This window comes from Enhydra lutris, unplaced genomic scaffold (genome assembly GCF_002288905.1).
Source record: "Enhydra lutris kenyoni isolate GAN:26980312 unplaced genomic scaffold, ASM228890v2 scaffoldscaffold55, whole genome shotgun sequence".
Classification (NCBI taxonomy): domain Eukaryota; kingdom Metazoa; phylum Chordata; class Mammalia; order Carnivora; family Mustelidae; genus Enhydra; species Enhydra lutris.
In genome coordinates, this window is record NW_019154139.1 from 9927359 (window position 1) to 9996654 (window position 69296).

Here is a 69296-nt window from a genome sequence, read left to right on the forward strand (position 1 = left end):
TTGCCAACCACTTCTATTCTCACATGGCAGCAAGGCTAGGCAGCTCTCTGGGATCCTTTTTATAAGGGAACTAATCCCATTCATGAGAGCTGCACCCTCATGACCGAATGACATCCCAAAGTCCCCACCTCCAATACCATCATATTGGGCTAGGATTTCAACAAATGCATTTGGGGGGGATGCATTCAGTGTACAACAAGAATATTGCAGCGATCCTTGGCAGAAGCTGGATGAGGGTGTTAGCAGTGGAGATGGGGTGGAAAAGATCAGAGTCTAGGTACATTTTGCGGGTAGAGCCAGGGATTTTCTGCTTCAGTGGGTAAGGAGGTGGAAGGATTCAGGAATGACTCCAGGAGTTCTGACCTGGGCACTGGAAAGACAGAGTTGCCAACCGCTGTTGGGGGAGGCTGTGAAGGTGTAGGTTTGTATGTGTTTGGAAGGCACATTGACTTTGGATGCCTACTGGATCTCAAGTATGCGGGTGTTAAGTAGACAATTCAGGGGAGGAGTCTGGGCAGGGGATATAAATAAATTTGGGGATCTGGAAGACACCAATGCCGGAACTTGATCGGATTCTGTTTTTCAGTTAACCTGGGTAAGGTGTGGACCTGGCAAACAGCAGTGGAGTAGGCAGCTTGAATGACATCCGAAAACTTTTTGCTCATTAGGCTGCCTAGAGACAGGCGGGGCAAGAATGAAGCGCCCCTAAGTGGAATGGGAAGGAAGTCTCTTTCTCTGCTCTGCAATTTTACCTCGCGTGATTGCATACAGCGCTTCGGTACATATTAATTTCCCAACTCCACATGCATCCTTCACTCGATAAGTAACTATGATGTATTGTTCCATCTTCAAAACAGGCCCAAATGGAGGAAATTAGGGTTAAGAAAAGTGAAGTGCCAGAGAGCTCGCGAGTGTCGGGGACAGACCCTGGAGCCCAGGACTCGATCCGTGCACCCCCAGAAGCTCCGTGGTGGGTAGGGTTGGGGAGTCGAATTGAGGCGAGGGCGACGACGACTCCTGGCGGGTTTGATAGCGAGCAGCGGGAGAACCGAGGTTGCTCCCACCACCTCGCGGCGGGCTGCGGGTTTCGGGTGCGGCCCCTTTAAGGCTAGGCGGGTGATCTCAGCCGCGCGCTCGCCGCCCCGCCCTCCCCGGAGGCGTGCTTAGTGCGCAGGCGCGCCGCGGCGGCACTCCGCTGGGCCCGGGACCCGCCGGCGGCGGCGAAACACCGGGGCTGCGGCGCCGCCCGCCCGCCCCGTCCGTAGAGTCCGGCCGCCGCGCGCTGTCCGCACACGCCACCACCGCCGCCGCCATGGGCTCTTGAGGTACCCGGCCCGGCCGGCCTCGCGCCGGAGGCCCTGAGGGGGGCAGCTGCGGGCTTCCGGGGGCGGGGGGCTGCTCCGTTTTGGGGAGGCCCGCGCGGAGGGGGGGTGCCCCACGGGTCGCGTTGGCCGCAGGGCCCCGGGCGGGGAAGGCACGAAGGTGGCCGGCCTGGTGGAGGAGGGAGGGGGCGTCCGCCTCCCAGCCGGTCCCGCCCTGCGCCCCTTCTTTGCCCTGCGGGGTCGCGCGGCCGCCCGTGGGTGTGCCTTGGCCCCCTCCTGGCCAACGTGGCAGGCCCTCGCCTAGAGTGTAATTGGACCTGCCTGTGGGGGTGGCCGGGGGAGAGGGAAGGCGGGTGGACAGGCCCTTTGCAAGGGGGATTGTGCGAGCCCGGTGGGTGTGCTGGCGCCTGGCACCACCGAGTGGGGGAGGCATCCGTGCCCTGTGCGGGTGGCTGGGATCTGGGAGGATGGTTGGCCTGGCCAGGCCTTTGGGGATGCATGCGTGCAGAGTGCACACGCCTTGCATACAAGTCAGCTGCTTGGAGGGGCACGGAGACTAAGGTGGGGCTCCAAAGGACATTTGTTTGGAAAGGGACCACAGAGGATGGTTTAGGGTATGTGTATCCATCCCGGGAGTTGTACATTTTCTCTCTGGGCACACTGCTTGGTTCTGGTGCTAGCTCACTCCCCGCCATGGCAAGGCAGGCTTGGGGAGTGGTCCTGGGTATCTGTTCCCAAATCATAGCCTCTCTGGGTCACGCAGGCCAGGTATCATATACACATACGCTTGGGTGTGCCCGCACGCCCAGGGCACCATGGCGCAAAGCAAGTGTTTGCATGCCTGCTACCTGTGTGTGAGGTGAAGGCCATGTATTATTTATCTGGCTGCTGGGTGCTTTATGTAAGGAAAGCCTCAGCAATCTGTGCCCTGGAGGCCTGTGTGCTGCGCAGTCAGCCCGGCAAACAAGCTCACCGAGCTCACCTGCGCCAGCAGAGGAGCCCCGGGTCTCAGAGGGGTGACTTCCTTCCCAGGTTGTGTCTGCAGCATCACTGTTCCTTTTCAGCAAGCTTGGGCCCCCTCGGCTCCCCACTTCGGGACATCCTGTCAGAGGGTGCTATATGTATCAGTGCTGGGACCATGGGGTGGGAGGGCCCCAGCACCACGACCTGTGTGCCCGTTTTGTCTCTTGGACACAAACTCACAGTGCCCCTGGCTTCCGGGAATTCTCAGATCGGGGTGTGGGGGGAGGGGATCACACGCAGAAACGAGTAATCACAACGATGTGAAAAATATAAAGCAGTAGAGGGAGTGCAGTGTGGGTTCACTGCTGGGAGAGGGGGAACACAGCCAGCAGCGGAGACTCTGACACATGGGGACAGCTGAGCTGAAGCTTGAAGGATGACGAGCATTTGTCTTTGGTGCTTACCACACGTGTTTTCCCAGTTAATTTTCTCAGTGGCGGTGTGAGTACAGAGCTGTTGTCATCCCTGTGTGCAGTTGAGGAAACTGAGACCAGGGGGAGTACATGACTCACTTGTCTGTGGCAAATGGAGGGCCGGGATAGAGTCTTCCCCAAGCCAGGACCTCTCTTGCTGCCAGATCTTGCTGCCTTGTAACTGAGCAATCCGCATGCCAGGTGCCATGCCAGGGACACAGGTGTCTGAAGATGAATGGGAACTGGTGCCTGGTCTAGGGCCTCCCAGTCTGCCGGGGAGAAGGGTATGGATATCTGTAGACAGTGACCAGGACAGGAGGGCCCAAGAGCCTGTGTGGGTAGAGAAGGCACTGTGAATTCCTACCTTCCCAACCCTTTGCCGCATCCCTCCTCCCCCCCCACCACCGTAGGCAACCTGGGGTGCCTTTATGTAGCCCTTGGAATTCTGGATGTGTTCTCAGTTGCTCCTCCATGGGGGTGGGGTAAGGAGCCCCTTCGGAGCTCTCCAGATGGGCGGGAAGGAGCCGTGTAGGGCAGGATGGGCTCGAGTGGTCTTACCTCACTCCTGTTGGCCCAGTTCTGTGAAGCTCCGGCTTCCGTGGGGAGGCCGCTTGCTGCCCCTCTGCCTTTGAGGTTTTGCTCCTGGCTTCTGGCGGGCCAGCCCAGCGCTCTTCCCGAGAGGGGCTGAGCGCTATTTCTAGTCCCTGCTGTGCTCATTTCACCCCGTAGATTCCCCAGAGTGGAAACAGCCTCAGTAGGGCAGAGAGCGCAGCCCTTCATTGTTTTGAAACCCAGTAACAGCCGATGCCCTTCTCACTCTGCGGGGCCTTTAGCCTGGGGAATTGGTGTGCGAGTTGTGGAAGGCCAGCAGCTGGGCCCTGGGAGAGCTCTGTGTGACTTGCTGGTCCTACTGTGTGCCAGGCTCCATGCTAGGCCTAAGGGGACCGGGTCCTGAGTGGCGGGTGGTGCTGCCTTCTAAAAGGCCGTGGTTGGCTGGGGGAGTCCAGTGTGTACTGACTATGGGCAAGACAGTGCTCTACTTGTGGTTGGAACAGAGGCCCTGCAGGGGTGCAGAGGACAATAGGAACAACAGCTTTTTTATTAAGCACTTACTGTGTGCCAGGCACAGCTCACAGTGCTCTGATGAATGACTGTGTTTCACCCCCCACCACCTGATGAGGTGGGAATCCTTACCTTCCTGCTTTGCAGCCAGCCTAGCAGGCTCAAGTGGAGGCAGTTGGTGGAGTTGAGCTCTGAATCAGAGGGTCTGACCCCAGAGCCCGTGCCCCCCCTCCCCACTCACCCCAGGTGGGCTGGAAGTTCTTCCTAGGAGCGAAGTACCCTATGCTGGGAAGGATGAGAAACCCTGGGCAGGGCTCTGGAGGCCTGGGATACCTCTCCTCCCAGACCTGGGTGCAGTGGGCCCCAGGCGTGAAGATCTTTGAAAGCCTCGCTAAGGACTTCGAATTTGACCCCAGCGTGGTCAGCAGGGAGCCCCTGAAGGTTTCAAAATGGAATTGAGGTCGTCAGCCATGTTTCACAGGCATATGGGACAGCATTACCATCTCCTCTCCTTTGCATATTTGTGCAGAGGCCTCTCTCCTCCCTCTCCTTTTTGCTCTCCCTCAAGATGCTTTTCCCACAGCCATATTTTTTAGGCCCTGTTGCCTTTTCCTTTTCTTCTTCCAGCAGCTTCTGGTTTTGACCACCCTGTGTGACCCAGGACCGGCCTCTGGAGCCCACCGTGGTCCTTGTTGCGGGTTCTGCCCTTGAACTGGCTTCTGGGGCTGGCTGTGAAGTTGGCTCCACTGAACGGGACCCGCCTTCTTCCTGGCCATCCTGGGTCCTGTGGGACCTTGCCGACTTCCAGTGCATTGGATCGTAGATCGGGCATGAGTGGGGGCTGCCTTGCCCTGTTGAGAGCTGTGGTGGCCCTGCGTCCCGCACTGGCCCCCACACTCAGCAGCGCTGTAAATACAAGCAGAGGGGAGTAGAGACAGAGCAGGAGCTGGAGCCTGGGAATCTGGGTTTAACCACAGATCCCACCTGTGAGTTCCCTGGGGAGCTGCCTGCTCTCCAGGCCTGCTTTGCTGGGTGTCCACGGGCGTCGTTTGTACAGCTGCTCCAGGCGCTGGCTTCAGGGCTGAAAGACGAGGGGTCCTTGCTTGAGATATCCAGATCAGGTGTGGGAGCTCGGGCTGCAGGACAGAAGGGGAGGAGTCGGAAGATTGCTGAATCGGGAGAGGAGGCTGAGAATTCAGGAAGGGGACAAAGGGTCACTGGCAGCAGGAGAAAGAAACACACCTTCAGGCCCTGGGGAGAGTGGAAGATAGGGGGTCAACCCAAGATAAGGGGTCCACCCGTCCTGGTGGCCTGGAGAGAGAGAGAGAATCGGGAAACATTTAAATCCTCACTCTCTTTTTAGCCCTGTGGCCTTGGGCAAGTTGCTTGCTGGGTTCTAGTTTCCATTCTTTAAAAAGAGGGGGGAAATGATGCAATTTCCTACGTCTGTAAAATGGGAATAATAATAGTGTGGCCATCACTCATCCGTGGTGACCTCACATCCTTGTGGAGCTCAGCACAGCACTTGGCACATGCTCGGAGAACGCTGCCTTTTACTGTTCCACTGCAGGCCTTTCAGTGTATTTAAGACAGAAGCGTGGCTGCGGCGCCCGGCTGGCTCAGTTGGTAGAACATATATATGCTTCTTGATCTCGGGGTCTTGAGTTCAAGCCCCGCATTTGGTGTGGAGTCTACTTAAGAAAAAACCTATCTGAAAAAAAAAAAAGAAGAAGAGATGTCAGCCTTGTCTTTGTGTTGGACAGTGCAGGGAGCAGCCCTCGCAGAGCTGAGTCCCGCGGGGAGAGAGACCACAGACACAGGAGCAATGACACTTGTTGTGGGCCCCCTGAGGGAACATCAGGGCATTCCTGCCCAGGCAGGCAGTTTTCTGAGGAGACAACATTGAAGCTGTTACCATGTGGAAGGAGAGGAAGCAGGTTCCAGGCAGAGAGAACAGCATGTGCAAAGCCAATGTCCAAGTTCTTGTCTGTAAAATTATGTGGCATCCAGTCTTCACCCCGTGGACTCTTCGGTGAATGTTAATCGAATATGATCTTCTCAGCCTCAAAGAGGACACAGGAAGGGGAAGAAGTAGAGTGGAGGGGGCTGTTGAGAGAACTAGACGGTCTCACACTTTGAGGTTTTCTCATGTTCCTGCCCCTTCGTCTCTTCCTCTTTCCCAGTGGGATCCAGCGCAGGGCCCTGAGGGCAGTGCGGCTAAGCCACCAGTGCTCTCTGCAGGGACTCATTCCTGGACCCTGCTTTGCCTCGGACCCGGTGGGGAGGGACGGGGGAGCACCACAGTAGTGGGGACGGGAGGTGGGGTGCTGGAATTAGGCTGCACACCCAGGCAGCCTTTGTTCACATTTTTGCTGCTGCCCTTGGAGCAGAAACGCTGTGCTAGGACAGAACTTGGAAGGATGACATGTGGCCTCTGGTTGGTCGCTTCCAGTCTTGGGTTACCGATGGCTTCCCTGTCTGGCATGACACCTTGCACAGCATAGGTGCTGAAATAGTTTTCGATGACACAAATGAATGGCTAGGTGAATTCATTGTCACTCGGGATAAAGCTGGAGTTATTCTTGAGAAGTGACGGGTAGTAAGGCCAGGATTAATCGGAACAGGACGGTGGATGAGAGCCGAGCTTCCACCAGGAGCCCCTAGGGCATCTAGCACAGCCTGGGGTCTGGGAGGTCTTGGGCCTGTTCTGAGAGGCAGGAAGCCCCACAGTCACTCTTTTTCCTTCCCTGCTGGGACGGAAGCCAGAGGGGGAAGATCCCACCCAGAAAACCTTTGTGCCTGACCTGCGTCACTTCCAACTCTGCTGTGTTTTAGAAAGTCACATACGAGTAATTGAGTGTTTAATGGAAAGTTTGCAGGGTTGATGGGCCTTTGAAAAACAATAGGCTTTTCTACTTTGGAAAATAGGACACGTTGATTGTAGTGAACTTGGAACATAGAAGGTTGGTGGGTAAGACTAAAAATCGCCCCCAATTTCATAACCAAGAAATAATCGCAGTTGACGTGGGCGTATTTTCTTTCTAGGTACGATCCTGCATTATCTCATTGTTCACGTAACACCAGGTCAAAAACATTTCCCCGTGACATTATTAAGTTTGCCACAAAAGAGTCACACAAGTTAAAAACCAGGACCCCTGATGCTGTATTTCCGCTCTCTGTGGGAAAGATGACGTCCCCAACCTTTTTGCTAGATGGCATCATGGCCGTGAGCAGCAGCAGAGAACTGTGTGGAAGTCAAAGAACCAGGGTGATAACCTTGGGCAAGGGGCTTGCCACTGCTGGGGCTACCTGTAGCACCTCTGCTCACCCCCCTGGGTGCTACAAGGCTCAAGTGAGGCCCCTGGTTGTAGAGCCTTGAGCTCCCCAAGTCGGGGGTGCCTAGTGTAGAGTCAGGTCAGGTCACATGAAGAAGGATGAAGGGGTGGGTGTGTGTGTGTGTGTGTGTGTGTGTGTGTGTGTCTTTTCTTTTCCAACCTTAAGTTTGTTTGGCGATCCTCCCGAAGACCCAGGTCTCCTGGTCGGGGACCGTGATCTGTGGACTCTCGTGCCTGCGACGGTGGGTGGTCCCAGGATAGCTGTCCCTGCCACCCCTACTTCAACAGAGCGGTGGGTGAGACCCCCCAGAAGCTGCTCATCTCTCACGCTGCAGGATTTTCACATCAGACAGCGGACCCACTCTGGAGGACGTTGTGGGGTTGCCTGCCTTTATTTTTCTCCTGCGCAACTGTGGACAGCCTGTCCCCAGGGAGGCCCGGTCCTGCTGGCAGGTGGCCGAGAACCTCCACTCTGCTGGGTGGTGCTGCACCCCAAAGCCCTCTGGGTCACCATTCACAGGAAGGCTCTGAGGGTGTAGGAGCTCACCCCATGGCTGCTGCTGTGGTGGCCGCTGGCAGAGCCTCCTGGCCTTTGCCTGTGGTGCCTCTGTTTTCTCTTCCATCTACAACACACGGAATCTGTGTGTTGATGATCATTTTGCGTGCCTGCAAGGCACAACGGTGAGTGCTGGTGAAGGGATGTGTGTGAGGGTATTAGCATCAACTGAGATTAATATATTAATTAATACCAATATTACTGATCCTCACCAGAATTTGTGTAGGGTTTTACAGTTTGCAAATTACATTTCGCTTAAACTGTTTCATTTAATCCTCCCAGTAGCCCTGGAACCTTGAGATTATCGTGCCTGTTCTGTCGCTGGATAGACTGAGGCTCAGAACGGTGAACTGGCCTGAGAGCCTAAGGAAGGAAGCTCGTGGGTTTGTTATTTTGAATCCTGCGCCTTTGCTGCTCTGAGCGGCCCCCCTGCCCTCGCAGCCTGCAGTCCCACCTCCCCGCACCCAGCAGGTGGAATTGCTGCCCGACTCGGCCGTGCTTGTAGAGGGTCAGGTGGAAGCTGCCGGGGTGGGGTGGGGGGCTCCCTGAGGGAGGCGCCGGCTGAGCCGGGGGCTCTGATGGTCAGTGGAGGTTGGCAAGTAGAGCAGTAAGGGGAAGGCTTCCCAAGCGGTGGGCCTGCCTTGAGCACATGCACAGATCGGTGCGTCGAGGCAGGGAGGCATTTGTGGATGTTAAACAAATAATACACGTGAGAATTTAGACTCACCGAAACAAAGAAAAGTTGATGCACTGTGCTTTTTTTTTTTTTTTTCAAGATTTTATTTATTTTTTAGAGAGAGAGCAAGCAAGCAGGGGGAGCTACCGAAGCAGAGGGAGAAGCAGACTCCCGCTGAGCAGGGAGCCCAGCTTGGGGCACGATCCCAGCACCCTGGTATTGTGACCTGAGCCAAAGGCAGGCACCGAATCGACTGAGCCACCTAGGTGGCCGGTACTGTGATTTTGTTAGAAAAATTTGAATACCGATAACTTCAGTGCATTCAAGTGTGATTTGGATGGTAGGAGTTCTTAGCCCTCCGGTCCACTGGCGCAAAACCTGGGCTGGCAATAGGAAGGTTGGTGAAGGTTCTTCCTCTCAAAAGCTGTCTTTGGTTGGCCGAGAGGCATCTCCTCTGTTGGGGGCCGAAGACCATTGCATTCCCAGTTCTCTGTTGTTGAGCTGGGTCTGTGGAGGTGGGAGGAAGCCCTGCCCTGCCCGCTGTGTTTATGCAGCCGTCCTTGCAGGGAGGACACTAGCCATCCAGAGGCCTGGCTCCATCCTCCGCCGGCTGCCCACTTGAAGAGCGAGATGTGGGTGGCCACCATGGTCAGGCACGCACGTTATGTAACCGGTCCGCAGTAGACGTGGCCATGAATGTCACAGAGCATGAGTGCGTCTTGTGTGGCTCTGGTGCAGGGAAAACAGTAGGAGGTGCCTCTCACTCGTTCCGGATGGCCAAGCTGGAAACGCTGGATCCTCTGGGGCTCTGCTCTCCTGCGCCTCCCCACCCCCCACCGCGCCAGGCCTGCCTCTGGTGTGTGTACATTGTAGCCTGCCCCTCCCCTGGACCCTGGCTCCCGTGCCCAGGGAGACCAATTATGGCTGGGTGTTGTGGTGACTCTGGTCACAGTCCATCCTTCCACGTGTTCTGGGACCAAGGGCATCAGGGCCTGTCTGCTCTGGGAAGGACTGAGGGCTGAGCAGGTCTGGCCCTTCGCTTAGGGATGAGGAAGTCCAAGTGGACTCGGGCTGGGTGAGCAGGGGCTGACACAGGTCCAGACCCAACTCCGGACCCCGTGCTCTCTGCTGAACGGGGCTTTGCTCTACTGTGTCTTCATCTGGGCACTCTTAAAAACTACATGTTGTCAGTATTCCTAATAATTAAGCTTATTTCTTGGATGAGGATTTTTTTTAAAGATTTTATTTATTTGAGAGTGAGCCCGTGTCCCGAGAGAGAAGACAAGCATGGGGGAGGGGCAGAGAGAGAAGGAGCAGGGAGCCTCATGTGGGGCTCGATCCCAGGACCCCAGGATCGTAACCCAAGCCGAAGGCAGACGCTCAACGGACTGAGCTGCCCAGGTGCCCCTTGGATGAGGATTCAAATGTGTCTTGTCTGTCTGGCAACATTTTCAAAATTAGAGACGCTTGTCCACTTTGACCCAATGGTTGGACTTCTAGGATTTCATCCTACAGACGTTTTAGTCTGTGTGTAAAATAATTTATTTGAAGGTTAGTCATTGCTACCTTATTTGTGCTAGGAAAAAGGTTGGGAAGAATGTCATGTCCATCTGCTGGGACCCAGGAACAAGTTATGCTCCGTGTGGACCATAGAGTACTGTGCAGCTCTGGGAAATAAGGGAGAAGCTCCCTGCCCAGATACGGAGCAGTCGTCGAGATGGATTACTGTGAGAGAGGAGGGTGCAGGGGGTGCCTGGGTGGCTCCGGCGGGCGAGTGTCTGCCATCAGCTTCGGTCCTGTTCCTGGCGTTCTGGGATGAGTCCCAGGTCAGGCTCCCTGCTCAGCAGGGACTCTGCTTCTCCCTCTGCCTGCCGCTCCTCCCGCTGGCTTGTGTTCTCTCGTGCGATCTCTCTCTCAAGATGAATAAATAAAATCTTAAAAAAAAAAAAAAAGCAGGTGCAGGATAGTGTGTCTAGTGTGCCTCCGTGGGTGTAAAAGGAAGGTGCGTGTGCTCACGTGTGCACACAGGGTCTTGGGGGCCTGTGGGAAGTCAGCTGTTGTGGTGCCTCTGGGATGGGGCTGGTGCTGGGAGGCTCTTTACTAGTGACCCTTTGAACCGTCTGAGTGCCAAATCGTGGGGCTATCTGATCTTTTCAAAATAGAAATAAAGGGGTGCCTTGGTGGCTCAGTAGATTAAGCAACTGCCTTCAGCTCAGGTCATGATCGTGGAGTCCCGGGATCGAGTCCTGCATTGAGCTCACTGCTCAGAAGGGAGTCTGCTTCTCCCTCTGACCCTCTCCCCTCTCATGCTCTCTCTCTCAAGTAAATAAATAAAATCTTTAAAAAATAAATACATAAATACATAAATTAAGTAAAAAAAGAACCATAAGAATGTATCCTTTTATCTCCCCCAGCGCAAGAAGGTCAAGTCTCCAGCCATTCCCTCAAGGACCTGCCAGCCTCACTCAGGCCCCTGCCACCATCTCATCAAAAATGTGTGCTTGGGGGCGCCTGGCCGACTCAGTCCAGAGAGCATGTGACTCCTGGTCTCAGGGTCCTGAGTCTGAGCCCCACGCTGGACATAGCGTTTACCTAAAAAACAGACAAAATGTATGCTGGGGTCTCACAGAGGGGACCAGGCGTGAAGGTTTGGGTGTTTCTTGGTAAAAAGACTCGCACTACCTGTCCCACTGGCCGCGGGCAGCCTTGTCGTGTTTGAGTGTGTTTTCTTCCCCACCAGCCTGTAAGCTCTTATGGGATCAGCGTCTTTTCAGAGATACCCTTGGGACTTAGCATACAGAGGGTGCTCAAGAGTAAGCATTTATACTTTTAAAGTTTTTAAGGTTAGCTTATGTAGGGTAAAGTACAGTGGTCTTAGCCCTACAGCACAGTGGGTTTTGACATCTGTCAGTACCCATATAAATTATGTCCGGGTCAAGCTGCAGAACACGCCCAGCGCCCAGAAGGCTCCCTGTGGCCTCCCAAGGTAACCACTGCTCACTCCTCATCCCTTCTGACTCGTCTTGCCTGGGTTTGAACTTTGCAGAAATGGGGTCCTATAGTAAAGACTATGACATTCGTGCTGTGTACACAGGGGTGCCGTGAAGGTTCTTATTCTTGTCTGTGGGGCTTGTGCACTCTGGGGCTCCGGACGCCTAGGGAGGAAGGCGGGCTTGCCCCACTCGGTGCGTGTTTGCGTGAGTGACATTCCGGTTGGGATTTCTGTCTCAGGCACCTGGGCAGGAGCCGGGTTCCTTGCTCGAGGGGTCCCAGGGGTTGGAGCAGGTTCAGGGGTCTTGCTTAGACAGCCTTCCCCCACTCCTGGGGCAGTAGGACTGTTGAGGTTCAGGGTTCTGAGTCCGAAGGGCACCCTTTTATGCAGTGCTGAATGGGGTTTAGGTGGCTGGAAAGGTCACATTTAGGGGGACACAGAAACTGCCTGAAGAGGCAGAGCATTGGCCCATCTGTTCGCACTTTGGGAGAAAACTGGGGTGATCAAGATTTGGCCTGTATGCATTAAGACAAAATAGAACTTAATTACAAGGCTGATTAAGTCAGCCTTTGCTGAAGAATTTTGGATGACTTTGTTTTTCCCTTAGATTTCTGGCACCCCCCTCCCAAGTGGAGGATAGCTACACGATTGGGAGATTCTTCCTTTCGTGGTTGGAGGTTCGTGGGAACTTGGCCCTGGGAGAAGGGCGAAAGACAAGAGAGGCGCTGGAGTGGCCTGGCCTGTGGGTGTTGAGTGAAGGGGCCGCCGCTGCCCCTCCTCGTGAGGGCACGTGATCGTCCTCCCAAAGGCTGCCCGGAGAGAACTGCCCGGCCTCCGGCATTCTGTTCCTTTAATCCTCTCTGGAGAAGGGCCAGGCTGTGGGCTGCTGACCTGCTCGGATGCGGGTCAGCCTCTCTGAGAAGGCAGCACCCCCCAGCCCCCCACCACCCCGGAAAGTTCACAGAACCTGACAGCCCCTGGGGAGGGCGGAGGCTGTTGTCACAGGTGCCGGAGTAGGGCCAAAGTGGGCAGTTCAGACGAGCATTTCCTAAGTCAGATTCGACCTAGGGAGCTATGTTAAGATGGAAAGTTTTCCATATGTATTTTTCTTTCCTTTTTTTTTTTTTTTTTAAGATTTTATTTATTTATTAGAGAGATCAAGCGAACAAGGCAGAGGGAAAAGCAGACTCCCCGCTGAGCAGGGAGCTCAGCGCAGGGCTTGATCCCAGGACCCCGGGATCATGACCTGAGCCAAAGGCAGACGCTTAACCGACAGAGCCACCCACGTGCCCCTTCCATATATGTATATTTTTTTAAAAAAATAACATCTGTTCAACAAAAATCCCTCCCAGGCTGCGTTAATATTCTGGAGACGTGCGTGTGAACAGGTTGCCAGCTTCGCTCGGCCTGTGGGTGTGTGGCAGCCACCCGAGTGAGCGCTTCATGGCCGCAGCTCAAAAGGGCTGGGATCTGAAACTAATGAATGAAAATATGACCTCAGAAGGTTTAAAAAAGAGCAGATGAGCAGAGACAGGCCAGGCCTGGGGCTCAGACTGCCGGGCCTGTGAACCGCCAGCCTGACCGAGGCTCTGAGGTGGGAGAGGAATTGGGCCAGATCAGCACACACGGGTTGTGCCTGGCCCACCACCCCGTTTGCCCCTTGCAGCTCTGTCCCAGGCTCAAGTGACTGCGGCCCCATTTCACAGCCGGGAAAGCTGGAGCGAGGAGCACATACGTAACTTGGCCGTGGACGCAGAGCTGGTCAGTGGCAGGGCCAGGAGTCAAGTCTAGGCGGTCCGCCTGCAGAGCCCACAGGGGGCGAGGGCAGTGTCCGGGGCCAGTTACAGGGGCTGTGGACCAACCGCCGTAGCCCCCGAGCCTCTGTTTCCTCATCTGGAAACTGCGTGTGTTGCTTTCCTATGGCTTCTGCAACAGAACTGCCGGCAATGTAGTGACTTAGTGACACAAATTTACCATCCTACAGTTTTGAGGTCACAAGTCCAGAATGTATTTCATTGAGCCAAAATCAGGGTGTTGGCAGGGCTATGCTCCTTCCGGAGGATGTTTCCTTGTCTCTTCAAGCTTCCAGAGGCCACTTGCATTCTTTGGCTCAGGGCCCCCTCCTTCATCCTCAGAGCCAGCGGCCTGGCACCCTCCAGCCTCTCCTGCCTGCTCCCGTTGTCACACTGTCCCCTTCACACCCACAGCCCCCTGCCCCCCTCTCATTCGGGCCCCTTTGATTACATCCAGCCTACCCAGATCATCTGGGACCCTCGGTGGCCTTAATGTAGTCACACCTGCAAAGTCCCTTTTGCCACGTCAGGCAGAATAGTCCAGCTTTCAGGGGACTGGGATGTGACATCTTTGTGTGGGGGTGCATTACTCAGTCTTGGACACAGGAACTCATGGAGGGGTAACAGCATGGTATCCCCCCAACATGGAATGAAACAGACTCTGAGATGTGAGGTTCTCTGAAACCCCTAACTCCAAGGAGAGGACTGAGCCTGCACACAGCTTTGCAGCTCTTCTGGAAGACGTGAGTGTCTTCAGGTGGGAGTTAGCCAGACGCTGTCCTGTTTGGGGAAGGATGGGGGTAGTCACTATCTTAGGGGAAGTGACCATTCGCGGCACTCTGGGTGCTTTTCTAGGGCTTGGCTTAATTCGTTAGGCCTTGCCGGGCCTGCCTGGATGTTCCTCAAGACCCCCCCCCCCCACTTCTCTATACTCTGGTTCTGTGCCCTCAAGCACCCCTCTGGCAACGGGTTCTCCTGGGCTCCTGGTGGGAGATGAACCTGGCTCTCCTCCCTGTTCTCGTGAGCTGGGTTTGCCAGGCCCTGTGCCTTGGTGATCCAGCGGGCTCTGTGTTCTGGTGCTCCCTGTGGGACTGTACCCAGGGGACCGCCTGGCCGGGATGCTCCATCCGCAACAGGACCCACCTCACGGGGCGGGCAGGAGGGCCTTGTCCCTCTGAAGAGCCGCAGGTGGTTTGTCAGTCAGGCTGCCCCCCGCCCCCCCATCTTCAGCAGGGTCCGGAGGCATTAATTCTGCTCTGCATTCCTGGCCGGGTGTCTGCCCACATTCTATCTCCATGCCTCTGCTCAGGTTTTTCCCTCTGTCCCCTAAGCAGTCAGTCAGTAAGTACTTTTCCCACATGGCGCCTGATCCCTGCGCTCGCGGAACCCAGCTCGTGGGGCTTTAAGGGACCAGATCTAGTCACAGAGAGGTAAATGCTCTGGCAGACCAGGGGAGACATGCCATGAGCAAACTGTGAGAGGTCACAGAAGGCCGTATCTGTCGAGGCTGACGGGGGGCAAAGATCCGTGGGTGGGAGCAAGAGAACGTTCCACTTCCTGGGGCTGGCACGGTGGTGACGGAGGGCATCATAGACCGTCAGAGTTGGAAGATCTCAGGTCAGGAGGAGGGACATGGTCACATCTGAAAATAAGGTGAGAAGTAGACGACGCCGGATTCCTGCGTCTTCGAGCATCAGCCTCCCTGCAGCACTGGGGGGCAGCCCAGGCCCCCACCTTTCTGGAATCCGGAACGCTTGAAATCCCAAAGGTTCTTCCAAGCCTGCAGCAAACTAATTTCGTGGCAAAAATCTGACCTGAATTGATGTGAGACTAATTATATTCTTTAAAAATATCTCATGTTTCTCTGTGGAACTACTGTGTATTTGACTTTCGGGTGCTGCCTGCACCCCTCTGGGGGAGTCACTCTGCATACCTCCTCCAGTTCTGGAATCCTTTCTAACTCGGAAAAACTCTGAAGTCCTAAGCTCACCGGCCCAAGGTGGGCTTGGCGTACCCGGGAAACAAGTTCAGAGGCGCTCAGGCCCCGGCCCAGTCACAGCTGGGTGGCAGCACCAGGATTCCAGCTGTTTCCCTGACTCGGAGCCTGGGACAAAGTGTGGCCTGTGGCCTGGCTTCTTCGCAGCCTGTGGGTTGGCGTGCAAGTGAGGACACAGGTGTGGGGCCACCTGGCAGGCAGGTGGCGGCTGGGAGAGAGGCGGGACCGAGTCTTGACTGTGCTTTGTGTCTGCCTCAGCCTCAGGCCTGACACCAGGGGCGGCGAAAAGACAGAGGGACAGGGGCCTCAGGGGGAACAGGGAGCCCTGTCAGCGACTAGCTGCATCCCTATCAGTAAGAAAACTTTTTGGGTCTGTCCCCCTAATACTTGCGTATTGTTACATGTAGCTCATAAAGCGTACACCAAGCTGTGATGATGCTAAAGATGTAATATTTAAATTTTTTATTTTATTTTATTTTCTTGGTGGTGCAAAAACCTTCTGGCTTCATAGGCGTGATTATTTTTGGAAAGCGTGCTTTCATGGTCTGTGAGCGAGCAGTTAGAAGCTCTGGCTCTGTGTTCAGTCTGCGTAGCTGTCTGGTTTTAATGGCTGCCTTCTCCGAAAAAGATCCCTGAGACATGTAGCTGTACACGGAGGAAATGCATCACTGGCTTGCTTTCTAAATCAGGTTACTCATTTTTCCATCCTGTCCACTGCGTATGCAGGGAATTTGTTGAAATTTGGCTAGTACATTTCCATCCTTCCTGGTGCCAATCAGATGTTTTTGTCAACTAAATGGAAGGTATTTTTTATTTTAAAGTTCTTAACACATGAATCCAAAACCCACTCAGATGCTTTGGAAATTTTTGAGCAGATTAGAAAATTCTGTTACCGTAGGTTTTTAGGAGTTCAGACACGAGAGTTTTTCTGAGTTACAGACTTAACATTGTTTTTGGTAACAAAATCCTATGACAGTAGAAACATTTCCAACATTTCCAAATATACTTTTCCAAAACGCTCTGCCGGCCTCGGTGTCTTCTGAAAGAGCGGTTCTCTTCTCATTTGTTGTGATAACATGCCTTTCCCACGAAGGGACATACTAAACATGCTTAAAGATGTTTCAGAAGCTTAACTGGGAAGCGCATCCCTGACAGCCAGTATTGATAGAAAAACATGGACAAATGTGGAACTTTTTTTTTTTTAAAGATTTTATTTATTTATTTGACAGAGATCACAAGTAGGCAGAGAGGCAGGCAGAGAGAGAGGAGGAAGCAGGCTCCCTGCTGAGCAGAGAGCCCGATGCGGGGCTCGATCCCAGGACTCTGAGATCATGACCAGAGCCGAAGGCAGAGGCTTAACCCACTGAGCCACCCAGGTGCCCCGGAACTTTTTTTTTTGAAAGGAAGAACTAAGTTGTTAGGTTTGAACTAAGTTGTTAGGTTTGACGGGTCTTTCTGATTGCTTTTCTACAAGATAACCAGTAAATCTCTGAAACAGACGGTTTCCTGAGTCATTGGCCATCTCATTACAAATTTGCTGGAAAATTCTGTTCTGCTGTCTAAAGCATTTTACTCTGGAAAATTTCAAACACGTAGAAGTAGAGCAAATAATAGAACAGGTTTCTACACATAGTCCCTCACCTTCCAACAGCAAGGAAATGTCCTACAGTCTTGCTGCCTCTATCCCTCTCCCCCTTTTAAAGGACAAATCCCAGAAGTCATGTTATTTTTTACCCTTAAATAATTCAGTATGCATCTCTATCTGATAAGGACTTCAAACAACTTGTTTTGGGGCACCTGTTTGATTCAGTCGGTTCAAAGTCTGACTTCAGCTCAGGTCATGATCTTCAGGGTCTTGGGATCGAGCCCTGCGGTGGGCACCATGCTCAGCAGGGAGTCTGCTTGTCCCTCTCCCTCCCCCACCCTCACTCGTGCTCGCTCTTAAATAAATAAAATCTTAAAAAAAAAAAAAAGAACTTGGGGCGCCTGGGTGGCTCCGTGGGTTAAAGCTTCTGCCTTCGGCTCAGGTCGTGATCCTGGGATCCTGGGATCGAGCCCCGCATCGGGCTGTCTGCTCAGTAGGGAGCCTGCTTCCCCCTCCCTCTCTCTCTGCCTGCCTCTCTGCCTACTTATGATCTCTGTCTGTCAAATAAATAAATAAAATCTAAAAAATAAAAATAAAAAAATAAAAATAAAAAAACGAACTTGTTTTATTTTGAAATAATTGTAGGTTCCCAGGAAGTTACAAAAATAGCGCTCCAAGTCCCATGTGCCCTGCTCTCAATGGTGACATTCCAATTGCTCTAGGACCATGATCAGAACCAGAAGTGGACATGAGTGCAGTACTACTAACCAGACTACAGACCTTGCTCAGTTTTCACTGTTCTTGTGGCGGGGGGAGGGGCTCTGTACAGTTTTTCTCCTGTAGACTTGTAGCCACCGTCATCAAGATACAAGGGCTCCCTTCACTGGAGGTCAGTCCCTGTGCTGCCCTCTCTGTGCACACACCTTCCTTGCTGCGCTCTGCCAGTCTCCAGTCTGTTCTGCATCTTTATAGATCTGCCGTTCTGAGGACGTTCTAGATCAATAGGCTCAGACAGTGTGTGACCTTCTGCGATTGGCTGTTCTGTTTAGAAGGCCCTCGAGCTCCATCCAGATTTCTCCCTGTATCAGTAGTTTTGTTGCTTTTTTCTTGCTGAGTAGTAATCCGTGATCTGGACATAGTGGAGTTTGACCTTTTGCCTGTTGAAGGACGAGTCGATCGTTTCGGGTTTGGTAGTTACAAATACGGCTGCTGTGGACACAAGCACATAGGGTTCTATGTGAGCATGCGCTTTCCTTTCTGTAGCGTAAACGTCTAAGTGATTACTGGGTTGTATGGCAAATGGCGTGCTAGTTTTGTAAGAAACGACCAAACTGTTTTCCAGAGTGGCTCTACTGTTTCCTGTTCCTACCAGGAATGTACATAGGAGCCAGTTTCCCTGCACCCTTGCCAGCTTTGGATGTCTTTGTTCTGTACTAATATGTGTATAGTGAGGTCTTTGTGGTTTTAGTTTGCATTTCCCTAATGGCTAACAATGTTGAACAGCTGTTTCTGTGTTTATTGTCCACGTATCCTTCTTGAGTGGAATGTCTGTTCATGTCTTTTGCCCATTTTCTTTTTTTTTTTTAAGATTTTATTTATTCATTTGACAGAGAGAGAAGTGAGAGAGGAAACAGAAACACAGGGAGTGGGAGAGGGAGAAGCAGCCTTCCTACTGAGCAGGGAGCCTGATGTGGGGCTCGATCCCAGGACCCTGGGATCAAGACCTGAGCCAAAGGCAGACACCTAACGACTGGGCCACCCAGTTGCCCCTTTTGCCTATTTTCTAATTGTATTATTTTTTTTACTGCTGAGTTTGAGAATTCTAAGTTTATTGTCTTGCATTTTGCCTTTAAATCTGTGACCCATTTAAAATTAATTTTTGTATATGGTGTAAAGATTTAGGTTAAGCATTCATTCTCTCTCTGGATGTCCAGCTGTTCCAGTGCTGTTTATTGAAGACATGATTCTCCCTCCCTTGATAAGGACGTTTATGTACCGGCCATGCCGTGATCACGCCTAATGAAACTGACAATTCCTGTGTGTTACCTGTTTCAAAGAGGTCCTTCCATCCTTGGTTTGTTAGCATCAGGACCCAACAAAGTCCACTTGTTGCATTTCGTTATGTCTCTCGAGTCTTTATTCTGTAAGAGCCCCTCGAGCACCTTTGTTTATAAGCCTCTGATTTGTTGGTGAAACTACGCCATTTGTCCTGTAGATTGTCCCGTGGTCTAGACTCGGCTGCTGCGTCCTCGTGACATCATTTAGTCTGTCCCAGTGCCCTCTGCATTTCCTGGCTACTGGTGGTAGCTCTGGAGGCTTGCTTTGATCCCATTTCACTTTTGGGGAAGGGTCCTCCCTAGATGGTGGTGGCGTGTGCTCCCTATGTATCCCATCAGGAGGCTGGAGACTTCTCGCAGCTCCGTGTTGGTGATGTCGATCTTGACTGTGGGTTCAGATTTGCACTTGCCCAGACTGTGTTAGCTAAGGGGTTTTATCAGCCACTGCTGATCCGTCTCTACATCCAGAATTTTATTAGGGGTTGCAAAATGGTCATTTTTGTTCTATTATTTTATTCTATCATTCTGCCTCTATTCATTAACGGGACTTCTATTTTTATTTATTTATTTATTTATTTATAAGATTTCATTTATGCATTTAACAGAGAGGGAGAGCACAAGCAGGGAGAGCAGCAGGCAGAGTGGGAGGGAGAAGCAGGCTCCCCGCTGAGCCAGGAGCCAGACGTGGGACTCGATCCCAGGACCTGGGCCGAAGGCAGCTGCTTAGCCAGCTGAGCCACCCAGGCGTCCTGGGACTTCTGTGAAGTAGAACACTCCCTCATCCATTCTGTAGTTACCCTGAAGTGTTACAGATGGGAAAAACTCAGGTTCTTAGAGATGAAGTCACTTGTCCACACTCGCAGATGGTGAGGTCTGGCAGGAATCCCGTTGGGTGGCCCCAGTGCTGAAGCTTGGTTTTGCTCCTTAAACACTCTGCCCCAAAGTCCCTGCCGCTTTGAAGCCTTCCCTGACCCTCCCCCCAGCCTTGGCCGAGGCCGTTGATGCCGCCCAAGTGTGAGAGGACAGGATCCCGGTGTCCATCCCCCCGTCCCAGCACACACACTGTGAGCAGTCTGCAGGGTCCAGCATCGTGTGCTGCCCTGGGCCCTGGGAGCAAGGCGAGCCCCTGGGATCTACAGCCTTGGAGGAGCCGGCCTCACCTGCTGTTCTTTCGTGCCAGGGGCCATGCGTCTGTGAGTCAGAATGTTGCTTCACGTATTTTGGGGGGGGGAGGGGGAGGATATTATGAAAACCCTCGAATCATGTGCAGTTAATAGTACTTAGTTCAAAGTTGCTGTGCAAAAAAAATGAGATGGTGCTTGGGAAAACAGTGTGTAAACTGAGCGCTGTCCAGAGTTAGGTAAAGAGTTTATAGTAAACCCAGAAGGCTGGCGAGTGCGATCAGGCTGGTGAGCCCTTCCAGCACCCGCTGCGCCTCCCTGCAGAGGACCTCTCTCCCTTTTTGGCAAGGAGGGTCTCGGGCCTGCTAGGAAGGACCGGCCCTTGGAAGGAGGCTCTGGCGCGGGAGGGGCCGCTCACACAGGGCCCCCACTCTGTAGGGTGGGCCTGACAATGTGTTTATAGGACCTGAGTTTGAGTCCTATCCCTGATTTTAGGGCAAGTCACCCACCCTGTCTGAGCAGCTCTCTTGCTCGTAAGCTAAGGGACCTACACGGGATAAGGGCGAGAGAGCTCTGCATGCCAGTGTCTCTCTGGGCTTGGGGTAGGGGGACACTCAAGTGGCAGTGAGCAGAGCCCCAGGTAGAAGCTGGGCCTGGAGCCTTCACTCAGCTTCCACAGCCAAGGCAGGTCCCTGGCGCAGATCCGCTCCCTGTGGACAGGGTCAGCTTAGCAGTGCCCCTGTGCCCGGCCTCCCCAAGCCGCCTTCAGCAGGAACAAAACAGCCTTTGACGCACCGGCCTGCCTGTGCTTGGAAGCTGGGGATTTAGGAATATTTGTACTTCCTCTAAGCACCCCCCCCCAATTCCCTGTGTTTATTCATTTAATTTGGGATGATAGACAAAGATGATGATTTACAACCCAAATCTTCTTTTTTAAAGAAGTATTTCTGGCTCTGGTTTCCAATTTTGCAACCATCTTTGCAGGAGCTATTCTCAGACTTGTCACTGTTTCTCGGAGCTCGCCACCAGTCTTTATATAGACACCTTCAACAGTTTTGAGTTTCTTTATATAGATGCCTTCTCCAGTTTGGATTTTAAATCCAGATTCAGCTCTTGGTCAGTGTGTTAGAGATCACTTATTTTCACAGGAAAATAGAAACGCAAAGGGCTCTCCTAGGGTAAAAACTTAGAGCTAAGAGCAGATGCACATGTGGGGGCCGGGGGTGCTGGAGATGTTGAGGGGGCCGGGGGCAAAGCCAGGAGCGTGGGGACACGTAAGCAAAGAACTTCTTCATCCAGAGTCAGGCCGTGGGCCTGGGTGCACCCCGGAAGCCTCCATTGATGCCAGTATATTCTGGCCGAGAATATCAGCTGGGACTTGTAAGGGACCGGACCGTGAGGGGTCATCTGGGCTGACCTTGGGGCTCAGGCTGAGATGGTCAGGTTTGGGGGCTTGGTTGTGTCCTGCACAGGCCGCAGAGACCCTCCCGGCCCAGCAAAGCTCTGTGGGTCCCACGACTGATTGCTGGTGGAGCTGGGACCCAAGCTGTAGTCAGGGTGCCCTCCCTGGTGTCCACGCTCTCTGCTTCACGGTCAGCGGAGCCTCTGGTGGCTCTGCAGCTTAGTCTCCCAGAGCCTCTGCTGCAGGGACACTGAGTGGCTCCGGGGATGCTGACCAGCCCATTGGCAGCTGGCAGAACTGAAAGGGTCGTCTCTCGGGCGGTGTGGCTCGGATGGCCTTGGGTCCAGCAGTGACGAGCCTCTCTGGAGTCATTTTATTCTTGGACGGCAGCTCTTCCCTGAGGGCATCTGGGTTCATTTTTAATGTGAAATTGTTCATTTGTTACCATGGCTCTTGAAGTCGCCATTGGGAAGAGCAGCGGATGGAGAGCCTGTGTGGGGGGACTGGGTGGGCCCCTAGGACCCTAGAAGGCCAGCCTGTGTCCCACCCCCTCCCATCTTTATTTTCCCACCCAGAATTTCCCGGTATGCCAGTTTGCTCATCTCTGTGTGCTTTTCTAGGAAATACCTGAAATTTTTAAAAATAAGGACTGAAGATCAGTAGGTAACAAAGTAAATGTTATAAATGGCTTTGGTGCTGAGCTTGGTGCTGGGGATCAAAAGACAGAAATGCTGTTCTTGCTGCAGAGAGCGGACGGTCGCGGGGGGATACACACAAGCAAGGGACAGAGCCATTGTTATGAGGAGTATGACGGCGTGTGACGTGGAGAGGAGTCTGACTGGGGGAAGCATAGGGGGCAGCCTTTTAGGAAGAGGGATGCAGAAAACTGAATTAAGACAGAGCAGTTTGGGGACGCCTGGGTGGCTCAGTTGGTTAAGCAGCTGCCTTCGGCTCAGGTCATGATCCCAGCGTCCTGGAATCGAGTCCCACATCGGGCTCCTTGCTCGTCAGGGAGCCTGCTTCTCCCTCTGCCTCTGCCTGCCATTCTGTCTGCCTGTGCTTGCTCTCTCTCCCTCTCTCTCTCTGACAAATAATTAAATAAAATCTTTAAAAAAAAAAAAAAAGACAGAGCTGTTTGAAGGCACACGAGGTGGCCACAGAGTGCCCCGAAACAGCTCAGGTGGATGATGAACGGGGGGCCAGCTCTCCGGGAAGTTGGGGAGAAATGTCAAAGAGAAGGCACAGCCCCTCCTCTAAGAGAGAAAGCCACCAAGTGACCTTGCGAGACGGGGAGGTGTGGCGACGCACAGACCCAGCAGATGTTTGCTGTGTGACAGGTGCTGGGAGCAGGATGGGGCCCCCCCGGCCCAGCCCTTGGGGAGCTTGTGTTCTAAACCTACGAGTGAATGTAGCTTTGTCAGAGGGAGTCGGGGGGGGGGGGGGGGGGGGTCGGAAGGAGAGTTCTGGAGAAAAAGAAAGCGAAGAGGTCGGGAGTGCCTGGAGCAGGGGAGGCGTCGCCAGCATGCGTGGGTGGTCAGGGCAGGGACCTAAGGGAGGTGCCCATGGATGCTGTGTGGCAGCCCGAGCAGAGGTCCGGGGACCAGAGGCCAGTGTGGTTGCGGGGGAGGGTCTCCGCAGCAGGTAGCAGGGAGATGAGAACCACAAGGAGCCACTGGCCAGTCTTGGGGGCCATTATACGGACAGCAGGTTATACTTTGAAGGAGTTAGGAGCTACTGGGGAGGTTTGAACAAAGGGGGGCCCAGGGTAGTGAAGGTCTTAGAAGCCTCCTGTGGCTTCTTTGTGGGGATGGGACAGTAGGAGCCAAGGCAGAAGCCGAGTGACTGCTCAGGTGCCTGTTACACAAATCCAGGGGAGACACGGTGGGGCTGGGCCAGGACACACGTGGTCAGAGTCCAGTTATAGTCTGAAGGTGGACGTGGAGGCCTGGAAGATTGTTGGCCACGCTGCCGCTCCCCGGGAAGGAGGCTAATGCTGCGGTGTCCTCTCTTTAGGCCACTCGTTGTCTACTGCAAGGGTTTGTCGCAGGGACCCCTGGCTGCCAGGCATCATGACGGTGAGGGGGGCCGCGCTGGCCCCAGATCCAGCGTCGCCCACGACCGTGGCAGCGCCGCCCAGCGTGTCTGTGATCCCCGAGGGCAGCCCCACGGCCATGGAGCAGCCCGTGTTCCTGATGACAACGGCCGCGCAGGCCATCTCCGGGTTCTTCGTTTGGACGGCCCTGCTCATCACCTGCCACCAGGTACCCAGGCCAGCCCGGGGCTCTTAAGCCGGAGAGCCGAGGGAGGCCCTGCAGAAGGGTCCTCAGAGGTTTTCTAGTCCCCACGGGGTATGAGGCCAGGCTTCTGCTCACGTCCATGGGACAGGACAGGTCACATGGGCTACCTCGGCTGTAGGGGGCCCTGCAGAGGCACACGGATGTCAGTGACCCGTTTGCAGAGGAAAAGATTGAGACATAGAGGTGGTGGGGTGCTGGCCTAGTCATGCATAGGCTGGCGGCAGAGCCAGGATGGAGGGCAGGTCTCCTGTCCCCCTGTACTCACAGTCCCAGAGGAGGCCTGCCTGGGCTGCCCGAGGAAGAAGGTTTGAAGAAGGGCGGCTGAGCCCGTCTGGGTCCCCTGTCAGCTCAGTGTCCCTGTCCCTCCTTGAACCCGATCGCTTCCAAGGCAGTTGGCTCCTAGCAGCTGGGGGAGATTTTCTTCTCCCCCAACCCCCAGCCCCCAACCCCCGCCCCCGCTCCCCGAGCCCAGGACGCGGCGGGCCGGGTATGCGGTTGTGAGAGCTGGGCCGGGACTCTGGCTGCCGGGACTGAGAAGCGTGGCTGGAGCAGTTGCCGGCCTTCGTGTGTGGCTGCTAGTTCCTGCTTTCTAAAAACTGCACCATATTCCCCCCCTTCCCCGTGGGGCCGGCAGCGCGGCTCTGACACATGGGAACGGGAGACGCCGGGTGACAGTGACATCACTGTAGCCACTCACTGGGGAAGCGCTTCTGCCTCTGGGGAAGCGAGGGTCCCTTCTGTCCCTTGCACAGGGTGGACGCTGCTGCCCTAAAACCCCGGGGTCAAGGCATCAGGAAGGCCGGGGTGCTGGCAAGGAGATCTGCCTTTCCATGGAGGGCCTCCTCTGTGCCGCTCACCCCAGGTTCCCCAACTGGCTGGGCGCACAGGCCCTGGGGCGCTTGTTGCATCCCCGACCATGCTTTCCTCGGATCTGTAGAGTCCTGGGCCTGGTCTCGTGGCCCCCACGTCTGTGACGCTGGCCTGGGCCCCCTGAATGCACCCTACAAGCTCTGCCCCCCGGGTTTGTGGTGGGAGCTCTGTCGCCGAGGAGGGGTTGGGGCTCAGGGCCGGGGACTGGTCACGGCACCAGGTAGCAGCGGAGGCGAATAGCAGGGCACGACTGTCCCCTTGGCCGTGGAGTACAGGGGTGGCGGGTGGCAGATGGGCTGCCGTGGGGGGCTCCCTGGCTGAGCCCACCCCTATCTGCCCGCAGATCTACATGCACCTGCGCTGCTACAGCTGCCCCAACGAGCAGCGCTACATCGTCCGCATCCTCTTCATCGTGCCCATCTATGCCTTCGACTCCTGGCTCAGCCTTCTCTTCTTCACCAACGACCAGTACTACGTCTACTTCGGCACTGTGCGGGACTGCTATGAGGGTGAGGAGGGCGTGTGGGCTAGGCTGGGGTGCCGGGGAGCGCCGGGTGGGCCTGGGAGCCCGGAGCCCCTCGGCCTGGGCTGTGCCTCGCTTCTCTGTCCACTTCAGGGTTCCCGTCTGGACCCCCACGTGCAGGGGACGGCCCCATGTGTAGCACTTGGCCACAGGGCTCCCATGGCACTTTTAGGGATGCTGGCAAACAGGGAGCCTCCCCCTGTGCCTCTTTTCTCAGTCTGGTGTTTCTGATGGGAGTGAGCAGCAAAGACGTTGTCTGTTTGTAGACAGAAACCCCCGGGTACAGATGGGTCAGAGGCTCATCCGGGGGCCTAGGGCAAGGCAGTGGCAGGGGTGAGAGCAGGAACAGGCTGGGAGCCCACATCAGCAGAGCCGGGCACCGGGTAGGTGCTCCCTCAGTCCAGGATTTCTGAAAGAATAAGGGCCTTGATCACATGCCTCCCGCGCCCCTGCGAGTGCAGGTGGCCGCCTCGAATTCCCAGCTTGGCTCTGCCAGGTGAGAATGCTGAGGCCAGATGGGGCCCTGCTCTGGGCATAAGGGGGGGCTCTGATGCCTGATGTCCCTGGAAGCAGCAGGGTCCACAGAAACCTGGGTTCCTGGGGAGCTGCTCGCGCTACTGTTGAGAATCCTTTTCCAATCATGTGCCAGTTGCAAGTGGGGGCCCAGAAGCGGCCTCTGCCCACTGGTTCCCTCAGACGCACAGAGCTGTTCCCTGCTAAGGGGGATCCTCTCCTGTCTGGTCTAGGGGCAGGTGTGGTCTCCCTTTGCTACGGGGCCCCACACACCGGAGTGCCTGCCAGAAGTGGGGTGCAGCTGGGGCAGTGTCTGTGCCGTCCCCACTCTGTGCCCCAGAGACAGCAGCAGACGTTTGGCTGGGGGTACCCCCCCCCCCACCCCAGCTCCAGAAGCCTCTTTGTTCAGGCCCTGCCTGTCCCAACCTTCCTCTTGGTCCCCTTAGAGACCCTGGTAAGAAGTCGGCCTCCCTGGTAAGCATGTGTCCTAGCAACAGTTGTCCACGCCCCCCGCCTCTCCGCAGCAGCAGGGAGTTCACAAATGGCACCAGCACCAGCACCGCAGCTGCGGGAAGGGGAGTTCAGGCTGCCCCACAGTTCACCAGCTTTTCGTGTCCTGGTTGACCCTTGCCTTGCCCCTTTCTGTGGTTCTGCTCAGCATGTGGGACCCCCTCCCATTGCCCTTCCATCTATAGGGCAGAGTTGGGGATGGAGGGCTTCCCTTAAAATTCAGGAAGAGCCCCCACCTTCATTCCCCTCCCACCCCACCCTTCCTTCTTGGTGTCTGAAGACCCGGGAAGGGGCCGAAGCGGGATCAGGGGTCAGGTTGTGCCAGAGGACCCCGATTTCAGAGCTAGGCCGCCGGGCTCTCTCTGGGCACTGAGCAGACATTTGTTCTTCTCTTTAACAAAATTACAACTAATATTTTACTCTCTTGCAGACACTAGTGCACGCACTTGAAACACAAAACCACTGTGACTCCTCCTCACTCCCAAGTTCACTGCATTTTCAACCCTTTAAACTTTTTTTTTTTTATTCTTAGAATAACCTAAAAATATGCTTATACTGTTGGTTCTCAATTTTTCAATTTCAGATAGGGTTCCATAGTGACCTTTGATTGTAGAACACTTTGACTGCGTATCTTACCCCAATCCCCCCAACACACACACACACACACACACACACACACACACACTTCTCTTCATCTTTTCACCGTGACTAGACCACAGTTTTTTCTTGGTCCGCCTTCAGTGTTTACACTGTCACCTATCTGTAGATGCTGCTCAGAGCTGAGCCCTGTAGTGTCCCAGGCTAACATTCCCCTGTATCACTTTTTATTTTCCTCTGGTTATTGCTTGCCTTGCTTTTTGGTTTGCTCTGCTTTCTGTGGAGCTATCATTAATTTCTTTCCAAATGCTTCAATTGACTCCAAGAGACAAACCCTCCTCCGTGCTGTCAGACACACGGGCGTATCTGCTGGCTCTGGGTCTCCCCCAAGCCCTGCTCTTCCTGCTCTGGTCTTGACTGGCTGCTTTCTGGTCTCTTTTACTGCTCGGCTCTTGTCCTAGGTCTTCTCACCATCATGCTGGGACGCCTGCCTGCCTCTCCTGTGCTCGATCACCTGTTCCCTGTATTCCTTTTTTTTCCTCGTCTATGGTTTGCTCTCCCTCTTTGGTCAGTCCGTATCTTCCAGGAGCTTCCTGGCAAGAAGCGTCCGTGAGAGTTCTGGTTTTTCATTTTGCAATCTGAAAATTATCTGCAGATATTTCTACTCTATTATCTTGTTTGGAGTTTCATGGGAATCCATTTCTAAGCTGGAAATCACCCCCACCCCTGAATTTTGAAGGCAAGTTTTCCCCCGTCTTTTAGCTTCCAGTGTCATTTTGGGAAAGTCAGCTGGATTCTGATCCTTAATGCTGGTATGTGACCTGCTCTTTGAGGATCTTGCCTTAACCCCCAGTGTTGTAGAATCCCCCAAGTGGTGGGTTCTTTATTCCTCGTGTGGGGCACCCCCTGGGCCCTCTCCATGTGGAAGCTCCCGCCCTGAGGTTCTGGGAAGTTTTCTTGTATGTTTCTTTCATAATTTCTTCCCCTCCACTTCATCCTGCCATTCAGGAATTCCTGTTGTAGGTCGTTGCACTTATGAATGGAGCTGAATTTTCCACCTCCTTTTTTGTTCTGCTTTTCAGGAGGGTTTTTTGTTTGTTTGTTTGTTTGTTTTGAGCCCCCATTGTTGGTACTGGGCGGAGTATCTCCTCTTTCTGGGGATGCTGAATACAGTTTTCTTCTGCTCCCTGCCTTATCTCAGCCTCCTAGAGTTCCTTTCATCTGTTGGCTTTGGTCTTTGACCTTTGTGTCGGAAGTTCTCCTCAAATGTCTAGTGTCCTTGGCTATTTTGGTGTTTAAGAATGGGGCTCAAGATGGCTGAACCTCCCATTTGGGTGATGGGGCACGTGATGTGACCCCGCCAGTTTTGTGCAGCGGTAAGGGTAGGTACCCAACGAGGATGTTTTGATTCTGGGTCTGTTTCCCTGGAGAACAGTGTTCTCATCTCCAGGCTGAGTTGACGGAGCAGTTCGGCCATGGGACCCAGCATCTCGCCTTTCGCGTTTAGGCCTCATGCACTTGTGCATATGACCTCATTGCCCTCCGCTGAGCCATGTTCTCCCAGGACAGAACTGTCTACATCTGTTTTAAGAGTGGAAACCCAGTAGCTCCACATGGAGACTTGGAGCTGAGGCTCCCATTTGCACCCTTAGCCTTCAGGATGTCCGGTGTGTCCGGTTTTGGGCTTTCCTGGGGATCTCATTGGCTCCCTCCCTTCCTGAGTCTGTGACCACGTTGCATCTTCCAGAGTGTGGTCAGCATCTCTGGTCTGCTGCCCCTGGTGCTGGCCCCTTGTGCGCGAAGGTTTGTACCTCCCCCATTTGTTTGCCTTCCAGCAGGGCAGTGGGGGAGCAAGTAACACTAAACCCTGCAATTTGGTGGCAGGATTGCTGTCTTCTAAGGAGAGGCTGAGTCTCAGAGAAGTTTCTACCATCTGGCAAGGTCTGTACTCCGTGTGGTGCGAGGACGAGTCATCGGGGCAGGTAAATAGAGGAGGGCAGACCAAGTCCCCTGCACGCAGGTAGCGTATGATCATGCTCAGGGCAAGGGGTAGCCCCTAGAGATGTCTCTGGGACAGCCCCAGGGAGCTCTGTGATCAGAGGGGTGCAGAGGGCTGGAGTTCGGAGGAGGGAGACTGACTGCACTGTCGCCTCACACAGGAACTGCGTTGTGAATGCTTTTTTTGTGGTGTTCGTTTTCCCGCATGTTTTTCCTTACTCTTAGCTCATTCTCACCTCCCAGTTAGCTGGTGGATGTATTACCATCCTCACTTGTACTCGTGAAGAAAAGACCGAGTTGGCTAAGAAACTTAGGGGACGCCTGGGTGGCTCAGTTGGTTAAGCAGCTGCCTTCGGCTCAGGTCATGATCCCGGCGTCCTGGGATCGAGTCCCACATCGGGCTCCTTGCTTGGCAGGGAGCCTGCTTCTCCCTCTGTCTCTGCCTGCCATTCTGTCTGCCTGCGCTTGCTCTCTCTCCCTCTCTCTCTGACAAATAAAAAAAAAAAAAAAAAATCTTTAAAAAAAAAAAAAAGAAATTTAGGATTACTTAGAGAGTCGCTGCCAGAGGCCAGACGCAGCCCTGGGTCTCTGGGTCCCCAGAATGGCTCGCGTCAGGCCGGGCGGAGGAGGGCAGGCCCGCGTCCTCCTCCTGGAGGAGCACGGGCTCTGTTAGGAGGAGAGTTTCCATGAAACAGTTAAAGAAGGAGGCTGCCTTCACCTTGCTTCAGATTTTGGACAAACCTCATTGCCTGGAATCTGGCCCAACATGAAGCATCGTCTGAGGCAGAGAGAGAGGACAGCGGGGGTAAACGGAACCCAGCCGAGCGCCGCAGACGCAGGGCCGCTCGAGCCCCGAAGGCCGGGGTGCTGCCGTGGGCCCCGGCACTGACAGCGCAGTTGGTCGGAACAAAGGAAGGTATAGAGAGGAAACCAATCAGAAAAGGCATCAGGAACAGTGATCTGGGTGACAGGAAACAGCCATAGGCAGGATCGATGAGGGTAGACAGGTCACGAGGGAGGAGGGATTAAAGCAGCTTGGGGCAGACCCCGGCCCACCAGGGCTGTGGCCCACTGTGTCCATTGCTGTCCCTGGTGATCCCAGAAAAAGAGAGGGAAGCTTGTTCTGAGGCCCCTATTCACTGAGCACAGAAGATCTCTGTCCAAAGTAGTCAAAATTAAGTTTTCTGAGCTCATCCTCGAGTTACCTGCCACGTGGAATGCCCCCACGTCTTCCGAGATAACCAAAGTGTTTGTGGGCGGCTGAGAAGGCCAGGACTAGGGGCCAGCTATAGGTGCAGAAGGCATGTGGGGGGAGCGAGCTAGGAATGGCCAGTGGCCCCCAGGGCCACTGAGGTTCTGCGCCCAGGGTGTGGCACCCGGCCAGGGTCCAGGGAGGGGTTATTGAATGAACAGACAGGTGTCCTTGTCTGACCTGCTTGTGAGGACTTCTGACTCCGGGAGCTGCGGGCTGGGACAGCTGGAGTGCATTTTTTGGTGGATCCTCTCTGAAGCCCTGGGGGCTCCCTGGGGCTGTGCTGTTGCGGGTGCCTGTTGTGGGGGAGGCTGGGTAGAGGGTGGCCCTTTGGACTGTCCGGGCAGTCCAGGCAGCTGTGGGTTAGAGATGCTGCCAGTGAGGAAAGAAGGTCTCGAGTCTCAGGGTCAGAAGGGACCTGTAAAGACTCAGCCTCTCTGCTAAGGTCCCCCTGGCCTCTGATGGCGTGCTCCCCCGGCACAGAGCTCACTACCTTGCATCTCTGAAGACGGCCTGTTGGCCGTTGTTTCTTTTATTAGGCTGAAGGCCTAGGATCTGCCTCTGGGACCAGATGGGTCCTGTCTGATCCTCTGGACAAGGTCGTGCCCCTTATGTGAAGACAGTAACCCTGATGTCTTTTCTCCAGGCCTCAAGGCTTTAGTATGATACTCATTTCATCTCCCATTTTGGTCAGTTGCTCCTGATTTTGTGCATTTGTTTCTAATCCATTTAAGACTTGGTATCTAGGGGGTGCCTGGGTGGCTCAGTTGGCTAATAAGCATCTGGCTCTTGGCTTTGGCTCAGGTCATGATCTCAGGGTCGTGGGATTGAGCCTGAATTGGGCTTGGTGCTCAGTGGGGAGTCTGCTTGAGATTCTCTCTCTCCCTTTGTCCCTCTTCCTCTTCCCTCTAAAATAAATAATTCTTTAAGGTTTAGTATCTAGAATGGAACAGAAAGTTCCATTGTCCAGGGCAGGAGAGAGAGACAGAAAGATCATCCCTTCTCTTCTGGATGCTCCCCTCTAAACCGGAGGGCCTGGTCGGTGGGTCCCTTGGGCACTCATATATCCCTAGGGCCTAGCACGGAGCCTGGCACACAGGCTGTGGTTAGTACTTAGGGAGGCAAAGAATCATTCCATGTCTCTGGGGCCCCTCGGGGGAGCAGCCCGGAGCTGTGGTCCGAGGGGCAGTCAGGCACCAAGCTGCTAGCCAAGAACCACACTCCACCACTGGCCTCCAACCCAGCGGGTGCCGTCTTCTTGTGCCCGGGCCGTGTGTCTTCGTGTTTCTTCCCAGGGTGTGCGTTGAGTTGTCTATTGTAAACAGCCTTGTTGGGGTGGGGGTCGTGTTTTGCCTGGCTCAGTAATTTCCTGGGAGGGGATTGATTTGTCCAGATGGTCAGTGGGTGCTGGTGTGGGCTGTTTGAGTCATCTCCAGGATAGTCGTACTTTGTCTCCCTTCTCTGAGAACATGTTACTGACTCACTGATGATTCTTTAAAGGAAGCCGTCAGCCAATCGGTATCTTACTGATGGGCTGGGCCAGGAGCACTGGGAAAAGTCCAGAACCTTGAGCTGAGAGATACGGATGCCATGGGAGGGTTTTGGCCAGTTGAGTGCAGGGCTCGACAGGGACAGACTGCTCGGCCCTGTTATTCAGGCGGGTGCTGACGTCTGTCGTGACGCAGGAGAGGATGTGAGCTCAGGAGTCAAGCTGCTCACGGCAGTGGCTTGCAAGATGGCCTGGCTTGGGAGAATGGCTCTGGACAAGGGGAATGATGAACCTTGGCCCCTGGGGCTTCTCTTGAGAGGTCCGTATTTCGGGACTCGTGTCTGGTCCGCGCAGCATGCGGAAGGATGGGCTCTGCGGGCGAGAAAGGAGCGCGGGCCTCTCCGAGCCGCACCCCGAGTTAAGGCCCTCCAGTAGTCCGAGGCAGGCTGGCAAAGAGTTGACAGTCTGGAAAGAACACTGGGTACTGCGGCATGGGTTGTTCCGTGTGAGCTCAGCCTTAGCGAAGGAGTCGCACTTCGCCCTTGTCCTCGAGGAAGGAGCTGCTATTACCCCGGCCTGCAGGTGAGGAAACCGTGGCACAGCACACTTAGGAAGCAACGGAGCCACCATTCACACCTGCTGGCAGTCTGGCTCCAGGGTCCGGGGCTTCCCTGCTTGGTGTGACACTGCCCCCCTCTATACGGGAAGACTCGGCCGGATCAACGGCGGGGTTGTGGAGTGTGGAGCGAGCCTGGCTGTGGACAAGGGAGAGGGGGTGTCTCAGCAGGGCCTGCCCCTGAGCCTTAGCAGAGGCCCCAGAACATGCTAGCATGGGAGGTGTGAGAGCTCCTGGTGCATCCTGGGAACTTTCAGAGTGGTGTTATATCATGCGGATGTATGTGCATATACGTAGAGATGTCATGTAGACGTGCACACACACACACGTGTACGTATGCATTTATTCTGGCTGCATAATCACCCAGACTAGTGTAAAACGACCATTCCTTTTGTTCACGGACAATGCAGTCCAGGAAAGTGGACGGGGCACTGTGCGGGTAGTCTGTCCCTGTGCCCTGCTGTCTGGGCCTCCACTGGGGGACCCTCAGCTGGGGGACCCTCAGCTGGGGGACCCTCAGCTGGGGGTGTGGTGTCTGCAGTCTGGTGCGCTTGTGTGTCTGGCACTTGTTGCTGGCATCAGCTGGGGCCTCAGGTCCTCCCACCTGAGCCACTCTGGGTAGTGTCTCCACGTGGGCTGGCTTGGGCTCCCTCAGAGCAGGGGGGCTGCATCGGAGGACAGGCATCTCAAGAGAAAGAAGCAGAGGAAAGAGGCCTTCTCGAAGTCCAGTGTCAGAGGTCTTGGAGCAGCACCTGTGCTGTAGTCACCCCGGGCTCCCCCTGGATGCAGAGGGAGGGAGGGAGGAAGACCCTATGTCCCCCGCAGAGGGGAGCCAGCATCCCAGGGTGTGGCCATCTTTGGAAGGTACCACTGGCCACCGTGTAGCTGGAGCCAGTTTGGGACGGGCATGTCCATCCTACTTGGCCTCGTGTGGTTTCGGACAAAGGTGGTCAGCAGGCTGACATCAGATTTGGTTTGATGCCTCCCCCCCGGCCCCAGTGCCCCAGAGTTCTCAGCACTGAAGAGTGCTTTGGAGCTCAGTGGAGACTGCCGCAGTCCCCACGTTTTCCGAGCTGCTTCCAGGCCAGGCAGGCAGCGTCCGCAGGCCCCATTGGGGGACCCTGGCCCCCGAGGAAGACCAGCAGATAAATAGTAGTGGCCGTCTAGTGGGCACGACTAAGGCCAGCCACTCTTCGGAGTACTTTGGGTACTCAAACCTCATACCACCTGGCAGGGTAGGTGCCTCTGTTGTCTCCATCTAACAGATGAGGAGACTGAGGCACAGAAAGGCTCCCAGCTAATGGGGGGCAAACCCTCTACTACATCTGTAGACAGATAGTCACAGTACCATGTGGTAGGTGCCGTGGGTCATGCTGAGATGGGGTGCTACCTGGAACCCCCAACTTTAGCTGGAAGCGTGAGCCCCTGATGGGTTAGGTATACCACACTGCAAACATACTCCTTCCCAAACCACTGAAGGCCCGCGTTCACCCATAGATCTGTCGCCGGGATCGCATGCTCTCCAGCTCAAGGTAGCCCCATGGTCGTGGTGTGCCAGGTGTGTGCCGAGTGCTGTGGCCATGCTCTGGGGAGGAGGTGGGCCCCCTTCCAGGGGCTGCAGTCCCGTGGGAGTGGTCAGGGATCATGCTAGCCAGGCCCCGGGGCAGGAAACACGGCCCAGCATCTGTAGGTCAGTGGTTCCCTGGGTGAGAACGTGCCAGCCTCCATGAAAGGGGCCAGAGACTCTCAGGGGGTCTCATGGGTTTCAAGGACGCCAGCAACACAGAGGGAGGGGTACCCCAGGCCATGGGAATCAGCAAAGGGAAGCACATGGAGGATGTCATAACCTACAGGGAAAGAGGGGCATCTAGTTCCCCGGGAAGGCCATGTGGGGAGTGGGCGGGGGCCAAGTCACTGTGGAAAAATCTCGAATGCCAAGGTCAGGGCTGTACCTGGACCTGTGAGGGCCTCTATGCGACAGGGGGGACAGCAGGATCAGGTAAGGAGCCCTCTGTCTGCAGGGTCGCCGCTGTTTCCCTTGCCCTTCCTGTCCCCTGACCCCACTTGGACCCTCACTCCTTTGCTGCCCCCTCGAGTTCCCATGCTCTCGGCCTGAGCTTCCTCCGGTGCCCTTGCCTTCCGGCGGCCTCTGCGGTACTCCTGCTCTCCAGTCTCCCCGTCCTTGCTCTTGGCACCCTGCAGGCCGCAGCCTTCATCTTGCTGACCCGTAGAAGTCCTCTCGGCGTGCTGTGGTCTAGCGTTGACAGCGTACCTTGGTGCTGCCTGTTGCTGCTGCAGAGCTGTGTCTCTGTGGTGCCGTCGAGCCCCATCCGGACAGAGCTGGCCCAGCTGTCCCGCACATTTGTGCTTGATTTTGTGACCTTCGTTGCCACCCCAGAGCCTCTACTGGCGTGCGTACTAACCTGCCCCTCTGGGTGGTTGAATGGACAAAGGTTGTCCTGTCTCGTTCCTGCTGAAAATTTCTCCTGAGATCCCTCCAGAGAATGTTTTATTGTTTTGTTGTAAAACTCTGATCCGTAAGACACACACGCGCACACACACGCACACAGTAACAAAGCCGGTACCTGTTGAGCCCCAGAATGTGCTCCCCAGCCCCCAGCGAGCCCAGCCCTGTCTCCCCCTGCAATCTGGAACTTCGTGCTTATCACCGTGTGTCGCTTTACGGGGTGACCAGCAGCGTACGTGCACATACCGCACACAGCGTGACTCAGCTTTGCCTGGTTTGGTGACCATTGGAATATTCTCTGTGTGGGTCCCTGCGTCCCTGCGGCCCCGTGACCGTGGTGCCTCCACTCTTGTGGCTGTTTAGAATCCCACCATCTGTTTGCCCAGCCTGCTGGTCTGAGTGGTTTTCTCTGGACATCTCTCACAGCCCTGGTCATCTATAATTTCCTGAGCCTGTGCTACGAATACCTTGGGGGAGAAAGTTCCATCATGTCGGAGATCAGAGGGAAGCCCATCGAGTGAGTAGTTTGGTCTCCCTGGAGCCCTCACAGCACCCTGTTTCCTGGGCCTGAGGGTCTTCGAGCTGTCCTGGTATCAGCCGGACACACAGACCGACCCTGCCCAGAACCTGGCCCTGTGGTGCCTCTCCTCCCTTCCCGAGCGACCATGGGGACAGTCTCACCGGCTCTTACTCCTTTTTTCTCCTCCTGTCCCCTCCTGTCTGCCTGTTTTTCCCTCTTGTAGTCTTTCCACTCAGCACTTGGCAGGTTGGTTTGTTGTGTCCAGGCTGGTGCCCTGATGCCCCCCACCCCGGACCTCCCACCACCACCAGTGCAGACTCTCCCCGAGTGCTTGGCCTCCGGGCGAAGGCTGCCTGAACTCTGTGCCCCATTCCCAGCCCCGGTCTGCTCTCCCCGGGCTCGTGTGGATGTGAGGGACGGCGCCCTCCCCCAGCCCCACCTTCCCCGAATCCTGGCTGTCTGCCTTCTAGCCTCCCCTCCGCTTGTCTCTTCCAGGTCCAGCTGTATGTACGGCACGTGCTGCCTCTGGGGAAAGACTTACTCCATTGGATTCCTCCGGTTCTGCAAGCAGGTGCGTGTTCCTGCACCGGCCCTGGTTGAGGGGTCCAGGCCAGGGTCCCAGAGCCTGGGAGCCACCCCTGCTCATCCGGCGGCAGAGGCAGGCTTAGGGCCAGAGGAGCCCACCTGCGGAGTTCCCATACCCCGTGAACTACGCGAAGGCCGGGCACCCACACCCCATGCCGTTAGGCACGCGTGCATGAGCCGAGCGTGCTCCAAGGGGCAGCAACAGGGTCCTGAGAGGGTCTGTGGCAGCCCCGGGCAGGAGGTGGTCCCATTCCTGCTCACTTCCACCAGGCGGGCCTTGGTGTGTGTGTGCGAGAATGAGGAGGCGCGGGGATTCTAGAGGCTCAGCTTGAAACCCCTCCTCAGCTGCAGCTAGAGGTCAGGAGTGCTTCTGTGTGAAAGCTCGACGGGCCTGCCGGGTCTCTGGTCTGTTCCCCATTTCCACCAGCTTCCGGTTTCCTCTGCTGCCTCCCCTGTGGTCTCCAGGAGCTGGGCGGAGGCCGCGCGGGGTTGTGGTGAAGTACTTGGGCCCGGGTGTCCGACCATCTGAGTTTGATTTTCAGCTTTTCCTCTTGACTGGGTGACCCTGGCGAGGTTATGTAATAGCTTCCTGAGCGTGACTTGGTTTCCTTGTTCTGTAAAGCAGGCGGAACGATACTGACCTCGAGGGTTGGCACGAGGCCCAGGTGGGGGATGGATGGGAAGCAGTCAGCACAGACCCCACTCTTGTACGGGAGGGAGAGTCTGCCCCTGCTGGGACCTCTGGGTCACCAAGAGTAGTCACTGCAGCTGATGACCCTGGCCACCAGAGGGCTGGCCTTTCCACTCCCTTCTGTGTAGGGACACCGCCCGCAGTGCGGGCACACCCACGTAGCACCTACCTGGAAGCACCTACCTGGACGGACCGGGTCTACACCCGGGTCTACACCCGGGTCTACGCCACAGGCCAGCTTCCAGCTCTGCCTTCCCCTGGGCGTTCCTCCATTCACAATCTCCCTACTGGGCCTGGAGGCAAAGAGTTAAAAGTGTCTCCGGGGTCGGGGTGGGTGGGGCCTTCCAGAGCCTTTGTTTACCAGCCTTTCAGCCGCCCTGGGCCCAGCTGTGACTCACCGCCTTCTTTGATGGGTATGTTGTGTACAGAGTTTTGATCCCATGATCACTAGCTTGCTACTCTGGTTATAAATGATTCCCCAGGCCCTGTGGGTTCGGATGTCCTGCTGCTGTTCTGGAAGCGGCACGGGGAGGTAGTAAGAGGACAGGATTAAAGCGGCCTCTGCATCCCTTTCCCTTGGGAGAGCGCTGCTTCCTCTCTGCTGCTTTCTCCTGAGAAAGCCTGGGCCAGGGGCCCCCAGGATCTGACTCTCCCGGAGAGCTGGTGCACAGCCATCCTCTGGTCAGCCAGCCCCCTCTCCGCAGCCCCCAGGCTGATGAAGAAGGTCTGGCCTGTAGCTCTGGCCCCGGGGCGGGGTTTACAGCTCTGCAGGTGGTTCTGAACCCCCTCCTGGCTGGGGAACTGCTGCCTGGTTCCCCACCTGATCCAGGGCTGTGGTTGGGTGCAGGCTGTGGGGCCTGCTGATGCCGCCTCTTCTGCCCCTCCGTGCCTCGGTTTCCTCAGCTGTCACAGTGCTTTGTAGGGGGGGCCCTTGTACGCCCAGCTGACCAGGACGGCGGCGGCCTGTGGGCAGGCTTTTAATGCCCGCGCCTCCTTCCTTTGCCCCAGACACTGGTCCCGCTCCCTCAAGGTAGGTGGTGGGGCCGGGGAATTTGGGGGGCTTTCTTGGTGGCAGCATTGACCTCTGCGCTCCATCACACGTGCTTCCACGCACAGCCCAGGGCCCATGGGGAAACCTCACAGACTGCACTTGGGTCCCCAGTGGGGCAGAAACGTTGGGGTCAACGGGTTACTTCCTCTGCCCCAGGATCTTTGCCTGACTTGGAGCCACAGTGGCTCAGCCTTTTCAAGCTGCTCCCCCGCCGTGGAAGGGGCCTTACGGCTTAGACATGATTTTCAAGAGCCTGGTGTATTTGCTGGCTCTCTGGGCACCGTGGGTTGTCCTTGACTTTACTGGAGCCTCTGGAGGGCACTGTGAGAACCTGGTTTAGGAATCCTTCCAGTGGCTGAGTGGGCCAGTGGAGGCCTTCATTGAACAACAGACACTGCCGTGGTCTTCAGCCCTGCGATGTGGGGCTGGTTACGTCCATTTGTTAGTGAGGTGACTGCTCAGAGGCTACGTGACTGCTCACGTGACCTTCTCCAGATGGTAACGGGTGAAGCCAGGATTCAGATTCAGATTCAGGATCCCAGACCTTGTGCTTTGAGCTGCCTCCTTTCTTGTGCTCCTGGAGGTCCCTTCCAGCCCCAGTGAGACCCCAGGGGTGGACAAAGGAGGACAGGAGGAGGCTTTGAGAAGGGCCCTGGCCCCCTTCCTGCTGCCCTCCATCACCAGCATCTACCCCCTTGCCCCGTGTCTGCTCTCAGCCTGTCGGTCTTGGTAGGAGCGCCTCCCTCTGCTTGTCCCTGGTGTGTCTCTGGCACATTCCTGCTGACCCCTTCTGTGAGAAGCCCTCCAGCGGGCTCCCCTGTCCTGCGCTCGTCTGTCCCCCCAGCGGCCATCCTTCGTCCTTCCTTCTCCCGTCTGCTCACACGGCCACATTGTACAGCTGTCCCTTCACAGCTTCTGCCTCCCTTCCACACGGCAGTCCCCTCGGGACAGGACATCAGAACAACCCCCATCCCCACCCCCAGCATCCAGCACAGGCTCTCCTGGCCAGAGGACAGAGGAGGGGCTCGCCACACAGTTTCTTTGTTCGTCCCCAACTCTTGACCTTCTCCCCTGACAGGCCACCCTGCAGTTCTGCGTGGTGAAGCCACTCATGGCTGTCAGCACCGTGGTCCTCCAGGCCTTTGGCAAGTACCGGGATGGCGACTTTGAGTAAGCAGCGGGGGCCCCCTGAGAGGTGGGGGTGGGTGGCCTTGCCCCGAGGCTGTGACGCCCCGCTTTAGGGAAGGGGGTGCCTGCAGACTGGCCCCATGCCCCTGACCTTCCTCTGAGGGGAGGCCGAGGGTGGCCCGTCCCTCCTCATGCCCCCGCGCATCCCTAAGCTGCAAGGCCCAAGCCTGGAGGTGATTATCGTCCTGCTTGGCCCCGCCTCTGGCACAGGAGCCAGCCCTCAGCCCTCGTCACCCTCAGGGACAGCCCACAGGCTGGTGCCTGGGGGTAGTGACCACTCCCAAGGTAGGGAGCTAGAAGGTCAGAGCCCTGAGAGGCCTGGCTTGAGTCCCCAGGAGAAGGCTTCTCCCATGTGGACATCTTTTGTTTTGGGGGGCTAGTGAACAGGACCACACCCCGGCCCCGTGCCACCTGTACCCCACGGGACAGCCCCGCCAGGGCAGGTGAGCATCTGAGGCCTGGAGGGCGACAGAACTTTGTTCAAGAGAAAAGCAGAGCCAGGCTCTACGTCATTCTCATCCCTGTTGCTGGACCATCGGGCTGAGCCCCCTGGTGCTGGTGGCTTCAATGTCCGGGTTCCCACAAGGAGCCCGGGCACCGGAGCAGAGGCACAGGGCTGGCCTTCACCGTGGGCACACGCTTGCACACCTCCCCTCCGCTCCCTGCTTCTTGGCCACTTAGGTCCCTTCTTCAGTGGCTCATGGAGCACTGCTTGGGGAACCTTGCTGAGAACCATGGGGGTTGGCATACTGGCTGGGCAGAGGCGGGAGGGAGGCCTTTTGTCCCTCCAAAGGCTCTGTCCAAGCCAGAGAACACTCCCCGTTCCCCCAGTGTCACCAGCGGCTACCTCTACGTGACCATCATCTACAACATCTCTGTCAGCCTGGCCCTCTACGCCCTCTTCCTCTTCTACTTTGCCACCCGGGACCTGCTTAGCCCCTACAGCCCCGTCCTCAAGTTCTTCATGGTCAAGTCCGTCATTTTTCTCTCCTTCTGGCAAGGTGAGCCTCTTCCCAGCCTCTGTAAGGCCTGTGTTGTCTCTGGGCCATCCCAGCCTAGAGCCCAGACTTCTGTCCACTGGGGCCTCCTGGGTGGAATGTCTAGGCCCTCAGGAGCCTTTCACAGGAGCCATGGGGAACCTTCCATGGGGCTGACTCATGGATGGGGATCCAAGGGACCCCCGGAGTTGGTGGCCAGCAAGGAGCTGGCGGGGTGGGGTTTCCCAGACGCCTCAGCTTGGTGTCAGCATCTCAGCCCCCCCCGGGCGACCGTGGGCCCCGCTGCTGTCCTTGTTGGTGGGTGTGGCATTGGTGGGGTGGGGGCTGCATGTAGAAGGAGCAACAGGCCAGGGGTCCGCTCCAGGGCCACATGCCCACACCTCCTCTTCCAGGCATGCTTCTGGCCATCCTGGAGAAGTGTGGGGCCATTCCCAAGATCCACTCGGCCCGCGTGTCCGTGGGCGAGGGCACCGTGGCCGCCGGCTACCAGGACTTCATCATCTGCGTGGAGATGTTCTTCGCAGCCCTGGCCCTGCGGCACGCCTTCACCTACAGGGTCTACGCTGACAAGAGGCTGGATGCGCAAGGTATGAGCCAGCGTCGAGATGACCACCCCCCACAGAGCGGGCGAAGCCCTCCCAGGCCCTCCCTAGGGCCCTCCTGCCACAGTGTCCGACAGGCCGTTTTTAACAGCTTGCTTTTTACGCCCGCTTGTTTGCCTCCTTGTTCGAAGACATTGGCAACCCCGGTTGTACGTTAGGATGCCCCGGAGAGGCGTTGTCAGTCCCTCCTGTGCACGCCCCACCTCCCAGATTCGGCATTAAGTGGTCTGGGCTCCAACGGTGGCAGGGACCTTCCCAGCTCCGCCCAGTGGAGGGAACGGCCTCTGGGCTGCTCCTGGGCAGAGAGCAGATGGTCACGGCGGGCAGAAGTGGAGGCCGGCAATGCCTGAAATGACTTCTCCGGTGGGGAGGTGGGTGGGCCTTGGAGGGTCCTGCTCTGACACACCCACCCAGGGGCTGGGCTGCTGCTGGCTGCCTTCCTTGTGGCCAGAGACGAGAACCCCACTTCCTAGGCCTCGCCCCGAAGCCCACCACAGGCCCCGGGGAGTGGGGTGCCGCAGCGGACCCCTCGGCCCTCTCCCTGACTGGAAAGAGACCTGCTGGCCACTAGTGGACGGGCCGGCACTCCAGGCCGCTCAGCTCTTGGGTGCCCAGCTGTGTTCTCCCGACACACTTGGCGGAGGGCTGGCGGTACCCCTTCTTCCGTCTGTGATCGCACACCTCCCTGGTACCGGCCGCCTTGCTGCTGCCAGCTGCTGTCCCACGCGCTTCCCACTAGGTCCTCAGATCTGCAAACACCCACCCAGTGCTGAGCACGATGTCCCGTGAACCTGGTCCCAACAGAGCCTGCATCCTTAGGAAAGTCACCCTTGTGCCTGGAGCCTGGGGCCATAGCAGAGAACCCTTTCTGGATCCTCGGGGTTTAAAATGTCACGTGTGGGGGCTCTGCAGAGGCCCAGTGGACACCTAGGCTGTATCTTCCCACCCGATGCTCCTGGACCACCAGCCCAGAAAAGAACAGCGTGGCCAGAAACCCAGCTCTGGCAGAGACCCCAGCCCAGCCCTCCTGGGGAAAAGCTTGGGGGTATCTATACAGGGCGCCACGCCCCCTCACCCCTCAGCTTGATTTCCTCATCTGTGAAGTGTCACGAGGTTTGTAAAGCGCGGGGCACTGGCTTAGCCATTCCAGCCAAGCCTGAAGAGAAGTGGGGGTGCTGGGCCACGACTTAGGTGTAGAAATGGGACCACGATCAATGTCCTGTGTGTCTGCTGGTGGCTCTCCTGTCCCCCTGGATGAGAGCGTGAGCCCTGTGGGAGGGGTCATCCCTGAGTGGACGTGCCGTCCCCCACCCCCATCGCCCACTGGGTGCCGGGCTCCGAGGGGGCCGCTGGGGCTGCTGGGTGCTGGGTCGGGTGGGAAGTGGGTCTGGTACGGTGTGCAGGCCTTGGTGGTGGGCAGATGGTGTCACTCAGCTGTCTCTTGTCTTCTCTATTTCTCTGGCTTCTCTCTCCTTCCCCTTCCCCCCTCCGCCCTGCTTTTGCCCCGGGTTTGGCCGCGGGCAGTGCCAACATACGGCCCTTACGGTAGGTTCTGCTCCCGGTCTACACGTCTGTCCTGCACGTCAGTCGTGGTCACCGTCACCGGCATGTCTCTCTCCCTAGTCCCTTCTCTGTGTTCCTGTCTCTCCCCACCAAGGCACCCCCAGGCAGCAGAGCTCAGAGGCCCTGCCTGCCAAGGGCTGCCCACCCCCCCCCCTTAGAGTTTGCCTGCTTCCGTCCTGGTCTCTCAGTGTTCTGAAATACGCCCGCTGGGTTCCTGGGGCACAGTGCGTGTTAATGGGAAATCCATGGCGGAGAACACGAAGGTGGAAAAGGCCCGCCAGATTGGAATTGGAAGACCAGGACTTGTCCCCCACCTTGGTTTTGAGTCTGGGGCCACTTCTCCCTACTGAACCCATGGAGGGAGAGTTCCTTAGAGGGGAAGTTAGGAGAAGCACATGAGGGCTTCTGCCCTCTCAGAGGGGAGCCGGTGAGGATTTGCAGGGCACTCCACTGTGGGTGCCGGAGGCGGGGGGAGGCGGGAGGGGGGGTTGGCTGCCTGTCCTGCCAGAGCAAAAGGGGCCCCCAGGGGTAGGGGGCAGGGCTAGCTCTCTGGGTGGACCCCTCCCCGACACTGCATCCTCCCTGGGGCATGCCATTCTCCACCCTGGGTCCCTTCCCACCAGCCACACTTACCAGCCCCCGACGGCTGCTCACCTGTCTTCTGCGCCCCAGCCAGAGAGCCGTTTCTTTGCCTGTGCCTCCTGATGCCCGGGACCCTGTTCTCTGTCGGGTGACACGGCCTTGGGGTGGCGCTCGGTCCCAGGACCGGGGCCTCCCTGCCCCTAACCCCCGCTTCTGGGCTCCTACCCTGCAGGCCGTTGTGCCCCCATGAAGAGCATCTCCAGCAGCCTCAAGGAGACCATGAACCCACACGACATCGTGCAGGACGCCATCCATAACTTCTCGCCCGCCTACCAGCAGTACACGCAGCAGTCCACCCTGGAGCCCGGGCCTGCGTGGCGCGGTGGCGCCCACAGCCTCTCGCGCTCCCACAGCCTCAGTGGCGCCCGCGACAACGAGAAGACTCTGCTGCTTAGCTCCGATGATGAGTTCTAGGTGCGGCTGCTGGTGGGGAGGACTGGCCCCACGGCCCAGGGCAGGGCATGCCCCCCTCCGGTCCCACGCGCGGGCGGGGAGGCAGGCTGGCACAGCTTTGGCATTGCCCATTAATTTATTGGACCGGAAACACTCACCTGTCGCTCCCAGAGGAATAGCCGGAAGCTGTGGGCCCAGGGGACAACCCGGGCTCACCACGGGGGCCTTCCGGACTGTTCACGCGTGGCCAGCCCTGCTGCCGGGCGAGGGACGGAGGATGCTGGGGGCGACTCCTGTGCCCCTATGGCTTGTCCTGCCACAGCGGCCTGGTGGGACCAGCTGTGGCCGTGGTGGACCCGCGGCCATGGCCCTCTCAGCCCCGACGTGGGTCCCTCTTTTCCCCCTGAGACTGACAGCCCCACCCCCAGCACCGTGCAATACTCTGACCTGGGCTCTTTCCTGCCTGCTCCCTCCCTTGTGTCTCCTGTCCGTGCTAGATTAGCCTCAGCCTCGGCCAGAGGGGTGGGAGGGAACCCAGATGCTCCCCGCGCCCCCTCCTGACCCAGGCTTGCCTGGCATGCTGCAAGGACCAGAGGGACACCAAGAGCCACGTGTCCCATGTTGGAAGGGAGCTCGGGTGCATCTGGGCCCCTCTTCTGTTGACAAGGCCCTCTCGTAGCAGGGGTCTCTGGGCCCCTAGTTGTCTTCTCCGTGGCTGCCCTCCCTGCCTGCCTCGCCCCTTCCTCCTGACCTGCTGAGGGCAGCCAGCGGCCCGCACTGCCCTGTCCCTCAGGGTCTTTCTTCTCGAGAGCACTTTGGGCAGAGCCCTTGTTGCTTCCTGGCTGCTGAAGGGGTTGGAGGCTCCCAGCCCCTTTCCCAGGCTAAGCAGTGAGAACCTCCGCAGGGTCCTGGTCTTGCCCTAGGGCTGCTCCTTCCCGTTTCAGGGGAAGGGTCTGAGTCTCCACATTTCAGACCAGCTTTTGGAGGAGCAGCCCTACGGGAGGGAGGCGAAAGGAGGGGGCGTGCAGCCGGGAGCTGAGAAGTGGGAGGAGTGACCCCAGACTCCTTTCCCTTGGCGCCGTATCCACACACGGCCTGGAGTCCTGCCTCGGCTGGCCCCTCGGCCCATCTCTTCTGTGCCTTAGTCACATACGAAAGCTCCCCTGTCCCGGGCCCTCGGTCTGTCTGGCCGCAGACACTCCCTGGGGGCTCCCTCTCAAGCTGCTGGCACTCAGGGGACCCTGCTGCGCTGGGCCAAGCACCCTGGACAGGCCTTAGGGGATGGCCAGGATGGCGAGTCCCCTCCCCTCGCTCACCTCCACACCTAAATTCCCGGAGCCTCCGTGGCCAGAGTCCCCAGGCAGGCTGGGCTTAGACTGGCCACTGTCTTAGGAGGAGCCTCCTGACAGTCACAGTGTGTGTTCTGTCTTTCGGAACCCAGAGGGCACTTGGGTTTGGGCCCGGACAGCCTGGGGAAGGTCATAGGGTGAGGAGGGCCCCACCCTGTGGCACCAGAACTTCTCTTCCTTTCCGTTCATTCCTGGAATGAATGTGCCAAGGGTCCAGTGGGGGATTACACCCCTGTTGTCTTCCCAGGCTGCCCTTGGCCCTTGTGACCAAGCTGGCTCCCCACCCCCCGCCTCGGGGTCACAGAGGCCTGGGGGGGGCGGGCTGGAGGCTGGCTCTTGGGGCCGATCTGGTGGGTCTGGCCAGCTGGTACCAAGCTGCCCAGGAAGGTGGCAGGTGGGAGCAGGCTGTCTGGGGAGATCCTCGGTCCCCACTCCCCACTTTGCTTTCATAGATTTGTGTGATTCTCCTTCCAGGCCAAAGTGTGCTGCCGACTCCCTGCCCCCTTGTCTTGGCTGCCCTGGCACTTGCTGGCTAGCATGGTTCGTGGGGGGACACAGAGGAGGGGCTCTGGGACAGGGAGCTAGTGGCCCCCGGGGAGTTGAGGGGCCGGGAACGGGTGCCCACCCACTCCACCCTTCCTTCCTAGGATGCATAACCTTTTTTTTTTTTTAATCCCTTCCCCCGATAGAGTAGCTCTTTGTACATAAAAAATACTTGAAAACTGAACTGTATGATGTATGAGAGGACAGAGTCCCCTAGTTTTGTATCTCGTGTATGACTGCCATGAGTTCCACCAGAAAGCCGCTCTATTTTGGTCTCTGTGACATTTTAAATGCGTGACAGAAGTGAGCAAATAAAGTAAGAAATATATATATGAGATAATATAGATTGTATTGAAATCTCTGCTGTCTGTGGGTGAGGTTTTTTTGCCCTTCCTCTTCCCCGCCTCCCGTGTATGTGTTTGGGGCTGGGTTTGGTGGTTGTGGGCAGGGGTCTCCTAGGAAACCAGCTTCCTTCCAGGGCACCATGTGTAGGTGACAGGGGAATGGGGGAATTCACGAGGCCAGAGACTGACACTGGGCTCCGGGCTCGCACTGGATGAACTGTCTCCCTCTCCTCCAGCTGGTGGGAGCCAGGGGCAGCTGTGGCCACAAGGGACCCGCCCTCCCCACCCCAGTGGGTGGATGCCCCGTTCCCCCTTCTGTCCGCCAGCCAGAGGGCCCCCTGCACCTCCAACACCAGCAGCCGCATTCCCACAGGGGTCTCCCAGGGGCTTGAAGGGATTTCCAGGCTTCCTTGCTCCTTGCAGCCCTTCTTGATGCCTTCCTGAGCCCACCCTCCTGCCCCAAGGGTTAGTTCCTGCCCCAAGGGTTAAGGAGGCCAGGTACCAGGCCATGGCCACCCACTTTCAGGGAGGAGGGGTTGGTGGGCTGACAGGAGTGCTCAGGAATGCGGCGTGGGCGGGGGGAACTTCCCAGCCAGCCTCGAAACTCCACTTGTCCCGCCCGAGGCTTCCGGCTGCCCTTTTGCAGGCCTGAGCTCAGCATCCCCGGATCAGGGATCAGGATGACGGGGCCTCAACGTGAGAGGGGGAAAAAGGCCAGTGGACGCTGCCAACCCATGCGGTTTGACCCTTCCCCAACTTTCAAAGCCCACAGCTGCCACAGACGTGGCCTTCTCCCTCAGCCTGTGTGTGCGTGTGTATGTGCCAGCGCGCTGTTGTGACTGTGTCCACTGCATGTTAAAGCTTACAGCCCCTCGGGTTTCCCGGTGCTTGTCACACCTATGCCCTTCGAGTACCTTCTCTGTGCAGGGAGGCTGTAAGAAGCTAAAGAAACCACCACAAGTCTCATGGCTAGAAACAGGCACACACGGATTCAAACCCTGATTTTCCTGCCCCCCAGACCGCTGTATCCTCCATTTCTCTTCAGGGTGTCCCCAAAGGGCTGGCAGACGGGGAGGAAATTATAGTGAGTTTGGAGCGAAAGAGGAGATACAGGCTTGCCTTTTAGGCCTGCAGGCTGGGCCTGAAGAAGCCACTTCTGTCTCGGCCTCCCTTTGCCTTCCGGACCGTGGGGAAAATATTTTCTACTTGGCTGTAGAAAGTCAGGCCTCGGTGGGAAAGTGCTGGAAAGATTACTCTTAAATCCGGGAATTTTCCTCTGGGCGGGACTGTTTATTCAGTGAAGGGATGCCAGGGATTTAACCCTACATTTCATTGTCCCCCTGGCTTTGTCTTCCCCTGGGAGGCTCCAGGGAACCAGAAGGAAGAACAGTAGTTTTAGCAACAGTCCCCCCCTCCTCCCCTCCCCCAGCAAGAGCTAGTGAGAGCCAATGGCCCAGTTTCTTCATTTGCAACACGGGGCTAGCCCCCCACTCCAGCAGGGGGGCCTGCCTGGGGTTATAAGCAGAACTCCAGCTTCAGCCCCTCATTCAGAACCCATCCCACCCCCCACCCCCTCCAGAAACCATAGCCCAGGGACTGACACTTGGTCACTGTGGAAAAAGAGAATTTGACTTTTATTCAGAAAGTCTACAAAATACAGAAGGCGGATAACTCGCTTACTGTAAGTCAGAAAATAAATAAATTCTGGGGGCCGGATAAATTTTTTTTAACATTTTTTGGATGGTTGTCGTCCGGCTTTCCCTAAATATAAGATAAAATGTGATTTATTTGCAGATATAAAATATAAAGTCCAGCACAGGGCCACACACCACTTTTCCCAGGGAGTGGGTGCTAGGTTTCCGGCTGGGGAGAATAACTTAGATTCGTGCAATAAATAAACAGCTGTATACAGGGCGGGAGGGTTGGGGCTGGGCTCCCCAGGAGAATGGCAATCAGTGGCAGTGGCCACCCCTCAAGCCACAATGGTCCTTCTCAGGACCTTCTCAGGACTGCAAGACCTCAGCATCTGTCTTATCTTCCCACCTGCCACAGTCGATGGTTGTCTCCTTGGTCCCCTTTCTCTCTGGCTGGCCAGCTCCTTCCATCTCTTCCATCCTTATCACCTTCTCTGGCCCTCTACTTCTCTTCCCCTAACTCACAGAGGCAGCTCCCAGGCCAGGGAGGCCCTTTCATCATCCTTTCCAGTCCGTGTCCACAATGTCCCTGACAACCCTGGCTGGAACCTCAGGGCAGCTTGGCTTTTCCAGCTCAGCCACGAAACAGATGGCCTTGAGCACTGGCCTGTCTGCTGGAGGCTGTTTCCCTATCTCTTAACTGGCCCTCACTAGGTGATGTCTGATGATTCTCCCAGCTTTGGAAGGCCACGAACCCCTGGGCCCAGAGCAGAGGCAGGGCACATTAGCCTCCAGTCCCAGGAGACACATATGGGAGCCAAACCTAGTCCTGAATCCTGGGAGGGTTTGGAGGGGCTAGGACACGATCTGAGCAGACACTTTACAAAATGAGGGGTGGCCCTCTTCTCCCGGACAGCCCTTCTCTCTAATCCGCTCTGTATCCCACTGTCCCAGTCTAAGACGGCTGGACTGTTCAGCCAAAAGAGACCCCAGACTTCAATATCACCCCACCGTTCTCACCGAAGTTGTCTCACCCCAAGGCCACCTATTAGGACCCAGTTATAGGGGCCACAACAGGAAGACAGCAGGCTCGGGAGGGATCATGTGTTCACCACGGGGCTGGTGGCTGCAGAGAAATGGCACCTGGGGACGAGACCACGCTTAGGCACTTTGGGAAGGAAGCTGGGGTCGGAGGGGCGTGTCTTGGAAGTGCGGCGTGGCCGGGTGGGGCGGGGCGGACACTAGGAACAGGCTGCGGGGGAGGGGCCGGGGGTGGGGGCGGAGGCGGGGCCCGGCCCCAGCCCGGGCTCCGGGGCCGGAGCGGACTTAACGATGGTGATGACGCTGGCTGGCGCCACACGCGCGGCGGGCCCGCGAGCGGCCACAGAGCGCGCGAAGCCCTGCAGCGCCTCGCACTTGCCGCGCAGCGCGTCGAGCTCCAGGCGCATGGCTGCGTTCTCGCGTGCCAACTTGTCCACCTCGCGCTCCAGCTCCGACTTCTGCTTCTGCAGCTCCTCCTTCTGGCACACGCGCTTCACGCGGCAGCTGGCCGCATAGCCGCGGTTCTTGAGCGTGCGACGTCGCTGCTTGAGCCGCGTCACCTCCTCGGCGGAGAGCCCGCGCAGGTGCCGGTTCAGCTCGCGCACCGACAGCCCCATCAGCGCCTCGTCAGACAGATGCGGCGTGTTCTCGCTCAGCTCACGCTTGATCTAGGGGTAGAATGTTGGGCGCATGGGGAAACTGAGGCCCAGGGTCGCGCCCTGCCTGTGGATGCTGGCCCTGGTCTGGCGCGCAGCAGGTGCTGGAGACGGCTCCCCCATCCACCCCCAGTGTTCCTCCTTCACCACCATAGGCCCCAACGAGGAGGCTGGACTTGTTTGCTCCAAGACCCCGAAGCGTTGGGGCGGGCGGGCGAAGAATCCAGAAAGGGGAAGCTGGGCCTAACCAGGATTTGAACACAAAAGGGACCACCACACCAGGGCTTGGCCCAAATTCTAACCCAGTGCATCAGCCTGGACTCAGCCAGAGAAACCCGGCCCAGAAAGCACCTTTTAAGTCCTCTCTAGCCCAGTAAGCACTGTGCTGATGGGGAAGCCAGCCCAGAGATGGAAGTGACCTGCGGGGGGAGGGGGAGGTGTGAGGGGGGCACCCAACCTACGACCAGAGCCCAGGCCTCTTGGTTTCCAGGCCAGGGCCCTTCCTAGGGCCCCATGAACACCTGAACCACCCTTGAGGATTCCAGGAACTGAAGGGGAAGTTGGGATGGGACAGTCAGCCTAGGCAAGGAGGGAGAGGGGGAGGACAGGGACAACAGGGGCTGCCTCGTCACCTTCAGGGCTTTGCTGGATAAGGGATCCACAGACATGTTTGCAAAAGGTGCCCTCTGGGCTGAGACCTAGGAGAGAGAAGAGACCAAGGTCACTTTCCTTTCTACTTTGAATAAAACCCAGACTCACTACCTTGGCACTCAAGGCCTCTGCTGCTCTGGAATTCCTGTCATATACCACCTTTCTCCACCCCAGTGGTCCAGCCACACTGGTGCTGCTGAATGGTTCATTCCAGCCTCAGGGCCTTTGCACTTGCTTCTCTCTTTATGGCTGTCTTCCTTTTCATCTCCCCACAGCGACTCTTCATTGAGAGCTTTGCCAAATGTCACCTCTTCAAATTGGTTTAACCATCCCGGCTAAATACCTCTTATATCATCACATCACCCCATTTTATAACCCTCATGGTCACCTCTTCTGCAATAATTTTGTTTGGTTACTTGGTTATCTGTCTCTGTCCCACCTCTCCTCCACCAAAATGCACACACTCAGGAAGACTGTGGTCTTGTCATGGCATCAATGTGCCTAAGTCAGTGCCTGGTACATAGCATTTGCTCAATAAATATGCATCAAATGAATGGACACCCCCCTCCAGCCATTTGCCCATATGACGACCAGAGATGCCTATATACAGCAAATTACACAAACCGTATTTGGAGCACCTGGCTGGCTCAATTGGTAGGATATGCAATTCCCGATCACAGGGTCATGAGTGAGCCCCATGCTGGGAGTAAAGTTACTTCAAATTATATATAAAATATATAATAAATATAAAATAATTTATAATTTATAAAAAATATATAAAATACTATATATATACACATGTGTGTTTGTGGAAAGTCATTGACTATCATATAGATTATATACATATATACATGTATAATATATATATGATAGTCATGATAGTCAATGACTTTCCAGAGTCCAACCTGCACCCCATCAAAATAAAACATTACCAGTCTCTTCCCCTCCACCCCAGCCCACGCCCTCCTCACCCGAATCTGTCTTAGGAAAGCTTTTCCTGCTTGGTACCCAGCACTAATGCAGCCCTGCCCTGGGCAATCAGGGCAGCCATACCCTAAACTGATGAGGGGCCCAGTGGCCCTCAGTGTCTCCCCCACAGGCCTGAAAGCTCCATGTCCCTTCAGCAAGTATTTTTTGAGCATCTACTCTATGCCAGACATCGGCTCTGGGGAGACATGGAGGGGACCTTCTGGAGGCCAGTGGCCACTGCTCGGGGCCAGGAAGGGGACTGTCTCCCAAAACCCCCTTGAAAGCAGCAGTCCTCTCTGTCCCCAGCAGATCTGATCTTCTCCCCCAATTCATTGTGAGCCTCCATGTCCTCATCCGATCATCCCGACGGGGAGGGGTGGTGGTGAGGAACAGAGGGGACAAGGCAGGAAGATGCCCTGTGGCCTGAGATGCGGCGTCCTAGTGATCTCATTAGCAATACCTGGGATGCTAGGGAACAGCAGAGGCAAATGGGGTCCAAGCCCTGGCTTCTTGAGCTTTCTATGGGGTCTACCTCACAGCTTCAGATCGGCCTCTGACACATTCCCGTAGGTTCCCCGTGTCTCTGGGACACGCTGTTGAAACGCAAAGTGCATGGACCTCGGTGCCAGACACCCATGGGGCCTTTCCATGGTGGCTTCCCACTAGTTCGGATCCTGGCCCATCAGGTAACCGCTCTGTCCCTCGGTTTCCCCAGGGGTGACCCAGAGTTAGGTCACTCATGTTACTTCTCTCTCAGGACCCTCCCACGGTTCCCATCTCACTTGGAGTACAAGCTCAAGTCATCACAATGGCCCACAAGCCCCTGCAGGATGCCGCCCCAGCGTAGACCTCTGACTTCACCTGCTATGTGGTTCCCCTTCCCTCACTCCACTCCAGCCACGCCCTCCTCCTTGTGGTTCCTCACACACACCACTCATGCTCCTCCCCAGGGCCTTTGCACTGGCTGTTCTCTGGGCCTGGATTTCTCTGCTCCCATATGGCCACCAAGCTTGCTTCCTCACCTTTGGGTCTCTTCCCAAATCTTCTGTTGTCACTCAATTTGGAATTCCCAGCCCCTGGCGCACGCACGCACGCGCACACACACACACACACACACACACAGAGTCTCTCTCTCTCTCTCTCTCTCTCTCCCCCGATCTCCCTTCCTTACCTCATGTTCCTCCATGGTACTTTCCACTGTATGCATTCTTACTCATCTACTGTACATATCTGTTCAGTGTCTGCCCCCCCCCATTGGAGGGCCAGCTCCCCAGCAGCCGAGAGTCTGCTCGTCCCCTGCCACATCTCCAGTGCCCAGAGCCTGGCACACTGCAGAGGTTCAAGGAATGGAGAATTCTCAGTGTGACTCGGGCCGAGATGCAGAAAGCCCAAGGCTTCTCTGGAGTCACCCAGCTCCTCCGGGCCCATACAGCCGGAGGGTGTGACACCCCAGAGGGAACAAGGAGTGGGACAGGAGGGGGAATGTGGCATCTGAAGAGACCCCCTCACAGAGGCCACCACCACAGCCCTCAGCCTGGGAAGGTCTTCAGGGCCACCCAGGCTTCCTATGGTGTCGCTGAGGCCCAGAGAGCCCCAAGTCAGGACCCTGGCCTTTCACAGATGCCACCGGGAGACCCTCATACACCACACCCACCAATCCTGCCCTTCACTGCAGTCCTCTTAAACAGCTGCCTTCCTCTCCCCCAACACACCTAGAACGGCCTAGAATGCTCTCCTGCTGGCCTCTGCTCAGTCCTCCACACAGCAGCACGAGGATCTTTCCAGCATGTGCCTCTGACCATGTCACCACCCAGAGGAAAACCTTCAGTGGCTCCTTATCCCTGGGACAGAGTCCAGGCCCACCTGCGTGGCATCCCAGGCTTGCTTGTCATCACGGCCCACCTCCACTTGGCACCTCCACAGCCAGAATTTCTTTCACTTCCTCTCTCCCACAGTCTATGGCCTCTGGGCAACTCCACGCCCTGTGACACTTCTCCCCTGACCTTATCTGGCAGATTCCTGCTCTTTCTTCTGCCTTCCACACAGATAAGGCCTCCTCCAGGAAGCCCTCCTGCACCCACATGACTCTTCAGACACCACCCACCCTGGCACTTCTCTCTTATCTTGTAATGTTCTGTGCCCTTGTCTCCCCCACCAGACAGGGACCTTTGAGGCAGCAACAGCAGTTCTGGGTCCTGAGGCCCCCAGCACAGGGCCTGGCAGGGAGCAGGCACTGGTGAGATGTGAGTGGGTGGTCTCTGACACCATGACCCAGCTTGTCAGTCTCTGAACCCAGTGCCAAGCCCAAGCCTAGCTGAACACTGTCCAGGAGAAAAACCTCCCACCCTGTCTCCAACTCTTCCTCCTTTCCATCTGCTTCCTTGCTTCCGCATGGCAAGGACGGTACCCAGACTCCAGGAAGAAGGGAAGGGAGCAGAAGGGGTTCTACCTTCATGATGCTTGGCCCCCGGCTGGGATATGGGAAGCAAGGAAGGAGCAATGGATCGAGGCAAGCCTGGGTTTGAGTCCTGTACCTGTCTTCTCCGGGTTGTGAGACCTGGGGCAAGGCCCGTCTCTCTGGGCCTCCACTCTTCCTACAACTGTAGGAATCAGAATCAGATCCGATTTGGAAATCAGATCCTACAACGGTGGGATCAGAACAGTACCTGCCAAGCAGTACAAACTGCAGAGCCCCGAGAGCAGCTGGGGGTTATCAGAATGGCTGAGTCCTTCCAGGAGGGGGATCAGGCCAGTAGCAGGCACCGGGACCTTGCGTGGACTCAGCCTCTTCTGGCTGGCTGGGGTTACCCAGGATAGGTCCCTGGAGGGCACCTGGCCCTGCCTCCTCACTTAGCCCAAGAGGAAGGGGCATCTCTTGCCTGAAGTCACGCAGCAGGTATTAAATGGTCCTGACCCCCAGCTCAGGGCCCTTTCTTCACTGCCAGCCACTGGATCGCTACCCCCGCCACCCATTTTTTTTCTCTTCTTCCCTTGGAGGCCAGCAGAGCCAACCTCCAAGGTCTGCAGGTTCTCAACACTCCTTCGGAGGCACAGAGAGTGAACTGATTCTCAGGGATTCACAGTGGTCTGGCCCAGCCAGCAGCCACCAGCTCTCCTGCCCTCCCCTCCCTGGCCCCAGGTCCGCTCCAGAGACATCCTGTAGACGGCCCACCCACTGGCATGGGCTCCTCGCTGGCTGCTGAGCCATTCTGCTTCCTCTGTGAGGACAGAGGGAAAAAATGTGTTTTCCTGGGCCTTGGCAGCCAGCACTGGTGCAGCCTCCTCCCTGCTGGAAGGGGAGCAAAGCTGAGAGAACCCAGCACCGCAGGGAAGCAGGGGCCTTGCATTCTAGCTCTGGGACTCTGCCACCCACTCACATTCACTGCGCGTGGCTTCAGATCCGCCACTCCCCTCTCGGGGCCTCAGTTTCCCACCATGCCCAAACTTCACCGAGCCTAGAGGACTTTCCAGCACTGATTACTTTGGAGTTTTGAGTGGCAGATTCTGGTCCAGAATGGAACTCCAAGACCACCAACAGAGTGGAGGCCCTGGAGAAAGGGGAAGGCAATCAGGGAAGGCTTCCTGGAGGCAGAGGCATGAGAACACAAACTCTGGCTCTGTCAGCCTTGACCATCCCTCCGTTCCACCTGCACAGCTGGGGACCACTTCCCCTTTCAGCGGAGCTATGACCACAGCCGCCTCCTCACTGGCCTCCGGTCTCGCTTGCCTCCAGTGCCGGCCCTGTCATCTGTCCTCCTCTCACTGATGACAGCTGACACAAACCTACAAACCAGCCCAGGCTCAGCCCATTTCAAAACCTTGCCACGCCAGCCTCCTTTCCAGCCCGCACAGCAGGGCCCCCGTGTCTCTATCGGATTCCCTCTCCACTCTCTCCCAGGATCCTCAAGCTCACAACGAATGAAAAAAAGGACAGTAACCTACCATTCTTGTACATTTCCCACAGGGAGTGTGTCTGTGTGTATCTGTGTGTGCCTGTGTGTGTACATGTGTGTGTGTGCATGTGAAGGAGGATGGCACCTGGATCCTGAACGATCTGCTCACTTTTGAGAGACTGCTTCAAGAATCCCGTAGCTCCCTCAGGCTTCCTGCTTCCCTGGGGTTCCCAGCCCTTTGACACCAAGTGCTATGTTGTTCTTCCAGGATGTGGATCTAGGCTCATTCATTCATTTCATCAGCAAACCTCCAAGAAGCACCTATTCTGTGCCAGACTTGTTGCTGGGTCCCAAAGGCCCAAAGAAGAATCACAACCCCAGCCCTTAAGGGCTTTATAGGTGACCATCCCTCCATCTGACAACCCAGCTCACTGGTCACCTCCTCAGGGAAGCCTCCCTTGATTGCCCAGGCTAAGTCAGAGTCCTGTTATATACTTGCAAATCACAGAGCCTTCTGCCTCATACTACCCATCTCAGCTGTGGTTTTGCACGGAGTTTGGTAGCTCTTTCAACTTTGTCTCCCCTTCCTCGACCGTAAGGTCCCGGAGGGCAGGCTCTAGATCTTATGTGTTCACCATCTAATTCCCAGCATCTGGCCCATGACAGGGTCCACTGAAACTCAGGCTAAAAGTGTCAGGAAGGAGGGAGCCACAGGAGCCCATGTTCAGTCTCAGGCTCTAGGGAAGGCCCAGAGGTGATTCAATGGGAGTCAAAACTCTCCATCTGTGATCCAACCAGTCACTTCCCCTTGTCCCCTGAATCTCCGCCCTACTGGGGGATGTTTCCTGTCCAGCTCTGAAGGATGGGCCTGTGCGGTTCCTGTGCTCCTGGCTGCCACCTCCCTTACTCAAACCCTATACTCCTGGACATCCCTGGCTCCAGACTGGGGCTGTGGACTCTCCTTTCTCTCCTACAGATCCGTCCCTCCCCATTCTACACCCATCCTGCCACCCCACATAGCCTAGTTCCTGCTGCAGTTGGAATCACTCAAATTCCCAGCCGTGGAAGCAGAGCTCACCAGAGCTCAAAGATTCAAGGTTAAAAGATCATCTGGTTTCTCACCCCAGCAAGTTCAATTACCAACACACCCCCCACAACATTCTAAGCTTTGTAGATGGGAGCAGCGCAGAATAGGAGGAAGATATCCCTAACCCCCATCTCATCCCACAGGACTGATGAGAAAAGGCTAGGTCATGGCCCCACCCCTCACATATTAATCCTTCATGGAACAAGACCACCTGTGCCACTGCCTGCTGACCATGACCTGGGCTAGCCCAGGGTGAGGACTCTGGGTCCCAGGGCTGGCCCAGGCCTTCAACTAGCTCCTCAGGTCCAACCATCAGTAGGTTTGTCTGACTAATCCCACCTGGGAACTGAAACCACCAGGAGGGCAGAAACCAGCTCCACCCCACCCTCCCGGTCTCACCCTCCCCAACCCAGCAGGTACAACCTCCAGAACCAGGACCAGCCAGAGGAGCCACGAAAGAGAGGGGGCCAGGGACTCCTTCCCACCTCCCACCTTTGCGGTGGGTTTTCTGGCCCTTCTTCCTCCCAAGAGGCAGGAGATGGGCAACCCTGGGGATGAAGGAGAGTCCCCAGGGTCTGCCTTCCCCAGGCAGCTGGACAACCTGGGGACAAGGACAGAGGCACCAGCCCACTTGTTGCCGGACCCATCGGTGGGTGCTGAGGCCAGGGGTGGCTCTCTCATCTCACCACCCCCCCCAGCCCTCCACCCAGCCGGGTGGGGCCTTTGATACTTTGCCGCACCCTGTGGCTGCAGGCTCCGGCTCTGGGCGGGGGACAAACACCGCAGTCACATGGCCATGTCCCCGGGAAACTCCAGGGACAGCAAGGGACTGGCTGCAGGCTGGTAGGAAGGGGACAGCCCCAGGGAGAATTCCCGGACCCCCGTGTGACCATGGAACGGGCCACTTCCCTCGACCGAATCCTCATTCCGCGTTTATTCCTGTGGGCACACTCTCTCTGAGGTACACACCGCTGGCCACAGGCCCAGGGTCTTCACTGCCCTGGGAGCGCGCAGGTCGACACAAACACCACACACATACACACACACACACACACTCACTCACTCACTCTCTCTCCCCCTCTCCCTCTCTCTCTCACGCACGCACCAGGCTAGATAAGAGGGACACTGGCCCGGGAACACACACACACACACACACACACACACACACGCCCGCCTTCGGACGTAAACAAACCGCGCACGCACGGCCCGCGGGCAGCGGTCCAAGGACTGTTCTCACCGAGTCACGTACGTGCACACACCGCCCCCGGCCCCGCCTGGGCGGACGCTGACGCTCGCCCGCCTGTGCTGTCCCTTCCTGCCCGGCTCCGCCGCCTCCCCGCGCGCGCCCCCAGAAGGGGCCCGTCTCCGCACCCCACCAAGCCTGCCTGGACCCCGTCTCGGCCCCCGCCCGGACCTCTGGTCCCCGCCCCCCGCCCCCCGCCCCCCCAGCCACCCAGTCCCCCCAGCCCCCCCCGCCAGCCGTCCGGGCGAGGGATACACCGGGGAGCCGACGGAGCGGGCCTCGGTGCCCCGCCCCAGGCACGTTCCCGGGCGCGGAGACCCTGCCGCCTCCGCTTTCGCGCGCCCGTCCCGGTCTCGGACCCGCGTCCCTCACCCGCCTCTCGGCCCGCTTCGCCTGGCGCCCCGGGCACGCGCGGCTGCTGCTGCCGTCCGGGCTTGCTGTCCCGGCCCGCGCCCTGGTCCGTCTCGTCTCCGGTCCCGACCGCGGGTCGCTCCGAGCCGGGCTCCCGAGAGCGCCGCGCCGAGTTTTGTTGTGGGGCGGGCGGCGCGGGGGGCGGCGCGGAGTTGTAAGGCGAGCTTCCCGGAATTACTCACTCACAAGATTCCTTTCATTCATAAAAACCCAGTCATGCGGTGACGTCACCGCCCGGCGGTCCCTCCGGCCGGGGAGAGGCCTCCCGGCTCTCGGCCCCGCCCCCATATGGCCCCGCCCCCATATGGCCCCGCCCACAAGGGGCCCCCATTCCCCGCCTCCCCCCGCTCAGCCTCAGCGCTGTCGGGATTCTCAACCCGGGTAAGAACATGGACTGGGTGCGTGCATTCACGTGATACCTCGCGAGAGCCGCGTGGGCGGAGGTGTCATTTGTCTCATTTTGCAGTCAACAGCCCCGTGCCTCTTCTCCTTTCAATCTACACCCTCTGCCATGATGATCTCATCCAGTCCCGTGGTTTTAAATGCCAACCATATGCCCATGATCTCCGGAGAGCTTCTCTGAATTCTAGACTGCCCCTCTGCACCTCTAGCTGGGTGCCAGATGAGAATGGCAAAAATCCAGTTCCCAACCACTAACCCTACCTCAACTCCCCGTACCCCCAGACTTCCCAGTTTCAGTTGTTCAAGCCCATTCCTCTTTCTCCCTTCTTCCCCACCAGTGAGGCTGGCTCTACCTCCAACACTGTCCAGCATCTGACCACTCTTCCCCACCCTCATGGCTCTACCTCCAGCCTGGGCACCATCAACTTATCTGGACCATGACAGCAAGTCTCCTGATAGCCTCCCCACTTTGCCCCTAAAGGCTTTCTTCACACACCAAAGATCTTCTTAAAATAAGGATCAGATTCCTTCGTACACTCCCACCCTCTGGTTTAACACCCTCAATGGCTTCCCTTTGAATTTAGAATATAAACTATATTCCTCCTTTCAGTCTATAGGGCCCTAAGCCATCTGGCCTCTGCCCAGCTCTGCAGCCTCACCTTCCATTCTCATCTCACCCATTGCTCTTCAGCCACACTGCCCTTCTCACTGTCTTTCAAACACACCTAGCTTATTCCTACCACAGGTCCTTTGCACTAGCTATGTCCTTTTCTGTTCACTGCCAGGCTCTTTCTCATTTCTCACGTCAGCTTAGATGTCACTGCCTCAGAGAGGTCTTTCCTGACTGCCCTGCCTAAAAGAGCCCCCACTTCTGAAATTTGTTCTTATATTAACCTTCATATCTCCATAAGGTATTACCTTGCTTATATTTGCTTATTATTTAATGTCTGCCTTCCCTAAACAGAATGGAAGGGTTTTTTTTTTTCTTTTAAGATTTTAATTATTTATTTGACAGACAGAGATCACAAGTCGGCAGAGAGGCAGGCAGAGAGAGGGGAAGCAGGCTCCCCGCTGAGCAGAGAGCCCAATGTGGGGCTTGATCCCAGGACCCTGAGATCATGACCTGAGCCGAAGGCAGAGGCTTTAACCCACTGAGCCACCCAGGTGCCCCCAGAATGGAAGTTTCTTGTCTGCCTTGTTCACCACAGCATGTCATGTGCCTGGAACAGTGCTCAGCACATAGTGAGCCCTCTGTAAATATCTGTCGAGGAAATATATTAGTGGAGGCTCAGAGAGGTCAAGTGACTTTCCAAAGCCACCCAGCTCGGAAGTACAAGAAATGGAATTTGAATCTGGACCGGATAGATTCCGGGTCCAGATATTTAGGGCTGTGCCCAACTGAGTGGGTTCCAGTATAAATGCAAGATTTATATTCAGTGCCTGGAGCTCCACTCAAAAGGGGCAGCTTTGGTGGGGGATGCAAAATGGGGGAGTGTCGCCGTTCATCCCCCTTGTCCTTGCTCATGCTGTTTTCATTGTCTGAAGTGCCTGTCACTGCAACAGCCACAATTTCTGTGAAACTGACATCATAGCGCCTACCTTATTTGGCAGTGGAAGGCTTAGGACCCATCGACTAGATGGTCTTTGTGTGGAGCCTTGGTCACCGGCCAGACTCCTCTTTCCCTTGATTTAGTAGAGTTTGATTTCAGAGGCCTCATTATAGGTGCTCAACTAGTGAATGAGTCCCCAGCGACCTGCACAACACCCAAGGACCCCATGCTGCCTAAATCCTTTGCTCCCATGCCCTGCCTGCCCATGTCAGGGGGTCAGCTCTTCAGTACCCACGCGCAGAGACTGCTTGCCCACAGACATGGCTCCCTTACTGGTCAAGGCCAAGGGACGTAGTGCAATGTCATATTTAAAAGTGGCGGCTCCGTGGTTTGCAAGGGGGGTTCCTACTGGACAAATCTAGGACAATTGAAATATAAAAAAAATAATAACAGTAATGATGGATCATAACCCATTAAATAAGAGAAGAATCAATGAGTCCATACTAATATGAATGAATGAATGAATGAATGAATGAATAGAAGAAGACAAATCTCCTTCTTCCAGTAGAAGGAATGATGGAGTTAGAAAATGACCATTAGACAAGCATTCTAGTAATAATGGATCCAAGAAGAATCATCAATGGATATGAAAATTTGATGAGAAACGTATATAGTTTTATAGTTTCAAAGCATGACCCTAAATATAGTTTTTTTAAAGACTGAGAGAGAGAGAGAGAGTGCCCAAGCAAGGGGGAGGATCAGAGAGAGGGGCAAGCAGACTCCCCACTAAGCAGGGAGCCGAACAAGGGGCTCATCCCAGGACCATGAGATCATGACCTGAGCCACCCAGGCACCCCCTAAATGTAATTATTAATTGGAAATGGAAAGATAGTCTTTCTACAGTGGAGAAACCTGGAAGATAACACTTTGGCTAAATGATCAAGGTTGCTTTCAGCAGTAACGGGACAAACTGACTCGTGTGTCCCCTGAACAATGCCCGGAGGAGGACACAGCATCAGTTCTGTGGAGCAGCTGACAGAAACTCTCACCATGAATGTGATCGTGAGGAAATGGGAGACACACCCAGACTGAGAGCAGCCCTATAAAATAACTGCACTGCATGCTTTAAAAAAAATGACAAGATTGGGGTGTGTGGGTGGCTCAGTCTGTTAAGCGTCTGCCTTCGGCTCCAGGTTGTGATCTCAGGGTCCTGGGATGAAGCCCTGCGTCTCAGCACAGAATCTGCTTCTCCCTCTCCCTCTGCCCTTCCCCCAGCTCATGCTCTTTCTCTCTATATATCAATAAATGAATGCAATCTTGGGAAAAAAAAAAAAGACAAGATCCTGAAAGACAAAGACAGGACTGTTCCAGATTAGAGGAGACAGGACAGCCGAAGCTGTGTGGGATCCGGGATTTCCTGTTGGTATGAAGGGCATCGCGAAGGTAGCTGGTCAAGTCCCAGTAAGGTCGGTTGACTAGCTAATAGACTCTTCTGGGTGTTAATTTCCTGATTTGGGTAGTTGTCCTGTGGTCAGGTAAGAGATTGTCCTTGATTTTAGGAAACACATGTTGGAATATTTAGAGGTAAAGGTTCACAGTGTCTGCAATTTACTCTCAAACAGTTGAGAACAAGATAGGTGGGGAATGATAAAGTTACTGTGACTAAGTCTTAGCAGTCGGGGAATCTGGGTGAAATTCTGCAGAAATTCTGTCATTCCTGCAATTTCTATTTAAATACAAGTTCTTTTCCTATGTTTTGTTTTTTTAAGTAGGGGCCCTCAGGGTAGTCCGAGGGCTCAAATCCTGGCCTCCACCCCCACCAGCTGGGTGACTGAACCTCTCCAGTCTCACCCTCCTCCTCTGTAAACCGGGCTTACTAATAGAGTGCCAATTTCATGGATTGTGAAACAATTTAATGTGTTCACACTTAAAAGCATGTGGCACAGAGCCTAGTGTGGGAGAAGAGCTCAATAGATACTGGGTGAGAGAGAGATGAGTTTTCTGGAGTCCCTTAGAGAAACCTGCCTCTTCCCTGGGCAGGTGACAAAGCCAGTGCTGACCACGCCCCCCGCCCCAGAGACCCCACCTCCTACCCACAGGGCGGGGCCTCCATGTCAGTTTCTAGGGAAGGAGTGCCTTTGCCTGCTAAGTACCACACAACTCTGAGGGGTCCAACTCATCCCCTGCTCATCTGGCCAGGGATCCAAAACCCCAAATAGCACCCAGGCATATCCCCGCAGGACCCCAGCCCTTAGTAGGTGCCCAGGAACAGCGACAGGCTTGACCCAAGCCTGGATCTGCAGCTCATTCACACGCCTGGCTGATTCCCGTGTAGGGCATTTTTCCATCTCAGCCTCGGTTTCCCCATCTGCACTGAAAGTCTAGGATTAGGCCAGTGATTTCGAAACCATCTCAAACCACAGTAAACTTTCTTTAAAGGAAAGCTGACTTGGCCGTGTGTCCCGCGTTGTAAAGGTAGCTAGAGGTGGGCTGCTGCAGAGGGGACCACTGCCGGCTTGGAGATTCCCGGTCGAGTGTTTCTGGAAGCCGTTGCTGCCCTGAGATGTGATTTTTCAGGTGAACAAGAGCTCCTGTCCCTGGATGCTGGGGCCTTCCTAGCCCCCACTCTTAGCAGGGCAGCCCTCTGTCACTGAGCCAGGTCCCACATTTGGGGTGGGTTTCTCTGCTGGGTGGGGTGATGCCATCGGATCCTCTCTGGCACCTTGTTCTGTTCCCACTTCTTCACCCCTCACATGCCTTGCAGCAGCTTAGTACGGCGTCGTACTTACTCCTATCACTGTGCTTCTGGGATGCCTCATGGATGCCAGGCACCACCCTAAGTGCCTACGACCAGTCTAGGCTTGTTTGTTCCCCCAGCTCTTTCCTCCCCCTGCTAAATAAACCAACCATCCCCCCAAATTACCTGTACTTTCATCACATTTCTGTGTCTTCATAACTTTTCCTTCCCACAAAAGCCCTCCCTGTTGTAGGTGGGCAGTGGGGGCACAAATGATCAGCCTCCTTCTAGAGCAGAGGAAACGGGTCCAAATATGGATTCCCCAGTTCCCCAGGGAGCACCCAGTTGCTGGACTGCTGGACGTGCTGTGCCCAATCCTGCTAATCGTTGCCACCGTCTGGGGATCTAGGTGTTACCATCACCTGCGGGTGAGACATCGGAACTCTGAGAGGTGAGATAACCAGCCCAATATCACAGTCAGTCCCGGGCAGAGGAGGATTTGAACTCAGGTTGGTCTGACGCAAGGGCCGAGCTATCTCCCCTGCTCCTGGTGGGCATCATCCCTGGGCTTTGCTGGGGAGCCATCTGAGCCGCTGGGTATTGAAGGACACTCCGGCTCATGCTGGGGGCAGCTCTGGCCGGATCTTGTACAGAATCTCGCCCCTCTTCTTCCCTCCTACTTGGAGATCCCAAGGCACTCCAGAGGGCGGTGGGGGACGACTGGCAGAAGATGTCACTGCACTGGGCCACTGTCTGCAAGGGTCTTGGTTCCAGCAGGGAGAAAAAAACGCACTGCTTTGTCCTCATTTCCACTTGAGGAAAGAGAGGCCAACTGAGAGGCCTCTGGCCTCGACCTCCTGCACTTGTCCTTCCCCCTTCCTCTGTCCCTGCAGAAGCTGTCCCAAAGCCACCTCTCCTCTTCCCAGACCCTCATGCCTACTCTCCAGCTCCCTGCTTTTCTCTCAACATTGACATTTCCCCAAGTGACTGTCATCCCCAACCCGCACCCCACCTGCCCCTTCCCTTCCTCATCATCCCACCCCAGGCTCTCCTTTTCTTCCCTTTCACAGCCCAATCTGCCTCACCACCTCTGAGCTTTCCTGCCCCCTCTTCTTCCCCACCCTGCAGTCTGGCTCGGCCCCACTGTCCTTTGAAGGGACCTCATTATTGCTGAAACCCGGGTCCATTTCCCCTCCTGATCTGTTCTGTCCTTTGACAGCACTTGACCTTGTGGTTCCCTCTCCCTGGCTTCTAAGGCGTGGGCTTCCCTCCTACCTTTGCAGTCTCCCGCCCCTCCTTCCCCTGGAGCTCCGTGATTAGTGATGCTCAGGGTGTTGGACTTTGCCCCCTCTTCCTCTCCCTGGGGGACCTTAGTCCCGCTTGAGATCTCGGTGCCAGCTGGTGCTAACCACTCCCTTCTCTCTCACCAGCTCTAGTCTGTCTGGCAAACCTTCTAATCCAGCCTCTCATCCAAAATCCAAATTTGACAAGACGCTTCCCACGGGACTCTGAGAAACAGAACCCCCAACCCCTCCCCACGCTGGTCATATATTGTGAACAAAAACATAAGCCTGTGTTAAGCCAGTGCGATCATGGGGTGGTTCGTCACTATAACACTTGCTAGGCTATCCCGCCCGGTAATCTGGAACAGGATGCCGTGTAATTTTGTGATTTCTCTGGAAAAACCATATTTGCCTCTAGTCCCCTGCTTCTTCACCATAAACAATTATCTGTGGATCTGGGGCACGTCTGTATTCAATTGCGGACCCTAAGGGCAGGAACAGATGTATCTTTCGAGCCCTCACCCCCTGCCAAGAGGAAAGCTGTGTGAGTAGTAGGTGCTTCATCAGCCCTGGCTGGAGAAACTGAAGTGAGGGTGAGAAGCGCCTGAGAAAGAAGAAAGGGATTAAGACCTTATGCACTGTGACCCCCAGAACCCTGGGTTAGACCCCATCCCGAGAGGCTAGACTGCGCCATCCTTGGCACAGGTCCCCCGTCCTTGCCTGAAATGCCCTCCGCTCAGGCTTGACAAGCCCTCCCCACCCTTCAGGACCCAGGTTCAGGCTAGCTTCTTGGCAAAGCTTCCCTGACCCCCTGGCCCTGAGATTCAGCCTTTCCTCCAGACACAGTCTGTCCTGGGAGCCCTTGAGCTAGGCGGAGGGGCCCCCGGGGAGGCAAGTCCTGCTTGTGCTGGCCAGGACTGGCTTTCCTCCTTGGGATGGGAACACACGTGGCAGCTGCCTCGCAGCCCAAGGTCACCTGCTCTCATTTCTTTCCAGAGGGCACAAGCCTTGATAGCTGCTCCCCCTTCCAAACTGAAAGCCATATAATTAGTGTAATCATTACACAGCTGCCTCGTGGCCTCTGTGCCTTCCACTCACCTCTTTATAGCAGCAAGGAGATTTCCCCCCACATCATTGACCTGTCACCCTACAGGGGCTCCCACTGGCTGCAGGGGGCAAGGTCCGCATCCTCAGTCTGGCACTCGAGAACCTTCCTGCTTGGCCTCTGTGGCTCACTGCCCACTCACCTGCTCACACACTAGATTCCAGCAACATTTGGCCTCCATAGTTCCCCAAACAACCCATATAGTCTTGTGATGTGGACTTTTGCCCGTAAGGTTCTTTCCACCTGGAATGTTTTTACTTTCCCAATCCAGCTGGCAAACTCCTGTGCAACCTTGGAAACTCAACTTATGAACAGGGGTTGGTACATTTTCTTTCCGTAGAGGGCCAGATAGAAATATTTTAGGCATTGTGAGCCATACGGTTTCTGTCATAATTTTTGATTCTGCCATTGTAGACAGCACAGGCGTGTGAACGAATGATGTGGCTGTGTTCCACGAAAGCTTTGTTCACAGGAACTGGTGGGGGGGGGTTAGGGTGCCCACCCCTGTTCAGGAGTCATCTCACACAGCTTCCCAGAGACAGAGTTTTGGCAGTGCCTTCTTGCAATGCCTTCTGTACCTTGCGTGTTTTAGGGTGACACAAAGCCCAGCTGTAATGATTCTACAGTGTATTTCTACCAAACAGATAGGATCTGTTAACCTGCAAATCCAATCAGCTCACTCTGCTCAAAAACCTCCCATGACTTCCCATTCCCCTCAGAATGAAAACCAACATTTTAGAATGAGCCACAATGTGCTTGAGGCCCTGAGAGTCCTTTGAACTCATCGCCTTCCCTGCTGCTGCTCTTTCATGCTACTCCGGCACGACAGCCTCCTTGCTTGTCCTGACACTAGCCATGGAGACTCCTGCCTCAGGGCCTTTGCTCCTACCATTCCTTCCCTGAGGAACCCTCTTTCCCACGCTCACTCCCTGGCCTCCCTCAGGCCCTTATTTAAACACCTCCCTTTTCAGTGCGCCCTTTCCTGGCCACTCTGTTTAAAACTGCACCCCACCCCCAACTTTCCCCCTTGCTTTTATTCCATAGTTGTTGTTTTTTTTATCACCCTCTACCATACTGTACTTCCCCCCCAACTTTTCAATGATAAAAATGCTCAAATATACAAAATGCAAGACCAGTGCAAAGGCACTTGTACAGGTAACCCCAGATTCCACACTCAAGGTTCTTTGAAAGAAGGATGCTAACATCACGACACTTTGCCCAAAGACTTTAGCAAAACACACTCTATGTTTGACTTGATCTTGTTTCTCATCTGTCTTTCCCCCACAAGACTGCGAACACCAGGAGGGCAAGGATTTTTGTCTGTTTTGTTCACTGTGGTTTCCTCAGCAGCAAGAATATTGCTTGGCACGTAGTGGGGACTTTTGTGGAGCAGGGAAAGAAAGGACGAGGCAGGTCCCGATTCTGATTCTGCCTCTTATTATTATTATTACTTTTTAAAGATTTATTTGAGAGAGAGCACCAGCGGGAGGAGGGGGGTAAGGACCAAGGGAGAAGGAGAAGCAGGCTCACCACTGAGCAGGGAGCCCAACGTGGGGCTTGATCTCGGGACCCCAGGACCATGCCCAGAGCTGAAAGCTGATGCTTACCGACTGAGGCACCCAAGTCCCCCTCCTCCTGCCTGTGATTGACATGTGACTCTGGAGATCATTTCCCATTGCAGAACCTGTAGATTTCTTCCACAATAAAGTGGGGGGGGGGCAAGAGTCCTACCTCTCAGCATTGCGGTGAGGATCCAACAAGGTAAGAATGTAAACTGCACCATTAGCATTGTCAGCTAGTTAAATTTTATTTTTTAAAGATTTATTTATATGAGAGAGAGCACATGCACACGTGAGCGTGGGGGAGGGGGAGGGGTAGAGGGAGAGGGAGAGAGCGAGGGAGAGAATCTGAAGCAGACTCCCAGCAGGTTGAGCATGGGGCCAATGCGGGGCTGGATCTCACAACCCTGGGGTCATGACCTGAGTCAAAACTAAGAGTCAGACGATTAACCGACTGAGCCACCCAGACACCCCAGTTAGTTAAATTTCTTTTTTTTTTTTTTAAGATTTTATTTATTTGACAGAGAGAGATCACAAGTAGACAGAGAGAGAGAGAGAGAGAGAGGAGGAAGCAGGCTCCCTGCCTGGCAGAGAGCCTGATGTGGGGCTCAATCCCAGGACCCTGAGATCATGACCTGAGCTGAAGGCAGAGGCTTAACCCACTGAGCCACCCAGGCAGCCCCTAGTTAAATTTCTATCCAACTATGAGGGAGGGGGCTTGGTCTAGTCTGACTCTCCGGATTCTGGGCTCCTAGAAAGCGGACATTTTGCTCTGAGATGTTTGTAGCTGCAGGTAAGCCCCTCTGAGATGTTTCTGGCACAACCCCTCCAGAGAAGCTCTTGGACTTGAACTGCTCCAATGCAAACATCCAACAGAAAGCCAACAGAGTGCATCCCATCATGCTTATTTGTCCCCTCCCTTCCCATTACTTGCTCATTCAGTGCTTCCTAATAATCCCCTAACCCCCCTCTCTTGCTTTATCCACTCATTTCACAGTTTTCACCAGAAATACTTAGGGGAGGGATACTCAATTTCACGAGGCCCCGAGATTATTTTTCTTTCGTGGATCTTTGAGGGTTTTTAATGGTTGATCCAGCCTCCCTCAGCCTTTTCTCCATTTCAGATTCAGTTGTGTGTCTGTGTTGCCAAACTTGTCCTGCAGATCCACTGTGAATACCGGGGTGTTTGCTGAAGACTTGGGTCAGATTACTCGGCAGAGGGTGAAATGCCCGGCCTTTTGCAAGCAAGCTCCCTGATAACCATCGCCCTAACTTCATGTGTTTGGGGTGTGGAGGGCAAAATATTTTCAGCGAGAAGTCGGAGTCTTCACCCAGTTCTCTCAACTCAAAGCTCAAACTCGTGAGCAAAATTCAAATCTTAGTTTAAGGAACAGTCTCCTCACATGTGAAGTGCAGACAAGAGCGACTACCCTTCAGGGGTGATGGATGTGAAATCAGACTACTTTGTAACAGGTGAAGCTCTGTACGGGTATTAGTGGATAGGATCTGCTCCACAGAAACAAAGCTGTCACGACAACCCCCTCGCCAGTGCGCCCTTCTCTGCATTACTAATGATAATAGCGACCATTTGTTGCAATCCCACTACGTGCAGGTACAGAGACGTGCAGGTACAGAGATGAATTTATCGCTAGGTCACAACGTCCTTATTAAGGATGAGATCGCAGAGACCAAGTCATTTGCCCACGTTTCTCCTAGAAGTGTGAGGATACTTCCCGAGATCAGCTTGCTGTAGAGCTCTTAAGTAACGCCGAACACTTCCTTAGCACAACCCTACTTCGTGTTTTTGGTTCAAACTAAAAAATTATTGGTCGTTGAGCCAAAATTCAAATTTAACTGGGCGTCCCATATTCTTAGTTACTCAATCTGGGGGTCCCCGGAAAAAAAAATCTAAGCAGGTTCTTCCCTGCCACGCCCTGCGTCTTTGCTAGTTTCACTTCTATCTTTACGAGCCGAGCCATCGCGAACCGTAGGGTCAGACTCCAGGGCTCCAGACTGTTTCGGGAGGTGGAAGGCGGAGGAGGAGACTCCCGCCCCTCACCAACATGTCCGCCAACGAGTCGGCACGAGGTCCTTCCGCCTCTCAAGACGTGGCCGCGCCCCGCCGCAGAGGATTGGCTCCAGACCGAAGCCCGGCCTCCCTCGGCACTGGAAGCCCCTTCCATTGGGCAGTTAGAAAACATGGCGGAGCCCCGCCCCGCCTTCCTCTCGAGTCCCAACCGGAGCACGGGCTTCGCTGATTGGCGGAGGGTAGTGGCCAGGCCGTCACGTGGGACCGGCCTCGTTTGTTTGCGGAAGTAGAAGGAAGTAGAAGTGCTGAGTAAGCTGAGGTGAGTGACGGCGCAGGGGAGGCGGGGCCTGGGGGGGCCCTTCCCCAAACCTCCTCCCCAAACCTCCTGCTCGCCCCAGTTTCCGTGGTCTCCACCCAAACCCTCCTTCGGACCTCCCTTGTGCTCCCCAATTGTTAGTCGTGTCCTCCATTGACCCTTGTGTGACCCTCTGAGTGCGCGCAGCTTCCGCCCTTTGATTTCCCCAGCGCCCCAACTTCCATCTGTGACCGGTCTTGTCTCATTTCGAACTTGTGACCTCCCCAGGGACGCCAGCTTCGGCCCTGGGTCCCTCCTTAGTACCCCGGTCTCCCTTGTGTGTTTCCCCTCGATACTCAACTTCCTTGGTCAGCCCCTTCCTGTCTCCCTCCGACTCTCAGTGCCTCTCAGGGCCCCCAGTTTCCACTCTGGGCTGCATTGATTGTCCCATTGTCTTTCCTGTGCCCTTCATACGTGCTCTCGACTTTTCTGCCTCTGTATTCCCACCTAATCCCCCACTTTATCTGTTTTCTGCATTTCTCTATTTGTGTCTCCCCTATTGTCTATTTTACTCTACCTCCTTTCTTTCTTTTTCTTTTTTTTTTTAATTTTCCCCGTTTTCTGATTTCCATCTTTCTGCTTCTCACCGAGGCTTATTGTCTCTCACGTGCCTCAGATTTCATCTGTGCCTGCGCCCCACCGTGCTCCCTCCTTCCGCATAGTCTCTTCACCCCAGCGTCTCCCAACCCACCAATTCTGTGCCCAGAGATGGCTTGGAAGCTGGTGACCAGGAAGGCATAACCTGTTTGACCATGTGACTGGGATGGGCAGGTCCGTGGGTGTGGGACAAGGAGGGCACAGGGCTCAGGGATCTGTGCCCATTTTTTTTTTTAATGTACTACTCATGTGACCCCAAACAAATACCTTCCCTTCCCCTGAGCTTCTGGGTCTTTCCCTCACCTGCCATTTTACCCACCCAACAGGATGTTAGGCAGGTTTGGTTTGGCAACACAGGTGCCCCACCCTTGGGCTGTATGCGGTGTTTTTGTTATTGTCTCTGCCCTAAAATGTTCCTGGAGTTTGGAGGCTGTTTTTTGTCCCAAGTTGCAGTTTTTTTGTCCGGGGCAGGGGGATTATGTTTCCTGCCCTCATAAGGCTGCTGTGAGATTGAAAATTTGAAAGAAATGCAGAAGGCAGAGCTTTGAAACCAGCATGGTCCCATACAAATGTGTGGTTTCACTGTTGTGTCCCAGCCAGGAAAGAGAAAGGGATAAAATGACAAAAGAGGGAAAGACAGGTAGAGGACCGCTGTCTGCACTTTGCATTTGACAGTATTCATCAATCTTCTGCTCTGAGTCAGGTTCTTTTGTAGGTATGTTGCTTTTACCATTCATTCATTCATTCCTCATTTATTTAAACAAATATACCCATGATATAGCGAATGTTATTCCTATTTAACATAAGAAAGAGTGTGAATGAATTTCCTGAGGTCACCTACAAACAGTAGAGCCCATGTGATTGCTTAGACTCTGTGAGGCTCACTGCTGCACTTTCTCTCCCTTCCACGGATTGCTTTCTCATTAGGGGACAGTATCCTCGATGAGAACTTTCTTCTCGCTCAGCAGAATGACATCACCAAGAGACAGAGGAAGCGCTCTGTGTGCTCGTGTTTGCACATGTGTTGTGGGTGTGTGTGCGGAAGGGGCGAGGGGGTTGTAGTGGAGAGGAGGCCTCGTTAGAGCTTCTCCTTGTAGAGGGTGGTCCCTGGGAGAACATTTTTAATAGGTCCATGCCTGACATGGCTCTTCTCTCTCTCT

General features: G+C 55.6%; 2 protein-coding genes across 2 annotated transcripts; one reads left to right on the forward strand and one right to left on the reverse strand.

Moving 5' to 3' along the window:
* The first annotated feature begins 1268 nt into the window (after positions 1-1268).
* On the forward strand, positions 1269-44951 carry LOC111157514 (transmembrane protein 184B). Its single transcript, XM_022518984.1, has 9 exons — positions 1269-1325; positions 23347-23594; positions 24844-25009; positions 34892-34982; positions 35481-35556; positions 38391-38482; positions 39332-39501; positions 39891-40085; positions 42478-44951. The coding sequence occupies exons 2-9, from the start codon at positions 23403-23405 to the stop codon at positions 42717-42719; spliced, it is 1224 nt and encodes a 407-aa protein (XP_022374692.1). The 5' UTR covers positions 1269-1325; positions 23347-23402; the 3' UTR covers positions 42720-44951.
* A 2858-nt stretch (positions 44952-47809) lies between these two features.
* LOC111157670 (MAF bZIP transcription factor F) lies at positions 47810-56631 on the reverse strand. Its single transcript, XM_022519285.1, has 3 exons — positions 56481-56631; positions 48898-48963; positions 47810-48277 (listed from the first exon to the last, which is right to left on the reverse strand). Exons 2-3 carry the CDS (start codon positions 48931-48933, stop codon positions 47810-47812), a joined length of 504 nt encoding a protein of 167 aa, XP_022374993.1. The 5' UTR covers positions 48934-48963; positions 56481-56631.
* Between the last annotated feature and the right edge of the window lie 12665 nt (positions 56632-69296).

Bases quoted from the DNA above. Each gene is read 5' to 3' on its own strand.
- LOC111157670 (XM_022519285.1), bottom strand. From the start codon at position 48,933: ATGTCTGTGGATCCCTTATCCAGCAAAGCCCTGAAG. The intron at 48,278-48,897 runs GTGACGAGGCAG...TTCTACCCCTAG, and splicing joins TATCCAGCAAAGCCCTGAAG to ATCAAGCGTGAGCTGAGCGA.
- LOC111157514 (XM_022518984.1), top strand. From the start codon at position 23,403: ATGACGGTGAGGGGGGCCGCGCTGGCCCCAGATCCAGCGTCGCCCACG. The intron at 23,595-24,843 runs GTACCCAGGCCA...ATCTGCCCGCAG, and splicing joins TGCTCATCACCTGCCACCAG to ATCTACATGCACCTGCGCTG. The intron at 25,010-34,891 runs GTGAGGAGGGCG...CATCTCTCACAG, and splicing joins TGTGCGGGACTGCTATGAGG to CCCTGGTCATCTATAATTTC.